The sequence below is a fragment of the Numida meleagris genome, chromosome 3 (assembly GCF_002078875.1).
Source record: "Numida meleagris isolate 19003 breed g44 Domestic line chromosome 3, NumMel1.0, whole genome shotgun sequence".
NCBI classification, from domain to species: domain Eukaryota; kingdom Metazoa; phylum Chordata; class Aves; order Galliformes; family Numididae; genus Numida; species Numida meleagris.
The window spans coordinates 33786088-33857845 of NC_034411.1; the positions used below are offsets into that span (position 1 = coordinate 33786088).

At 43.7% G+C, this 71758-nt stretch overlaps 1 protein-coding gene and 1 long non-coding RNA gene across 3 annotated transcripts; one reads left to right on the top strand and one right to left on the bottom strand.

The window, feature by feature from the left end:
* On the bottom strand, nucleotides 17129-38362 carry LOC110396298. The gene is made up of 3 exons (XR_002436905.1): nucleotides 29843-38362; nucleotides 26575-26672; nucleotides 17129-17514 (listed from the first exon to the last, which is right to left on the bottom strand). It is a non-coding gene; the product is annotated as an uncharacterized LOC110396298 (long non-coding RNA).
* SRD5A2 (steroid 5 alpha-reductase 2) lies at nucleotides 28143-54035 on the top strand. Of its 2 annotated transcripts, none has more exons than XM_021391875.1 (5): nucleotides 28143-28920; nucleotides 48234-48300; nucleotides 51334-51435; nucleotides 52017-52167; nucleotides 52745-54035. In XM_021391875.1, the coding sequence occupies exons 1-5, from the start codon at nucleotides 28537-28539 to the stop codon at nucleotides 52809-52811; spliced, it is 771 nt and encodes a 256-aa protein (XP_021247550.1). In that variant the 5' UTR covers nucleotides 28143-28536; the 3' UTR covers nucleotides 52812-54035. The 2 variants fall into 2 exon arrangements, with proteins under 2 accessions (XP_021247550.1, XP_021247551.1); XM_021391876.1 differs by having other exon boundaries at nucleotides 28581-28920; nucleotides 48137-48300.

The window sequence follows — 71758 nt, forward strand, 5'->3', positions numbered from 1 at the left end:
TAGATGGTCGTTTAAGATAAATTCAGGTGACAAATTTTTTTTTTTAGCGGCCTAAAAATGGTGGCAGTTCTGTCACCTGTCTGACCACACCTGACCTTTCCAGTAGAAACAGAAAAAAAATCCCATTAATCACCATCCTAGCTGACATTGACAGCAACAGAAACAGAAAAAGCAAAAGTGCAGTGAGCTCTGCACTGCTGACCTTATCCAGGGCTGTCTTCTGAAGTTAAAGGGAAAGGCTTTTCCCCTCTGCTCTGCCCTTGTAAGGCTCCATCTGGAGTACCACATCCAGGACTTGAACCCCAGCACAAGAAAGATGCGGAGCTGCCAGAGCAGGTCCGGAGGAAGGTCACAAAGATCAGAGGACTGGAGCACCTCTCCTACGAAGACAAGCTGAGAGAGTTGATCTTGTTCAGCCTGGAGAAGAGAAGGGCCCAGGGAGACCTCACTGTGGTATTTGAGGGGACATTATAAGCAGGAGAAGGACCGGCTTTTTACACAGTCTGATAGTGACAGGATAAGGGGGAATTGCTTTAAACTAAAAGAAGGGAGATTCAGGTTAGATGTTAGGAGGAAATTCTTTACTCAGAGAGTGGTGAGGCCCTGGCACTGATGCCCAGAGAAGCTCTGGGTGCCCCATCCCTGGAGGCACTCAGTGCCAGGCTGGATGGGGCCCTGGGCAGCCTGAGCTGGTGGTGGCAGCCCTGCTCGTGGCATGGTGCTTGGACTGGCTGGGCTTTGAGGTCCCTTCAAATCCATGCCATTCTATGATCTGGGGCTTAAACCTTTCCTGCAGCGATCCCTGATTTGCTTGCCACTTACCCACACGTGTGAGAGCCACGCTGTCTCTTGCTTTCCAAATTTTTTATTGCAGTGTTTACAGTGTCATCCCAGGCCAGTGGCCCTCAAAAATGTCTCTGTGCTGTAAAAATGGGCTAATCATGCAACCGTCTCTTTTTTCATGTTCAGCAAGGCATTATACAAGCAATTATAAATGCTGATCTTTGAAAACAAGAGCAGTTTCACATGTAATTGTTTAGTTCAACCCATGTACACAGCAAAAATGTTATTGGAACTCTACAGAATTGTTATTTTTTTCTAATACTAAATGGTCCTTTAATGAGTGTTAATCTTTGACAGATGGCTTCATCCATCTGGCAGTACTGAAGTGTGTAAGAGTCTAATTTATTTGGAAAACTTATTTAAAATTCGATATTAATTAGAAACAACTAAAACAACTAATCTTCTCAGCCAGAAAGTGCATGATGGTTCCAAAACACCACCAATAAATTCCAATGCCAAGAGGCAGAAGTGAGTTTGCAGATAGAGCTGATAGCATGAGCCATTTTTCGTCTTCTATATTCAGGAGATAGTTCTTAGGGAAACAAACAAGAAAAAAAATGTGCAAAGTGCAGCATCCCTCATGGGCAGTTTCACAGAGCATCATAGAATAGAGTTAGAAGAGACCCAGGTCACCCAGCCCAACTCCCCTGCAATGAACAAGGACACCTACAGCTGGGTCAGGTTGTTCAGAGCCCCATCCAACCTGACCTTGAGTGTCTCCAGAGACAGGGCATCTGGGCTCGTGCTGATGGAGAGCATCCCTCTGGCCTTCATGCTGGGCACCCTTGGCAGGGGGCTCCCAGCACAGCTCCCGAAGGGGTGACAGCACCCACTATCACTGAAGCCTACATCAGGTGAGCAGTTCTGTGCTCATCCAGCCCGATGCAAAGGTCTGAAGCACTTGCAGCTTGGTGTGTCAGGACATTGGCAGAAAGGGGAAACCAAGCAGGGTGCCCGCATGGGATCCCACTCCCATGGTGATCTGTGTGATGATGAGATGAATCCCTGTGGGTCTAGGGGTACGTGGCAGGGCTGCTGCACCGCTCAGGTAACCTGAAATATTATTTGAGTGTGATGTCATGCCTGGGGAGTTAAGGACAACTCTGAGCAACTCCTTGGCAATGACAAAATAAGTGTTTATCTGTTATCTTTTTCTCTTTTGGAACCAAAAAAACCTCAACCTGAAAAGGAATATGGTTTTTAAATTTATGCTGGAATAAGAAAATATTATTCCATGTCGGTTCAGAAAAGGCTTTTTCTGTCTGCTGTGGCCAGATTGCCTTATCTGAAACCACAAAGGGATGAAGATTGAGCACTGTTTCATGCTGAAGTAAAAATATTATTTTGTCCTGAAGATCAGAACAGACTATTCAGTATTCCTGCAGCATGCAGTTCTAAATTTAGAGTGACAATGCACAAGGTTTTCTCAGCAATGGTAAATCTTCTACAAAAACACTGTACTAAAATTAAATCCTTAGACAAGAGAGCTTTGCATTATAAAACTGTTTTCTTTTAGGAGACTTTCAAGTTAAGTTAGCCTCTCGGATCTCGATGAAAATGTCTTAGGTAACAGAATCCTATGCAATAAGATTCTATCAAAAGGTATAATTTCATTAAACATATTTTTGGTGATATTTTAATCATGGAGCACCTGACAGCAGAAGCAATGTTTCTATTGAAACCCACTGGGATGTTTTATTTCCTTTTATATGTTGTATGGTTGTTTCTTACCTGTGTGAGGTATCAGCTGGGGTCACCGCTTTCTGTGTGAAGCTTCCCTGGGCAGTGGATATTGGGGAAAGATCTGGCACACTTCTCTAGACCTTCTGCACTCAAATACAGCATCCTACCTTGAGGACCAATGGTAACACTTCGTATTTTCAGGACAAAACAACACCCATTTTATCCTTTAAAAGCATAAATATAAGGCAGGCACTGTGGGTAATGCCTGAATTTTGAATTAGTGGTTTGAACACATGCTCAGGAAATGAGACACAAGGGTTTTGAGCCTTTTTTATCTGGAGGACATTCAAACCCACATCAGTCACTGCAAGAAAGGGCCTGGCTGTGCAGCTGAGGGAAGAGCGAGTGCACTCGGGGCATGGAGCACAGGTCTACTTGAACGTTGCTCTTTCAGCCTTTGGATGCAAATGGAAAATAATTCTAGGAACACAGAACAGGCCCCTGACAGCTTTCTGAGTCACACATCCTCCCACCTGTCCTCTTTGTGCTTTGGAGAGCTGTGCATGGAGCTGCCTCCTGGCTCTGCAGGAGGTGCAGCAAGCTGCTGCTATGGAATAAAGCTGCCCCAGTACAAACCTGGTGGAGCCAAGGCCCCACTGCTTCATAAGTAAGAGTATGCTACAGGTGCTGGTTACGTGCTCTCAGCCTTCATTGCACCTTCATCTATGACCCTTATAGAAAAACTATGAGCTTTTTATCTCCACTAAAGTAGCTGTGCTAAGCCCATCCATGGGGTGGCATGAGGTTTCCCAGCCTGGCTGCTGGAGAAGGGAAGTTCATCCTGTAGCTAATGAGAACAAAATCCACAAGCAGAGCTGCCCTCCCACTGTGGGTGTGCTCTGTGGAGCTGAAGAGTTTTTCTGCAATTATCACAGTACTGGAGGGACTCTGAGGGCCCTGCCATCCACAACCCAGTGGACGAGGGGCAACCTCAGGCTTGAATAAAAGCAATAATTCAGTTTCTAGATGTCAGACACTACAGAGAAGCTGGAAATTGCTGCTTGGTTTTGATTAAAGGGTTCAAGCAAGGCAAAGGGTCACTGGTATTTTCTTTCATAATCCTATTTCTGTAAGCCTGGTTCATTCATACAAAGGGAGAGTCTGATCTGAGATTTTTGGTCATGTAGTTGGCAATGCTGTGAATGTGACTGGTCTGGCTCAAGATCTGTGTTGGCTTGCTCAGTGAGTGTGTACTTCACCATACGCACATTTTAGAAATTAGGACCCTGAGGTCTGTTTGTCCCAGATGTGGCTGCATCTGACCTGCTCTGGAGATGCTGCCAGGCATTTATCAGGATTTGTGCTGCGGCACCTAGTGCTACCCATGGTCTCCCTGGCTGTGGAAAGAAATGTGTGCCCAGGGCAGTGTGCACTGCCAAGCTGGCGGTATGGGCTCAATACAGGAGTATTTTAAAGCTCAGTTCATTCTTGCACATGAAGCCTTCCGAAGCCTTTAGAGGCACTCTACAGAACAAGGTACATGTACAGCTATAGCTACAGGTGCAGGAGATGCTGCCCAAGGAGAAGCTGAGGTCTGCCCTGAGTTTTCCCCTTGGGCAGGAGCTGTCTCAGGTAGAGTGTAGGTTACACTTCATAGAAATAATGGTTTTCCCATGACAGCAAGACTTTTGTACTATCTTTAATCATTGTAAGGCTTGACTCACAGGGACCTTGCATACAGACATGGGAGAGCAACAGGAACATGAGAGTTCTGCCTGAGCCCTCCATACATAGTCCACTCATTCTTCCTACTCCTCATCACAAAAGGAGTGGGAAGGATGGTTTTCTCTTCCCCAACACTTCTTCCTTCACGTAGAGAAAGTGACACAATGGAGCCAGTCTGATCATGGACCAGTTGAATTAAAAAAGGAAAGTTTACAAAAACTGAGTGCATTCTTCCTTTCCTAAAGAAAGAAATGCATTTGTAGTTACACATTTATGACTCAAAAACTGAGAAAATGATCAGTTTTCTGGCATGTGAAGCTCATTCCTCCACAAGGAATACCTAAGACAGGCAAGTTGGTCTCATACCCTGCTATATGATGTGCCTGTGCTGTTTAATTGGAAGGACCGTGTCGTATGCTGTGATAACTCAAGCTTTCAGCTGCCAAACCCAATTCTGAGGCTTGTACACAAGCTCAGCCATGGTCGGCACCAAGTCACATTGAACTAGCCTTGAAACTGTTACTGAGGAGTTCTGAACAACAAAAGGTCAGAGAAGATTTCTCTCCCCCTTGCCATCAATCTGGTTTAACTCCCTTACAAGGGGATGTTTTATCCGTAGAGCATGGCGTTGGGGGGGTCATGACCTTCTTTGAAGTTGTTTTTAAGTGCTTTTGGCAAAGCTGGTAAGAAGTGTGATGTTTCCTATCTCCTTCTCTTTGTAATAAAATTGCCAGCTGCAGAGACCAAACCTTTCCCTGAGTAGAGCAGGAGGCTGCTCCCAGTCAGGTGCCGAGCCCTTCCCACAGGTCTGCCCTGGTTGCTGCTGGCCAGTCATGGCTGAGAGTGGCAGGCCAAAGGATGTGGCCCCATGCCACCAGGGACCCAAACCTCCAGTGCCATCCAGACCCAAAACGGAGCTGACCCAGGGCTCTGTGTGGCTGGGGCCCTGCTTTGGCACTGCTCCCAGGGCTGCATGCAGCACAGCAAGGCCTGGGTTGGGCTCTGTGTCCTGCCACAGGAGTGAGACACCCCTGGGGACAGCAGCGCACAGCCCTCACCTCAGGGAACCCACAGCAAAGGAGCACTCCCTGTTCACTCCTGGGCAGTGCACACCTCTCATGAGTGGGCTGTTTATCTGAGTAGTGCTCATACAAGGGGTCATAATGTATTAAATTCAGTCACAGGTATTCACACAGGAGCTCTGAATACAGCTGGAACCCAAATATAAAGTCTTTAAACTACTACTGTGATATATAATCTACCCATGTGTAATATATCAGCTGTGGTGACACAGAAATGGAAGATGACAGATGCAATACTAATTTTTAAACCAGGAAACAGATCAGCAATCCTGACTTCCACTCAGGGACATGGCACAGAATAGACGCAGTCATACAGACAAACACGGTATGTTGGGAAAGAGCCCACACTGTGCAGAGTTAAAGCCATGCTGTTGCTTTGAAGTTTTTGAAAAATAATTTGATTGCATGGGGCTGAAAGGAAGATCATTTTATGTATTAATAACTGGTTGAATAATAGAAAACAAAGTTTTGTCAACGGAGAGGAGACATCTAGGGAGAAATTATAGTGGCTTTCCAGTATCTAAAGAGGAATAAAAACAGGGAGCGTGGTGGTAGGACAAGAGGGAATGGTTTAAATGTTAAAGAGAATAGATTTAGTTCAGACATTATGAAGGAATTCTCTACTCAGTGAGAGGTGAGGCACTGGCACAGGCTGCCCTGTGAGAAGCTGTGAGTGCCCCATCCCTGGAGGCATTCAAGGCCAGGTTGGATGGGCCCTGGGCAGCCCTGCCACAGCAGGGGGTAGGAACTTGGTGGGCTTTGGTGTCCCTTCCAACTCAAAACTTCCTACATTTCTATGGTTGTAAGATCAGTAGAATCCCTCAGAAATCAGTACTGGGACCCAGGCTCTTCAGCATAGTATCATAAAATGGTTTGGGTTGGAAGGGACCTTTAAGATCATCTAAATCCAACCTCCCTGCTATAGGCAGGGACACCTCCCTCTAGACCAGGTTGCTCACAGCTTCATCCAGCTTGGCTTTGAATGCTTCCAGGGAGGGGGCATCCACAACCTTGCTGGGCAACCTGTTCCAGTGTCTCACTACCATCACAGTAAAGAATTTCTTCCTAATATCTAGTCTAAATCTACCCTCTTCCAGTTTAAAGCCATTTCCCCTAGTCCTGTCACCACATGCCCTCAAAAAAAAAGTCCTCCCCCATCTTTCCTGTAGGCCCCCTTCAGGTACTGGAAGACCACTATAAGGTCTCCTCAGAGACTTCACCAGGTTGAAGACCTCCACCTCTCTCAGCCTGCCCTCGTAGTGAAGGTGCTCCAGCCCTCTGATCTTCTTGGTGGATCTCCTCTGGACCTGCTTCAACAGCTCGATGTCCTTCTTGTGTTGGGGGCCCCAGAACTGGGCACAGTACTCCAGGTACTCACGAGAGCAGAGTAGAAGGGCAAAATCACCTCCCTCTATCTGCTGGTCACACTTCTCTTGAAGCAAACTGGGATACAGTTGGCCTTCTGGGCTCCAAGAGCACATTGCCAGCTCATTTTGAATCTTTCATCAATTGACACTCCCAAATCCTTCTCCTCAGGGCTGCCCTCAAGCCATTCTCTGCCCAACCTGTATCTGTGCTTGGGATTGCCCCTACCCAGGTGCAGGACCTTGCACTTGGCCTTGTTGAACTTCATGAGGTTGGTATGGGCACATGTACATGAAGGATCAGAAGTTCATGAGCAGTGGAGCAACATCTGTTAAGTATAAAAGCTGTTCAGATGGACTACACCCATCTGACTTCAGACAAGGATTTCAAGGCACATGATGATATAAAAGTAGATTGGTAGAAGCAAAAATGCACAAAGTCATAAAAAGTTCAAAATACAACTGAGATATAACCCAGGTGCAACACAAATAGCAGATACAACCCAGAATTATAAATAGTTCCATCTATGTCATATTCCAGTAAAATAAAATGCAAACCTTCTTGTAATACTATAAAGCAGTATTATGAAGAACTGCCTATCGTAAATAATCCTGCCTCTTAAGATGCAGACAGCTGGCTACATCGGCTGGCTGAAATCCACTTCCAGAAGTTATCTTCTTAACATTCAGTTTGGAAAAGTTTGCAGGCTCCTAGAAATAAAGGCTGTAAAGTGGCATCTGAGACCAGTCAAGCTAAGGCTGCATCAAGTGCTCTTGCACTTTTCCTCCTTTGCTTCAAAGACCTGCAGCACTGGGTAGCCCACAGGCTCCATTTTATAACCCCCAGTATTGCAATATGTTTCTTAATCTTTATCACAAATATCCTTTGCCGTAATTAATCCTATTATTTTCATCCTTTTCTTTGTGAAACAGCTTATTCCTTTCCTTCGTACAGCGATCTTATATGTATTTAAGGACACAAAGGACCTTCCTGAATTCTTCAGTCTTCTTTTCCTTTGGCCAGAGAACTCAGTTCATTTAATCTTTCTTCAGAAGTTGCATTTTCTAGATCACTAATCATTCACGCCGGTCTTCTCTGGACTTTCGCCAGCTATGGAGACATAAGCCAGAGCAGCACAGGCAGTATTCCAGCTGAACTATTACCAAGCACTGCGTAGAGTGGGATGGTCATTTCTTATGTCTTACAATCTATAGTCTTGCTATTACAAGAACAGCATTTGCTCTACTGCCAAGAGAACAGCATTGTTGATAGAATTCAGCTTGTTAAATTAGTGTCTTAGTCCTCTCAGATTGTTTTCTGGAGAAAGCTTCATACCTTCCTATTGCCAGCTGTGATCTGTGGCTCTGGAGACTCGTGTACTTTACATTCATTAGCTAATAACATAGCAAATCTAGGAGAGATTCCAACGTGACCACCTCTATTTACACTTTAATAGTGGACTGCTAGTGGCTACCTTGAGGGCAGGTGTGCAGGTTCTGTACTGGTCCTTGGTAGATTGTGTAACCAGTGATTTGTAATTATTGCCTTCAGGCTTCAGCAGGGGCTACCTTTAAGGGGTTTCTGAAGTGTAGCCAAGTAGTTAAGAGTTACTATGGAGGACTCTGATCTTTCTCATGAATCTACATTAGAAAAGACTGAAAATGACTCATCCAAGTCATGCTTCCCTAACTTTTAATGAGAATATCAAATGAGCCAGAGCTAAGTAAGGTCTGGCTAGAAACATGGTGTGAGGAAACTCCTGCTTTTTCCACTTCCACAAGACCTATTATCCCTTTTGCAGAAGGACAGCAAACTGGTTTAACATTATTTATGGTTGGCAAATCTATCTTAGCTGACACTCTTCTTTGTCTTGCAGGTACTTGCCATTTGTTCAACTATTTCCATCAGGATTGTTTTTTCCAGGGATATTCCCTTCAGTTGTTTGATAATTTCCCATCTTCATACTATGCTTTTTAAAGTTACCCATTATGTTTTCCATTTTCTCATCTTCAGATCACCTTTTTTGCCCACTGCATTCTTGCAGTGATCGCATGGTCCCAAGGTTACTTCTACCAGATCTTCAGGATCTCATGCTGAAGCTCATCAGTTTCAGTCCACTTGAAAACTTCTAAGTATCTGAATAATTCCTAATTAATCCTTTGCCTGAAATAAAAAAGGCTGCTCAAGAAGATGGTGTGACCAGGAGAGATGGAGACAGCACACTTGTGAGAAATGATCCTGTTATCACTCTCCTCAAAAATAAACTTTTCCTTACTCACATGCAGACTAAAATGAGCAAAATGAAAAGGCCAGAAAGGCAATTTCACAGTATTCTTAGCCAAGATTCAGTTAAAAGAGGCTTTAATAATGAGTTATTGGGATTGACAAGGCCAAGCCCTGTCTCATTTCGTAAGCATTATACAATAACCAAACACAGGAGACAAATACAGCCTTTACTGCAAAAGCAGCTAGAACTGAGACTGAAGATCACTCAGTTCACAGCCACAATACATCTCCCATCAACAGAAATCAACCTAGTGGAAGAACCACATGTGTTTTAGGCCAAAGCTGCACATTTCAGGGAGAAAACCCTACTGAGATCAAAGGAGGAATGATGAGGACTCATAGCCAAACCACATGTACTTTGCAGTCTTTTTGCCAAACTCTTTGCCTAACTATGACAGCCTGAGAAGGGAAAAAACCTTCCATTGCTCCATTCCCCAGAGGTTCCTCTTTCTCTCCATAAGCCTCAGGATAGAGGCCTGGTAATAACTGAGCAGCAAAACTTTTCCCCAAGTCTCTCCCAGGTGGCCTGAGAAAGAGGCCAATAGATCTTGTGAAACTCAAGTGACAAACCACTAATGTTGAGTGACATTCTGGGAATATGACTGCTTGGGTCAGTGGGCAGTGTCGAGAGAATCAAATCCTGTCCAGTCCTTGCAGATCCAAAGCTGAGATGCTGCAAGAGTCTTGATGAGATCTGATGAACCACAAGTGGATACACATTCTGCAAAATATAGGTCCAAGAAAAGCCAGTTCCACTTGGGCCTTGACACTGCCATTTGCCTTCTGTGCCCCACACTCAAGCCCAGAGTGAGGCAGAAAGGACCTGGTGCAGACATTTGGGGGTGTCAGGAGCCAAGCAAACTTACCCCAAACTTTGTCATCCCACAGCTCCTATCAGATTGGTTTTTGATATTCTGTATTCTTGGTAGTGCTTAAGTTTAAATCTCTTGTTAGCCCTCTGGATCTCAGAACTTCACACTGTAGCAAAGATCCAGGCTGTCTGCCCTCTGTGTTGCTTACAGAACATGAATATTCACCTTCATAGTTCCCAGCACTGCTTAAACAGGGGAAAAGCCATCCCGCAAAGCAAATCCATCTCTTTAGGGGAAATCCCAGCAGTATCAAAAGTATGTGTATTATGTATGTTGAATCTTAGAAAGTTAAGGGAGGAAAAGGTTTGAAAGAAATACAAGCTATCAAGCACTAGTTCCAACTCTTATCTACAGCTCTGTTAGAGACAATAAAGACAGACAAGAAATTATCTATCCCTGCATTAAAATTTGTTCAATAGACCACAAAGAGAGTAATACTAAAACTCAGTGGATTATACTATTCTCAGGGTGGAAATGTCACCAACGATGAGCCAAGACTAAATCACTTAGCAGAAAGGATGAAGTTCCAAATGTCTCCTGTTTAACTTCTAGTTAAGACTGTTTCAAATCACTCCTTCAGAATAAAGAATCAGCCACTAAACAATTTGCCAAGAGAACAAATTATCCATATAAAAGAAACATAAACATTAATTAAATATTATATTGTTCAGGAGAGGAACTCAAAACACCAATAAACAACCTGGAACAACTTCCTGAACAATGATCAAGCCAGAGCTGCAAGTTCTACACCACATTTAAGTAAAACATCCCTTCCCTACTCAGTAAACCATTAGTTCATTTGTCTTTACTCAAGTACATCTATGGCACAAAACATAAATCTATCGCCTCTTGGAACATGCACTATAAAAAGATGAGTCTCTCTGATGAGGCGTACATGCAGAGACTCAAACTTTGAATTGCTCTCAAGATTGAAACTTTACAGAAACTGAAAAGTTGCCAACCAGCAAGGCTCAGACCAACTACCGAAACCAAAACCATCAATAGCCACTACTCTAAAGAAGACTTTACAAGATGTTGTTATGGTTGTTTCCTATCACAAAGCACATTTGGGCAGGATGTAAGCTCTTCTGAGGAAACTCATGACAAACTATTGAGACACCATGATGCCAATAAAAAAGAGATGCAGGACACAGTCAGGTGCAGGTAGCTGTGCTCTTGCCACCACACAGAGCATCTGAGAAGTCAACTGTGTCACCTGCAGCAGCGCCAGGGCAAGGCGTGCTGCAAGAGGGAAAGTACTCATCCAAGACATCTGTGCCTGGCTGATAGCAGGGAGGAAATCAACCTTCACCTGATTGTCCTGAAGGTGCATTCACCCCATTGCCTCCACTCTCCACAGTGAGACCAGAAGATCCATATCCCATAAGATCTTGAGTTCTAATCAGATAATGCTTCATCTTTGAGTTTTTTTAAGGTCTGAAGCCATGAAAAAGCTGAGAAAAGTCCATGGACAGCACCATGCACCGTTAGGGTTTCCCCAAAGGAAAAGTTTTTCAGAATGATTCCAAAACATCATTTTGGAAAAAAAAAGAAAAAGAAAAAAGAAAAAAGAAAAAAAGTTAAAAAAGAATGCAGATAACATATACTATCATGGAATGAATATGAGGAGATTTTTACAAAAAGACAAAGGCTTTCTTGAGAGAAATACATAAATCTGTGCAGTGCTAGTATGATGCACACTTCGTATTTCTTAATTTTAAAAAAGGCTAAATACTTTCCATTAGAAAAAATCATACATTGGGAGTATAATTTTTAATATAATTATTTTGTTTTGTTTATTTCTGCAGCAGTCAACCCATACTTTCTTCTCATTAAATATTTCTTTTTTTTTTTAAGTCAGATCTACCTCCAAAAAGAAAAGCTCATCTGATATTCTTAATCATTATAGGTTTAAAAAGATAAGATGATCTTAACATGAAGGCCAGACAAGGTGTTGTAAAAGCAGGGTAAGAGTTAAGGAAAATTCTGTCTGCTTCTCCAGTAGTAATAGTGAATGATTCAAAGTAAACATCAAATCTCATCAGACCCATCTACTCCAGTAAAATGAACTCAGGTGACCAATACCCTGAGCTTTCCAGAAGAGATAAAAGCAAAAATAAATTTTAATTGATATGGGAAGAACAGCAGATGTTTGGACTTAAGGAGGATGGAGGCACAAACTCTTACAGGGGAAGGGTGATGATTTCCAGGCTATCCTCAAGGTCATATGGGTGAAGATTTGAGGTCAGGTCATTTTGTAAAAATTTGGCTTTTAAATCACTTCTGTCTGTCTTGTGCCCATGGAAATTGTCATGGAAAAAGTTAGAAAGATTATTTAATAATGCAAAAGCTAGTTGGCTAAAGGGTGAATTTCTCAAAGAATTTTTCTGGCTTCCCACAGTAAGGACATCCTAGAAAACAAGGAATTATCCTATCAGAGGCTGCTGCATGGTGGGAGATCAGCATGCACAGTCTGCATCTGGCCAGCCTCCGAGCCAGTCCTCCATCTGAGCAGCATCCCTGCATCACATCCAAGTATGAAATCCACATTGCACTGCCTCCATTTCTAGGACCCATCTATCTTGAACAAAGTTTTCAACTTATTCAGATGAAGGACATCGAAAGAAATTTCAGAAAGAGCCTTCATCAGAAAAAAAGTCTTGACGTGCTGAAGGACCATCATGAGGTGCACAGTCTGGAGATATCAGCCTCAGCTGCCTCAAATGGCCAGCCTGATGGGAAAAGGAAACTGCTGCAGAATCTCTCTGACCACAGACAAGGACTAGACATTTCTGTCTGACTGGGTAAACAATGGGTATACAAGGGTCAGGAAAATATGTTGCTCTAAGCAGGTGCCCCAGAAGGGCTGTGGTAAGGAAAAAGTCAAGGGAAGCTCTAGCCAGCCCGAAAAATATGGCTTACACACGTGTGTGGGACCTGCTGTGGGTACATCAGAGCTCAGGATAATTTGTGTATAATTTTTTAGGATATTTAAGGGGCAAGGGTGCCCTTTGTTGTATATGCCTTGCATACATTTTTGCTCTGTTATCCTGGAGGAAATGAGTGATGAGTTGTGAGTGCCCATGCACAGGGGGATCCCTAAGAAACACAGCTAGGCAAGGGCACTCCGTGACCTGTGCCACCAGTTTCACTACCTGGGAGAGCCCGCATGTGGAATTTCACATCCTAACAAAAGTCTGGCAGAAGGCACACCAGAGCTGCAGTCAGAGATGAGCTATAACGGTACTCCATCTGCCCTGAGCCACACGGGCTCTCACTGAAAATTCTTCTGTATGGTAGATGTGTCCTAGCTCACACTCACACAGCCTGAGATGAAGGCAGAGCATCTGGAGATGAAAATGAATGGCAGCCAATTCTTTGGAATCCAGTGTGTGATACAGGCTAATCTCAACTAATGAGATCATTCAGGCAAATTTCTGATCAAATTCGGAACTGGAGAAATTTCTGCCCCAAGATGAACTTTTGCATTTTTAATCTTGTTTTCATTCTAACTTGGGATGAAATTCAAAATGTAATCAAACAAAACCTAGAACACAAATTCAGAGGAAAAGACAAAAAGATATCGAAAGCTATGCCCAGAGGCAGGACAAGGGGCGGTGGGTGCAAACTGGAACACAGAGACTTCCAACTGAACATGAGAAAAACTTTACCATGAGAGTGATGGAGCACTGGGACAGGCTGCCCAGAGAGGCTGTGGACTCTCCTTCTCTGGAGATAGTCAAAACCTGCCTGGACACTTTCTTGTGCAACGTGCTGTAGGGAACTGCTTTAGCAGTGGGTTGGACCAGGTGGTCTCCAGAGGTTCCTTCCAACCCCTACGATTCTGTGATTCTGTGTTATGGAAATAACCTTTTAATGGCATTTCTGACATGTTAAAATTTGTAACTAACAATAAAAGGGAAATGAAACAACTGAAAAGAAACTGAGGTTTTTGCTGCAATATCCTATTTTCATGTTAAGCAATTCCACTTTTTTTTTTTTAATTTTGCATTGGGATTGATACATTCCTATTAAACAAAGAAATCTTAGGGAATTAATTTCCCATTTCTTTTGAAAACAGTGGAGAAATTGATAGTCTTTAGTTGGATGTAAGTGATAACGAAGAGTTTTTACCAATCTGGTCTTCAAATTTGCATTGGAAAGTACTGCACAGATTAAACAAACTGTTTGGAGCAATTGATTCGTATTGAGCAAATCCCTGCTGCTGCCAGCTGAAGCCATAATTTGCATCAGATGTCTGGGCAATCCGCAGCAAGGGGATAGATGGAGAATTGTTGAGATTTGCTTTGAAACACATGATGGGGTGCATTTCAATTGTCAAAACTCTCATAAAGTTGAAGCAGGGTAGGTTCCTGCTGGCTCGACGTTCATGAAAAATAGCTCGCTGCAGAGAAACTGAAAAAAAAGGAGTAGTGAAATGCAAACCAAGTAATATATCACAAGCTTGTACAGGAAGCCCAGTCCTTGAGAGGTATTTTGACACCCAAACTATGAAACTATCTTCAAATGGATTCTGTTGTCCTCATGCTGCCGGCTGGGGCATCTTCAGACCAGCAAGGATCTCACTTTACAATGCCTCAGAAATGTGCCGTTATTCCCTGAAGCAGCACTGTTCCGTGCTAAAAAGAGAGGCACAAATGGTTAGAGACAGTCTGGAGCCTGCAAATGAGAGACATACAGCCTTTGCTGGAATGTGTGCCTACAGCAGAGCACCGCTTGATTTCATAATTGTCTGGGATTTTCCAGAGCACCTTGAGGGGTTAGGTACCCACACCCCTCTGGCACCCAGAGGGACAACGGTGCCTTGCTTTGAATTTCTCCAGTAGCAATGAGTGAAAAGGGGCAATTTTTTTTTTTTTTTTTTCCCTTCTGACATGGGCAGGCATGTCAACGTTATCCTCATCAAAGTGGAGTAAAACCAAACAGAGCAGAGTTTAGGGCAGCACAGGTGCCCAAAATCCAGGGCTCCCAGTGTCCACTGGGTGGCGTGGAGGGCTGTGGTCGCTGCGCTGCCTCACGGCTGTCCGAAGCCCTAGGGCAGCCCTGGTACCGCAGCAAGGCCACCCAACGAGCGCCTTGTGAGGGGGGAGTCAGCAGGGTTTCCACAGCAGCCAGCGTGCAGCACCTGAATTTCGTGAGTCATGGCTTCATGCAACACATGGGGCTGGAGGGTTTCAGTGCCTCCTCCCACACAGGTAGCCAGAAGAAAATTATTTTCCAAGCACTGTAACTTCAGAACCAAACAAAAGACATCAAGGCATTCTGTGTTTAAAATCTCCTAGAGATAGGATTTCTTCCCCAAAGCTTACTTATCGTCCTACCACACACATCACAGAAATGACTGCAATTTGAAAAAGGAAATTTCTATGTGGAGGAGGAAGTCCTTTAGCATTTGATCTGTGACTCTAAGGATCATGTGAACTTTTCTGCTGCGGCATCCCTTTAATGCAGACGTTTCTCCCATGATGAAAGATGCAAGAATTGTTTGTATCACTGACAGAAATAGAAATGAAGTGACACCAAGGCTGGGTGTGTGTACTACTTGGTCCTTATGAAATGGAGACAAAACCTGGAACTTTAGTCTTGCTAACAAAAGCAAGCAAAACACAGCAGCTGCTTGGATTTACAGTGATATATTCTGATTAATTTAGCACCAAGAAAGAGAAAATGATCACTGGCCAGTGAGTCCACATTTTGAAATTAGTGAACCAATGATAATATGTCTTTCATTTTTTAACAGAAAAATCTTTCATTTATTTTTTGACTTCTCAATAGCTCACAACATAAAACCAACAGTCCTCACTGGTTGAAGGTATTCAGTACAGTAATATGTTATAAAATAGGTTGTCATGTATTTCAGTCTTTTTGGCAATATGAAATTAATCCTTAGAGATTACTTTTCTGCGTCTTTTTAATAGAGGAATCTGGCTCAAAAATTGTTAAAGAACAAAGCTGAGACGGTTCTCTCCCCTGCCCAAGGGAAAAAAAATAGAGAAGAAGGAAACATACCTATATATCTTCTTCTGATCATCTTTCACTGTTAGATTCAAAGTAAGTAAGTAAAAAAAGCCATTTTTTAAATCTAAAAGGACAGGTGAAGGAGAAAGAAGATAAGATGGAATGTTTGAAAGAATAAAAAGATGCTAAAACGGAAAGGGAATCAGAAAATGCTATACAGCAGCCAAGCTCAGATAGAGATATGCAAATAATTGATAAGCAGCTTTTTGTTCTTCAGCAAAATGAAAGCTAGGCAAAATAGGAGTTGCTTTTTTTCTCTTTTGAGTGATATATTAGCTTATGCTTTCTAGTTTTAGGGAGTTTTAACATAAAACTATTTTGTCCTGTTTTGAAATGAAATAATTCTTTTGGAATGCCTAATTGACTTACTTTAACTACTTTTTTATCTTCATTTGCTTCTATTTTGTTGTCATGCTGAACTGAACCTGAAAAAGAGTTTCCATATTGCTCTGAACTGCTTTAAGCAACACGATCTGGCATAGTTTCTGATGCCAAGATGTTTCAAAACTCAAGTTTGGTTACACAGATATTGCACCCCTCTGCTTCCCACAGCCCCACACTGTTGACATCAAATGCTGTTATCAGTGCTGTAATTATGAGAAATCTGATTTTATCTGCTCTCATTGTGACAGGCTTTTCTGCATGTGGCACTCTGAGAAAAGTGTCTTCTGAGCCACAGTGTCAGTGTTTGAAGAGTGACCACAAGTTCTGGAAGAGGGAAAGAAAAATGGAAATGTTAGGATGCTGCTTGAAGCATCCTAACATCTGAGAAATTTCTGTTTTGTGTTACCAACGCATATTGTGTTTTAGAAGTTTCTGAAGGCAAATGCCTGCTCACTGGGTGGCAGAATCTCAGGGAGCTCTTCCTAGCACAGTATGGAAGGAGGGAAGGAGAGGTGTCAGCTTGGTGTCTGCGTCAGTTGGGCAAGTGTATGGAGATGCACTTTCATCTTCAAAAGCGAGCTGCAGGAGCAATTAATATGCTCCGGTACGTGTTCATGCATCAGTTCACAAAAAGCCTCTAAACTCTTTTATGAAGTTAAGTAGGTTGTTATGGCACATTATCAATTCCAAAGCTGCTGTACATGTGTTATTAATATGCTATGGTATTTCTAATTGAATATGACCTCCTATGGCATTAAAAATTCAACCATCCGTCCCAAAAGACATCCACATGTTTTGTGAAGGACATCTATGCTTCAGTAAACCTTTTAAACAAGAACATATGCCCAACAAACAAAAAGCTTTTATTGATTTCATAAATGGCAAGACAATGTCAACTCTGAGCCAAGCAAACAGTTGCACAGCTTATGCGTGTGATAGAGAGCGGTAGGTGTGTGTCGGGGGACGCTGCTGTCCCCTTGTCATGGAGCCAGGACCAGTGATACAGATGCCTCTCCATATGGCTCTGTGTGAGATTCCCTGCACAGGTGCAGCAGCTAGCGAGGAATGGGCAAAAGGCTGCTGTGACCACATTTCCATCTTCCTTTCATATTCCTTTCCCTGTACAGTCCTAGCATAGATATTCCCTAGACAGCTTTTCGATCTTCCTTCAGGTCTGGTTCTTGTCCTCTTGAGTGTTTCTTGTCTTTCAGCCTTTTAGACATGTTTGGCATCTCCTGGGAATGATATATGAGATCAACAAGCATTTCTGCAGAGGCCATGCCCAGGCAGGGGTTACCAGAACAGAGAAACCACACAGTTACATGGCCTAACAATGTTAGCCAATTGCCAGCATAGATAAAATGTTATTTTCTCTTAATTTTTTTCAGTTTGGGAATTTAATTTCTTTTTGCCATTGCCATTGTGGTGAGCCCCCGAAAATGGAAAGGCTTTTTTCCAGCTAAATCTCCTGGCAGAGCTTCTTGTACCATTGTGTTACAAAATGTAACATTTCTATGTCAGATGAGTTTTATTGGAGATGTCCTGATGAAGATGGTTAAATGACATTACCTTCACATTGTTGTACAGACATTCACTGGCTTTGTCACAACACCTGGTGCATTTCAGGGGTGGTTTTACTTCCTACCTGTGATTTCCTTGGGAAGAAGCCAACAGGGAGGCCTTTCTCTGTGGAAAGACCCTCAACAAGTTGTTATGGCAAAATAGGATCCTCCATAAGTTCTACACAAGCTCTTTGGTGTGTACCAACAACATATTCAGTGTGGTCGTACCAGAACGAAGTGACCAGGCAGGCCAATCTGAGTACAGGGTGCAGTCTTGCGGGATGGCTGAGGCTGAACTAAGTGCAGCAGCAGTTCCTCAGGCTTGGATGTACATCAATATGACATTTGTACATATTTTGTTTTTGATTCCTAACAAAATGCCACGGTTCCTTCCACTTATTTTGAGGCAAAATATGGGCAAAATTGAGAGATAAAAAGGCAATGTCACTAAAAGTCTTTCTACAGGAAAAAAAAGTAAATCCATAGTTGCTAGTGAGTTCCTTTTAGTTGCCTATAAGGTTTCTCTTCCCATTTAAATGCTCCTGTTATGACATAGGTGAAGAAAATTAATTTGCATAAAGTTAATAAAATAAGCATGGTGGAAAAAGCCCAGCTTATTTCTGCTGTTCAAAAAGCTGACATAAGCTGTGCCAACAACAGTCACTCTGCTTAATGTTGCTGATGCTTCCCTATTTACTTCCTTCTCTATTTTCCCTATTACCTGCCTAAGACAGATTAAAAGATCTGGTGAATCATTCATCACTTTAGAAGACATCAGTCATATGGGAAATGCAATAAATTTCACTATGGTTTTAGGAACACCAAAATATTTTAGTTAAAATACAGTAAATTAAAGCAAAATAATTCAAAAATTCATGCTAAGAAAGATACAAGCCTTTTCAAAAATGAGGTGTAGGGAAAACAAATGTATTTCCCCTGACAGAAAATCCTCTGAACCATCTTGTTAAAGTGAGAAAAAGCCTCCAAGTTTTAGAGCTGGGAGTTTGCATTTGGCGGTAATTTATCCTGGTGACGATCCCTGCCAAAATGCACTGGAATGTGTCCAATTTTCAAGTGTTAGATGACTTGTGTGTTCTTCAGAAACTTCTTGAAATTTGCCAGCTAATTCTCCAAACACCTGACTGTAATGAGCACGGCATAGTCCCTGCCAGCAGGCTGAACACGCTTGGTCTCCACTAACTGATAGAACAGCCTCCATCCTACGACCAAAAACTAAGCAGGATCTTTCTCACTGTTCTTACTGATGTTTTCCCAAACATCGGTGGTGTGTGAGAGCAGAGTGACTGCCTCCATCCCTCCTGCAGGCTGACATGGAAAACAGCCTGCTACTTGCAGCACTGGTTCATTAGCTCAGCAGCAAAGACCCCTTCACTTCTTGTGGCTCTGTAGGTCCTAATTGCACCAACTGCTATTGCTGCACCTCTGTTAGATCAGTTCTCATTCACTTCTCAGTGCAACCAGAAGCTACCTGCTGGCTACATCTATTAACTAAACTACAGCTGCCATATGCAGTCAGATGTCTGGATGGTGACTGAACAGTCACTCGGTGTCTATGTCCAAGAGAAGCACAAGTTTCTGTCCAGCTCTGTCTTAAAGCAAGGAAAAGATATGGCTCATGCTGAGTCAGTGCAGCAAGCCTGCAGGCCAGTTAGCCACTCACTGGGTGACAGTAAGCAGTTGGAAAAATTCAACAGGACTGATGGGATTTGTATTAAAAGCATAATGCAGAAAGATATTCATAATTTCATTTGTCAAATTGCCTCTGTATTTGTAAAACTACATGCTACTTCAATATTTAATGCAGGAATTCAGAATGCTTATCTATCAGAAATTACGTTTTTCTCTTAAATTGTTCTTCATTATGCACTTGTTTAAGTGTGAATTTAAGGAAATTTAATTTTAGTCAGTCGGAATACATATTCCAGCTCTTATTACAGGAAGACAATTTAAGAGCTTCCATTAAGCTGTAAGTAGACATTCACTAAGTTTTCAAAGTGCATGAGTCCTGTATGCTTGCCAATATGTGAAACTTCAAAGTTACTGGACTTGGCATATGGCTTCATGCAAGCAAGATTGTTTCTCTCCTGTCACCAACACCAAGCAAAATGGCTCTCAGTTTGTTCTTGTTCTTTATGTAGGTCAACAGTGCAGCTATAGCTGTCCTCTAATTCTGCCCAAATCATGTTGATCTTATTCTGATTTCCTTAACAGAAGCCATTAATTTTGATTTTAGCTCTAGTTAATGATTACAATACTTCTAACTTGAACAAATGCATGTGGCTCTTCAAAAGAATGTCAAATGCCACATTTCTGAGAGTGACCCCAGATTCAAGTACTCCCAAACAGCAAGTCTCTGTCTCCAAATATGAGGGATATACAACTTACAAAAAAAAATGTTGCTATAATACTTCCAAAGAGGTCATGCATTCCTCATTTCTACTAGTTCTTGCCAAGTCTCAGTGTACTGTTGAGCTATCTTTATTTCGGACCAGGCTTGTAAGATCTGTGAGGGAGTGTACAGCTGACAGGGAGATGATGGAGGAATGCTGTAGATGCCACCACCGTGACCCAGCAGAAGGCTTGGGAAGAAGGGCTCTGCTCTGCTCTGTTCAGGTGTTCAAGTAACATAAACCTCTGGTTTTAGCTTCCTCTCTCCTGTTCCTTTCCACTCACATAGCTTTGCTATGTGCCCTTGAGAATTAGTGAAAAGAATCAGGCACTGAAACTTATCCAGGCTCTTTGGTAAGTTTGCAGGGGGTATGGGATGCAGCTGAGTTGATAGACTGAGGTAGAAAAGGCTCGTGCAAGGGCAAGGACAAGTAAGAACAATGACAAACTATTCCTAAAAAACATTACCAAAAGTAAAATAAAAGAATAATGTTTCAGTAGCAGTCATACAATTAGTGTACCCCATACTGTCCAAGGTCATGCCAGGAATTTGTCACCCTCACAAACTGTGCAGTCAGCAATGTTTCATCACTGATACAGCCAACTTTGCTTCCTTGCTTTGTGCACCAAGGGCAGGGCCATGAAGCACTGCTGACAATGACAAGATATTGAAGGGTTGGTGAGGTACATTTCCTTCATTTTAGCCCCTTGTCTTTTTCTTTAAGCCAGTCGCACTTCGTACTGTAGTGTTTGAGAAGATCATAATTCTGAACCATTCACCTGCTCACAATCCAGGGAACTGTGATTCTACAGAATGCTATAGCTGCCAGTTCTTGAAGCGTGGACTGGAGGAAAAAGTGACCGAGTAACTTGTTCAAAACTACCTGTGGAATTTCTGGCAGACTGAGGAGTGAATTCAGATCTACCAAGTGTGGGGTGAAATACTGAACCATTCCTTCCCTTGCTAAATATCTATTGTCTATTCAAGTATATACTTAGGACCAGATCATAAGGAAACAATGTGAAAAAACGCATGTCCTCAGGGTCTCCTCTCAAATGGTGCAGGTTAAATCCAGTACAAAAAGGTAAACAAACACTAGAATAACATTAACTTGAAACCTAAGGAAATGCTATATCCAACCTTGCTGAAGTCAATAAGAGTCTTTCCAAGTAATCTCAATGATTTTACAATGAATTCATGGAGGGAGGAAGGAGGCATGTAGCAAATAATGATTAAGAGTATGTAAAATGAGTGATAGGCTGACTAAAATATGAAAACTACAGACACAGACATGGCAAAAAGGCCATAGTGTTTGGTTATATCTTACAGTTCAGAAGACAGTATTTTTGGCTACATGTATGTCACCCGGTATCTCTGTAGTGAGCACTTCATACCAGGCACTTTCTGGTCTAGTCTGCAGAGGTATTTAATCATATGTTAAATACACTGATGGTCTATCCCCACGTCGCACATCTTTCCTTCTTTACATCTACCCCTTGTAGATGTAGCAGCCAGTGCTGCCTGTGCAGTCCATGTCCAACCTTCCTTGCATCTGTCCTCCAGTTCCACCTGGTGGGCAGTAGATCTTTAGCTGTAGTGACGTCAATCTATATTACCGTTTTCAGATAGGTAACATATGGGTTTGTGCACCTATTGTTACTCAGATTCTGACTGTAATTGCCAGGCACAACTCAGTGCTATTTTACACAACACTTTTGCAAGGGTTTACCTACTGCTTATTAGATTGCCAGAAGTGAAAGTCAGTAGAAACTGTCAAACAATGATTCTCCAGACAGGCTTTTAGAAATCACTGGACAGAGACATGTGGCATCCTGTTACTAGATCAGTTCCAGTATTGTAAGTTAGCCAAAATCTAAACAAACTCTGAGGACAACAAAATACACCAAGAATAAATTAGAAATACAATCAAGAAAACCACATTCCAATGGACCAAGTGAAATGAGACTGTGCTTTCCTGGCTTCTACATTTCACAGCCTTTACTGTCATCACTGCCCTATTTAAATTAGTTATTTACAGGTAGGTATGCTACTACAAGCTACCATTTGTATGCAACAATCCACCTGATTGTTCGATCTCATAACATTTCCCAAATAATCTAATACCGTATTATCTTTACTGTTGCTGCAATGATCAAATCTAATCGAACCATTCAGTGCAGTATGTAAAAAGTTGAACTCGAGAGGCTGAGCTGCTAAGTATATGTGTTGGTATGATGGCTTTGTGCTTGCACTGATTTTCTCTGTCTTCTGCTGTAGAAACTTGTTTGTGTTCCATTATAACAGGTGGAGGTGGCTGAGTATTGTTAGCAGATCACACTGTTCTGGATGGAAGTTTATTTCTAGGCTCTGTCTTGTCCTCTTCAATAGCCAACAAAGTGATCAGTCTTTCTGATCCAAGCAGTATGGCTTCATAACCAGAAGTGGATTTAACAGATCCAGCAATGGATTCTTCATGCTTTTCACAGACCCTTGCATTTCAAAGCCAGAAAGAACTCAATTCATCTTATTTGAGATGCTAACAGAAGCCATTGTATTTTTCTAACTACTCTTATATAGAACTTGATAATTATACTGATCTGAAGAATACTTTCTAGAAATGCAGCCATTCTTAATTTTAGGGCTCCATTTCAGGGCCAGTTCACTTTAATGTTTTCATCAATGACTTGGATGCAGGACTTGAAGGTATACTAAGTAAGTTTGTGGATGACACTAAATTGGAAGGAGTTGTTGACTCCCTCAAGGTTAGAGAGGCCTTGCAGATAGATCCTGATAAATTGGAGGGGTGGGCAACCACCAACTGCATGAACAAGAGCAGATGCTGAATTCTGCACCAGAAATGGGGCAAACCTGAATATGTGTACAGAATTGGAGAGCTGTCAGGAGACAGTTTGGGTACTAGAGTGGTTCAGAGAAGCCGAAAAGGGACTGTGGTCTCCTTGCAGAGTCAACAGTCAGAATGAAACAACATTGCCAGCCAGGAAGATGGGCTCTTGGTGAGAAAACTTTCCATGCCTCCCAGTTATACAAAACAATTGCTAGATGTTTAGCAAGCCACAAACCTAAAATATTCATCAAACCTCCTGTTTCTGAACTCACTGACCACTGTAAGAGCTCAGAAATCAAAACCTTTCAAATTTATATAGTTGAAAACAGACCTTTCACATACAACTGAGGCTTAAACATGTAACTTCAGAATCTCTGTATTCTGGGTAGACAATACAACCAACTCTGTATCAGAACAATGCCCTGCTATGTTCAATGCCTGTTCTTCCCTGGATTCTCCATTTCCAAGGATAAGAAACTCAGGAGCATCAGCTGGAAGTAGTGGTACGCTCCACGCAGGTCCCTGATTTTAACATGACAGGGCCTAGAACCTGCAGGGAAGGCATCTGACCTAAAAGCTCGCATGGCCTGAGTTTCCACAGGGTGCTCTGCTGGCATGGGCCACCCACGAGTCATGTGCTGGGATGGCACCAACAACAATCTGGAGGCAAGCCTTCAGTGGAGCTGCAGGCAGGAAAACACAGCAGCATAGGGGCTGCTCTACCTCACTTATTCCATGACCAGTACATGCATGACCAGTAGGGGAAAAAAATAACAAGAGTTTTTAACAATGCCTGGCATTTGGCATTGTTAATACTCATCTTAAGTTGTTCACCAACTTTAACCATACAGTCTGATTTTTTCCAAGTTTGGTGTCTGCTCAAACTTCTTGGAAAATGTCAGCCAATGATTCAACTGTTTCTAAAAGAAAATAGCTAACCACGTTAGGAAAAAAAGTAAAGAGAAGTGACATTTTTTTTGAGCTGCTTTAGCACCCCCAAGCTTTGAAGCACTCACATGACATTTGACAGAAGGTGGCCTTCACATCTGGGACATGCCAAGTGAGAAGTCTTCAAAAATACTTGGTTGATGAAGATCAGGAGGCACATGTTTGAGTTTATAGCTGATTTCCCAAGGGAGACTGCCTGCTGTGATAATGACCCAGCCTCTGGTGAGCAGAAAGGCTGCAGTTCTCTGCTGTGTGGACTCGGTGCTCACACCAGATACCAGATGAAGAAGATTCACTTGTGCTCCTCAAGCTCCCCCTGCTTTTCATTCTGTGATTTTCTGACTCAATTTCTTCAATGAGCAACACAGTTAACTTGAGTGTGTTTCCTCATCTTCTCATAAAATTCATTAGCTAGAACATTTTAGTGCTAACAAACTGGAACACGCTGGGCACTGGGAGTATAAAGGTACCTCCCCTTTCTGCTGAAAGAACAGTGTTCTTAGAGATTAGAGTATGAAAATCAGCCAACGCAGTAAGAAGGTCACCCAATAAAGTAAGAGCAGTTAAAGAAGAGAACTGGTGGTCTGGCTGTGGTTGTGCAGCAGATTTATATAGATGCTGCTCACAATAAATGGAAATGAAAAGAAAACCAGACTTAAAATATTATGCCTCTCCCTTTTGTTTGTAGCCTTTTCAATTTATCCCAGTAGTGATGCAAACATCATATTAAAAACAATTTCCTGCAGAACTGTGTTTGCACAAGATTAAAGTTAATCCTGCAAAGGATTCATTCCTCCTTATTCACACATGGTGAGACAATATGCCCTGTCTTCCTGAAAACCTACCTTTGCTATATTTTCACTCAAATTCTATTTCCTTGATGAGTATTTCCATGCATTTGTTAATGGTTAGTAAGCGTACGTAGTGGAGAGTATTAATAACAGACTACAGATCTTACCCAGAGAAGGTTTGCTAATGGAGCTCTCATTGAAAGTTACTCTTCCACGTATGAAAATATAAAATTGGATACTGATCTCCTTCTACCAGGACTTGGTGATAATTTTATAGTTTTCCGAGATTCTCACACTTCCTTCAGCTTTAGGAATACAAACAACAGCAGTGGATTATTTATTAAAATTCACAAGCCGAGTTAATGCATGCTTCTGCAGTTCTAATTGCTTTTCTATGCCTGCTTGCACAACTCACAGAACAGGGCTTTAGAAATTTGATTTATTAACCATACGTAGTTTAGCTCCTACTCTTTCACTGCACCGTGACTAAAGGAAAATGAAGATTTTTTCTCTTTTTTTCATGTTTCTAATTTCACCCACCATTTCAAGCATGAAATGCAGAGTGACAGCAATCCAACTTCTTGTGTCAAAAGATGAGAATTCCTATCATGCAGTAAAGGACTACTTGTGACTCAGAGGGAAATGTCTGTATCAGCTTATGAACTCTGCGTGCTCACAGCATTAAAAATAATATGAGGATAGCACAATAGAAAGGACCAGAAGTAAACAAGGTGTCTGATTCAGCACGGGATACATAAGCAAATGACAAAGCAAATGTTAACAGCTGCTAATAAGTCTTAATATTTTTCAACTCTAGTCCAGCTGAATTCCAGTCAGCGCTGGAAAGAGAAGAGATTTTTTCAAAATTGCATCGGTGCACACATAACTTCCAGAGGTGTAAGGAGCCACCTTAGGCAGCTATTTATATTACTGCATACTCCTCTGTTCTCATTCACAACTTAATCCATCAGCCCTTGCTAAAGGTTATGTGCGTGCAACTGCAAGGAGTGCGCACCTAGTGTTACCCTACACCCAAGCACCAGGTCCTCTTGGGAAAAGTGACAGATCATCTTTTACTTCCACTTTGCTCTGCTTCTGGCTTACAAGAGCTCTCACATGAGAAGCTTCTCTGAAGTGCAGAGAGACGATCACACAGAACCATGCTCCTCTTACCCAAATCTACCAGAGCAGGGACACATGTGATGCACTCAGGAGGCACAGCCTTGTCAGAAAGAAGGCTTGTGCCTTGGGAACGTTACGCTCCAGCCATTCTGGAATTCTGCAGTGGGCCATGAATGGTTCTTGAAGACCTCCTGAACTCAGGGAGGAGACTGTAGTAGTATAAAATCACCCTAATTTCCACTTGCAATTTTCTTCCTAAAAGCCTCTTAATCAACAGACCTCTAGGCTTATAAACAACTCAATTTTTTTTCTAATATGATCCCTACTCATAAATTGCTACCTCTGGCATACCTCATTTTATATATCCTACAGTTCAATTCTTCAGAAGAGTTGGGCTTTTCCCTTCAATTAAAAACAAACAAAAAAAAAAAACCAACAAGCCAAGAGTTCTGAAGTCTTATCAGATATGCAAGAGGGCTAAGAATGTACATTTCCCCGTGTTCAAATTTTTTTTTTTTTCAAAAAATATTTCCAGTGAAGTTTTTACTGCCAAGACATAGAAAGCATTCTGAATATCTGTAATTTACTAGAAGGGAAGTCTGAACTCAATGAACTACCTTTTGTAACTTGATTGTGCTGGCTTAAGATCTTCAGGGCAGATTCTTCACCGCCTGGTGCTCCTTTGGACTGGTGAAACCAACATCTTTATAAGCACCTATAGGAAAAATAAAATTTGTTTTAAAATTCAGTTTTAATGATGCTATACAACACATACTCTTTCAGTGCTGTACCTTGCCTTCTCAAAACCCAATGATCTATACATAGAATGCTTCTGCAGAGCTGCTTTCACCTTCTCATCATAATCCCTGATGCAGAACTTAGTCAAGGAGGAATTGCTGGGGAAGTTCTGTCCAACAGTTGAATAGGATGGATATTCGTTCAATATTTATTTCAAACAATGAATATAAACACTCTGGTCCTTCACCTAGGAGAACATCTGTCCACAGGAAGACTTCAGAGCTCTGACAGGAAACAGGTTTTTCTGGGTTATGATATATTTGATCTACTTCATTTCAGCTTAGGGTGAGATGAATCTTTTCTATATGAACTGGAAAAGGTTTCTATCTAACCAGATCACTTTTAAAACATCAGATGAATTCCCACCCCAATGTCTTCCAGTGTCAATGAGAACTAGGCTCACCCAGCTTGAATCCACCCAACCAGGATCAGGGGACTACCTGAAGCCACCAGCCCTGTGTTTCAGATTGCCACGCCCTCTAGTCCTTACACCGCCTCCCCATCAGTTCTAGCTTGAATCCAGAGCACACTTTTGAAGTGAATTCCAGAAACATACCCAACTACTACTGAACTTTGATTTGCTTCATGAGCAGCCTCAAGGTCCATCACTGTTTTGTACTGTTTTTTTTTTTTTTCTTAAACAGAGCCAGAAGATACACTCCATGAGTACATATAATGTGTTTCTCTGTTGCTAACATGTCTCCAATCCATGGGATCAGACCAGAGGTCACTTAGATTCATAGAATCATAGAATCGTTAAGGTTGGAAAAGACCTCTCAGATCATCTAGTCCAACCACCAATCCATCCCTACCACGCGCACTGACCATGTCCCTCAGTGCCACATCCACACAGTTCCTGAACACCTCCAGGGACGGTGACTCCACCACCTCCCTGGGCAGCCTGTGCTACTGCCTCGCTGCTCTTTCTGAGAAGAAATTCATCCTAATAATTCATCCAACCCAAACCTCCCCTGGTGCAATTAAGGCCATTACCTCTTGTCATATCACTGTCATCTGGGAGAAGAGGCCGATTCCCTTCCAGGTAATTGTAGAGAGCGATAAGGTCTCCCCTGAGCCTCCTCTCCTCCAGACTGAACAATCCCAGTTCCCTCAGCTGCTCCTCATAAGGCCTGTGCTCCAGGCCCTTCACAACTTCATTGCCCTAAAGTAATTGCTTGAAGTATTTCACCCTGAAACTTGTGTATTGTGGGTGCTGCATCTTCACCTCCAGCTGTTTTACTATGGATTCATTTCTGTTTTATTGTTAGCACATCTGCACAGCTCTGCTCCAGGGCAGCTTTCCTTTTACACACAGCTGGGAGATGGCAAGCGCCACGTTCTCCAGCACCTCCTGAAACAGAGGCTGAACCTAAGCGTCCTGCATGCTACTTTAGTACACCCACCGCTCAGGCATGGAATAAAACCCCAGCTAGCATCACTCCTGCTCCGCGAGGATGGCTTCTCCAGCAGTTTGCATGGCATCCAACCTTTTGCCGAGCTGCATCCAATCGCTTTCTTCACAATGACACGGATGCAACTCAAATTCATGGAATTGAGCTGCTATGCCTGTGCGATTTGATGTCCTGTTAGCCCTTCTGCAGGAACTCGGCTTACAGAGCTCACGCTTGCACCGGCGATGTGAGCGGCTACGGTACCCACGTCCGTTACTCCGTAGCTGTCCGCTAGCACCCCGCTCCCCGAGGACGGCGGAGGGCCGGCGGCGGGCAGCTCCCCCGGGGCGCCTGGAAGCGAGGGGCTGCGCCCTCTGACGGGCCCGGGCGATGGGAGGCAGCGCGGCGGGGCGGGGTGACCGCCGCCGCTCTAATAAGACCGGGGCCGGCACCGGCCGAGGGCCGTTCGCCTCGGCGCCCCGCGCCCATCATGCAGTGCTTCCCCAGCCTGGTGCTGGCGCTCAGCTCGCTGCTGGGCGCCCTGGCGTTGCTGCAGCTCTCGCTCTACCTGCGGGTGCCGTCCCGCTACGGCAAGCACGAGGAGCGGCCGTGCCGGCCGCGGGGTCGGCTGCCGGCGCGCTGCGCCTGGTTCGTGCAGGAGCTGCCCTCCTTCCTGGTACCCGCGCTGCTGCTGGCGCTGCGCAGCCCGCCCCGCCTCGAGCCGCTGGGCTGCCGCCTGCTCTGCTGCCTCTTCTGCTGGCACTACTTCTACAGGTACCGCCGGGCGCTCCGCGGGAGGCCGCGAGCACCTGCCCGCGAGCGGGGGGCAGCCGCCGTCCGCGGGGGCGGAGGGCGGTGCGCGTGGGGCGCGGCGGGGCGGCCGCCGCCGGGAAGGAGCCGGCGTTCGGCGGGGAGGCGATGCTCTCCGCGCGCTCCGGCGAAGAGGGAGCGGTTTCGCTAAGCCGGGGAGAAGTTTGGAACGAAACGAAAGCAAACGTTACGCAAAGGAGCGTGCGAAGTGCTCGGTGCGGGCGGGATGCGCGTGGGGACGGCCCCGCGGGCGGGCGCTGCCCGGGAGAGCCGCGGCCGCCGCGCGTGGAGCTCGGCACGGGGAGGAGGTCTCTGCCCCGGCCGGCACTCCGCGCAGCCACCGCAGCGGCTTTTTCTCCCGGTCTGCAAGATTCGCTGTATGTACACATCAGAAATTCCGTCGTACGTATGTCGGTGAATGCCGTAAAGCTTTGTTCTTGTAAGCAAAGAGCAAAGCCGTGACCCTCCGCCGGCGGCAGACAGCGTTTCAGGCCGGGCAGCGCGGCACAGCCCCGCATTTGCCGTCCGGTTCTGTAGGCGGCGGGACCCGGTTCCGAAGGGCGTGCAGCGCAGCACGGCGCTGGGCCTTCTGCCGCATGGAGCTGCGCTTGCTTTACCTGCGCTCTCGCTTTCGTTGGCTGTGGGTCTCAAGAGGCATTTCAAGGATATTCCGCTCACGAATAAACGGGCTTCTCACAAACGGCGAGCACCCCGTGTCCCTCCTCACTACGGGGCTACGGAACTTCTGCAGCAAAACTTTCTCTCTGAGGGAACTGGTTTTTTTTTCGAATCCAAATTCCTATTTCTTTTTATTTTTTCTTTTCCTTTCTAGGATTAAAAAAAACCTCAAAGAATAATGGTTCATAAATGATTCTTTGCAACCCACCTGTAATCGCAGTGCTGGAAGTCCGGCTGCGGTGTCTCTACGGCAGTCAGGGACAGAAATAAATCAGTATTGGCTGTAGGGAATACATTTAAACCAGGAAAAAAGATGGTTTCAAGCGCTAAAATATTTGGCAGATGTATCACCGCCGCTGTCTTTTCGTTGCTGTGCTAAATCAGCTGGAAGATGCTACCCATGCCACGCAGACTGCGCTCCCAGAAATAGATATGTTGCACGTTTAGTTTAATGCACTCCACTGTTCTCGTGGGTTTCTGGTTGTTTCAGAAACAAAGATGAATGAGCACCACCGGACGCGTGAAAGACGTGCTGCCCTAGCGGTACGCGCCCATCCCTGAGCCGGGCTCTTCTTGCCGTTGTTGCTGCCAGGCTTGGGCAGAAGCCCCGTGTTTCCCTATGTTTTCTTTCTCAAATAATTCAGGGGCTCTTCTCACCTGTGGCCAAAGGATGCTTATTCCCTTGTAAAAGCGAAAGCTCTCATTTAGCCAAGTCTATAAAGCAACCTATTTTGTTTCTGATATTGCACGTTGCTCTGGTGTTATTCTTACAGCGTGCAGCTTCCTCTCACGCAAAGCATTCCGAGATTCTTTCAAACCAATTAATATTTGAAGTATTGTGGTGTGTATTAGTGCTCCTTTGTTATGCAGAAGTGCAAGAAAAGGAGAAAATGAGGAGTTTTTCTGGCTTAGGGCATTTCACAGGTGTATTTGAGAAGAGGTTCAGCACTGTGATATAACAGCCATAGCTTATCTTCATATTTTTTCAACTAATTATCTTTACTAGAAATAAACGAACAACAGCTTTAAATACTTTCACGATTAAAATAGAATATATAATTGTTCAATAACAAAGTTACAGTATCTCAGTGGAGGTAGCCTACTGCAGTTCTGACTTTAAAACCGTGACATGAATACAGATGTTCTGCTCTTAGTTACAAATATGTCCCACTGATCTATTCCTACTTTTCCTACCAATCACCTGACGTCTGTTTCAGCATTACTTTATGCTTGTATGAAAATACCCCCTTTTGTACAGGGAAAAGTTTCCTCATGTATCATTGCATATTTTGGCAACATCTTAGTCTCTGCAGGGAAGCTCTTGTTCCTAATTTTGTCAGATCTCCTACACCTAATAAACTTTTGGAAGGGGAGTTTCAAACAGAGCTGTGCTCAGAAGGAATATTATAGAATATTACAGGCTATGACAGAAGCAGAGATTCTTAAGGGCCGCTGTGCTGGCTGTTCTGCCTTCCTGTCCGTCAGCCCAGCTTTGCTGCCTCAGAAGCTCGCCTTTGTCTGAAGCAGATATTCAGAGTACCTCCCAGTCTCGGTCTGACAGCTTTCCGAGACGGAAAATCCATCAGTTATTCTACAGAGAATCTACTGTTTCCTCCGGTAGTTCAGTCTTGTGAAATCTTCCGCTGTCACTTGCCGTGATTAAAGCACTGTGCTTGAATTTGTCTCCCCTTGATTTCCTCCCAGTGACGCTTACTGTTTGTTGCTCTGCGGTAATTTAAAGCGCCCCGTAGTATCCTACAGTATTTTCTGACCGCGGTATCATTTACACAGTAATCGGATCTTCTTTCAGTCTGCTCGTTACTGTGCTATCAGGTCCTGATGGTCCAGGAGCAAGTATCGCATTTCGGATGAATGAGCTGCTGCACACGACACAGTGTTAGCGAAGCGCTGATGCTCCTCGTGCCGGCTGCAGGGCAGCGAGCGTTACCCCATCTGACACGGAGCGGGGCAGACACGCGGTACTCCGTCCAGCACGCAGTTTGTCAGGATAAAGTTACCTTCTCACAAATTTAGGAGCAGGCTTAAGCCGGCATAATGAGGGCGTCCCGCTGTTCAGCGCCGTGTCACGTAGCCGCTACGTTTTTGATTTGGTCGGAGGCGTCGTACCTAAACCGGACCGAGCTCCGCCAGCCCTCCCCGTTCCCTCGGCCGCCACTAGGCAGCAGCCTCTCTCTTCGTGGCAGGCTCGAGAAGGTGCGCTCCCTGCGGCTTCGGGAAGAGCCGGAGGCAGGCCGCGTCTGCCGGGGGAATCCCACATCCCTCCCGTCCTCTTTGCCTGCTGGCCTTGGTTAGCCAGCTCCTCGGCTCTCTCGACGCGCGCTTGATAACCGCAGCGTGGTGGGAATTTAATTAAATCCAAATGGCCCTATGGTGCTAAAGCAAACATCCCATAAAAACCGGAACGTTATCACATCTGGTTTAGGTAAGCTCACAGCTTCACTTTCGTGTGGGAAGGCAGAGAAAAGGAGGAAGAAAGTGAGAAGAGTTCTAAATGTCAAGTCCGCCACCTGCAGCTGCGGTCTGTAGGGAAAGCAGCCGCAAGCACGAAACGATGAGTGTGTACAGGAATTGCTCCTGGCATAAATGACTTATAAAGGATTTTGGTTCGAAACGTAGGTTGTAGAGGGGCTGTGTGGGAAGAGCAGCCGAAGCCCTCAGGTGGCAGGAGGAAGCCTGTCTGCTGCGTTTCCATTTTGCAGCCCCGCTTCAAGAACCAAGTGGGGAAAACAGAAAACAAGGGGATGAGAGGATGGCATCACGATCAAATTCCGTATAGATCGTAATGCTGCATTTCTCTTAGAACCAGAATTGGATAAAAAGTGAGAAAGACAGAGAGGGACTAGCGGAGATGTCACCTTCAACAGTGCCAAGGGGAAAGTCTTGTCCCTCTGAGCTACGAGCAGAATCTTTTACTCTGGGAGCATAGAAAAAATAAATCTGCATTTTGAAGTGCACTCAAGTCAGACTGAAAGGCACTTGGAGGCTCGCTCTTTCCGAGACAGCTGCATCCCCATCCCCCTTTGGTTGCAGGCGACCCATTTGGTGTGCTTATACTTGGTTTTCTACAAATCAAGATCTTCTTAAAAAAATCAGGGAAAGTATTTTGTACTGGTTCATAAGCCTTTTTTATTATGTTTTCTTTGAAACACCACGTGGATGGATGAGATTAAGTTGAACTATATATTTCTAAATGGGAGTCTCCTGGCTAATAAGTGTAATCAGACCGTAGAATAGCCACCACCTTCAATGCAGACATTATTTTTCTTTCCCTATAGAATTTAGTTATTTTATCCTTTGTTCTTAGAAAGTCATCATCATTAATTATCAAAGACATTTCAGTAGTGGCCTCATGAAACTTCTACCACTCATCTCAAGGAACAAATCTATTTTTCTTCACATCCGTGCTTTTCAATGGATCAAAAAAGTGTAATCATACACCCTTTTGGCCTTCGCCAGCCACACAGAAATACGTTTGCATCCCCTCTCCTGTTGTTTGGACTTACCTCTAGATCTGGTAATGCTGTCCCTTGAAGAGGGTGGCCGGCCACTCTACCTTCTTCGTGCATTCTCTGCTGCCCACTGCATGAGTTTAACTTTTTGCAAGTCATCCCAGTGAGTTTCAGTAACGCCAACTATATCGTATTTCTTCTCATGAGTGGAAATACTGGGTTCACTGCTGTTTTTAGCCAGGTTCCTGCATAAATAGTCAACCAAAACATCTCTTTGCATGCTTTGCCACAGAGGTGTAAAGTGTTCACACTTCCAGTGCTGATATTGAGTTTCCTTCATTGCAGTCTCCTCTAGTATTACCAAATACTCTCCTAGTTAGTCCCTCATAATAGAGTGCTAGCTGATTGCCTTTCTTGCTGTTAGTACAAATAGGCTTGTTTATATATTCTTTTTCCCCTAGAAAATGGCCTAACCTTACAGACACCTGCAGTTGTTGCCCAGCCAGAAGTGTGCCAAAATAAATTTCCCTTTTACCCTGTGGAATGGAAGAAAATAGGTGGAGGTAACTTAGGCTTTTATCTTTCTTCACATCTTCTCAAGATGGCACGCCTGTTATTCAGTATATTTCTGTGTGATGCCGATTGCTCTGTGCTGTTTTGTCATTACCAGGCAGCTTTACAAATCATTATGGTTCTGCATAAGGTTTTCTTCCCAGATAGGTATTGCTGCATGTCATTCTCTTGCTCTCTATTCCTTGTCATGCCCACCACTCCTGCTGTGCTGCTAAGGTCATAATTGCCATACCCGGTTGTACAAGAAGGTTTTGTACTCCTGTGTGCTGCCCTGTATTACAGTTTAGCATTCCAGGTTATGTTTATGTATATGGTTATATACCTAGGGTCTGCTTTGTCCTCTGGAAGGGAAGTATGGTGCACACAGAGCAGGCTGCAGAAGCTTTTCCTTTGTTCGGTCCATCACCAGATTCCTGCTGCTGATACAAGAAAAGAGTTGTAAAGGGCTAAACTAAGCCAGAGGAAAAAAAAAAAAAAGACTGAACTATATGCAGGCATTTCAGTAAATGTTTTTACTTTGAAATAACACTGCTTCTACCAAACAAGGAAATTTTGTTCATGGAATGTCTGTGGTATTCCCTTATTAGGGCTGCTCTTTTAAGTCAGAAATAAAAAGCGAGGGAAAAGAGCTAAAATTCATTCCATACACACAGCAGGACATTTGTTGAGGACTTCAGTGTTTCAAGGTCCACAAATCTATTCTTCAGATTTCTTATCATAAAAGAGGCAGCCTTTATGGGGGAAGGTAGTGCTTTTTTAATGAGCCAGTAAATAGAATTTGACAAAAGGAGAATTTTTGTAAAGCCCCTTTGTGCACTGAAAAGCCTACATACTTAGGTTGTTTCCTAGTTTTGAGGAAATCAGGTAAGAATAAAAATCGATGAAGTAATCTTCTAGTAATACGATTATAAACATATACACATTCCAGACACTGCATCTGTTGGGTAGCCTGTGATCTAATTTATATTCTTGATATCTCCTCCAAAATTAAAGTCATCACTTCACGGTCACATCTTATTAATAATGTCACTGGTTTTTGGCATTATGCACATTTTGAACAATTATTGTCAAGGATAAAGTGCAGGAAGGGTAACATTACGTTAAAACTCTCTGACAAGCACCTTGAGAGCTTGCTGCAGTCTGTGCTGCATGCAGGTTCTTGTTCATTGCTGGCAAAAATGCACAGCTAATGGTCATGACTATGCTGAAAAATAGCGAGAATTTGCTCTATTAAATAATATTACAGTGTTCTTTCTATCTGTTGTAGTTTCCATGGAAATAAATAGGAGGCATTACTTTCAGAACAACTTATGTATAGGCAGCCCAAAACAATTCCTATTCACTCAGTGTGGCCCAAGCAAGCCAAAAGGTAGGACACCCATGCGATGGATGTTGATTTAAATGTGTCAGGTGAAGGGATCAGTAGTCACACTCAGTCAAAATTTGCCGTATGTCATACTGTTTTGCTTATGGCAAACATCACCAACTTAATTCAATACTTTCCATGCTAGGATACTGCCTCCTGGAAAAGTTTTTGGAAAATGTCAGTGTATCAAAGTTGCCTGCAAAGAGATGTGTCATCTGCTAGAGAAAGTGGGTTTGCCTATCCGAGATGGTAAGGAACAGATCACTTTCCTGGCAGAAGCAGATCCTGGAGCACAGTGACAACCTGCATCATTTTGATGTACTGGCAAAGATGGGTTGGATTTCCTTCCTAGAAAGCCATGTCCCTTCAAGCTAGGCCTTCATGTCACCACCTGAATAAGCTAGCTAGGCCACTCGAAGCAGACCTGTCACGTGAGTATGATCTCCTAGGAGAGATGCACACTAAAGCAGCGTGGCCAGCAGCACTAGGGCAGTGGTTGTCCATCTGCACTTGGCACTGATGAGATCACACATCAAATATTATGTTTAGCTTTGGGCCCCTCACTACGAGGATATTGAGTTGCCTTGAGCATGCTCAGAAAAGATCAACAGAGCTGGTGGAGGCACCAGAAAATAAGAGTTATGAGGAGCAGCTGGGGGAGCTGGAGCTGTTTGTTCTGGAGAAAAGGAGGCTGAGGGGAGACCTCATCACTCTCTACAGCTCTACAACTCTCTGCAAAGGAGGTTGCATTGAAGAAGGTGCTTGTCTCTTTTCTCAGATGACAAACGATAGGACACAAGACAGTGGCTTCAAGTTGTGTCAGGGGAAGTTTAGACATTAGGAAAAATTTTTTCACTCAAGGAGTGGTTAGGCATTGGAATGGGCTGCCCAGGTAGGTGGTGGAGTCTCTGCCCTGGAGGTATTTAAAAAATTTGTGGATGTGATGCTTAGGGACATGGAAGAGAAGAGGAGATGTGTGAGGGCAGTATCTGTGTTAATCTGGGGAGCAAAAGACACTAACACTGATACTTTCTGTGTACTGAGTGCTTCACACAGCAATTTTCTGTGCTAGGAAATCTTTTTGTGTAATATGTATTTTGGAAGGAAGCAAAGATGACTGTGAGTCAGAGATAGCCCACGGTAGCTCTTTTTATTACAGGATATTAGAGGATACTGAGTCTTTTTATCATTTTAATGTGAGTGCAAACTCAGGACACGATCTGGCCATCACCGATTCTGTTCCTCACTGTGTCTGTACTGCCATGGATGACATGAGGCCATACAGGTTCAGAAGCAGTTTGGATTTCTGCCTTTCCAAATGGAAGACATTTCAACCAATGTTCTTCAAAATGTGAACCTAAGGATTTAGAAATGGTAATCTTTGACTTTAATTTTGGAAGTACAATGACTTTCTGTGTAACAGCTGTAGAAATTGATCAGATGAAACTGCTGATAGAAGGATATTTTTGAGATTCTGACTTAAAATGGCAGGATATTGCCAATTAAGTAAACAGAGGCACTGAAAATTAATTAAATTGAACATACTCAGTAATCCTCAAGACCCAGGATGCAAGTCTGCGAATGTGAAACTTCAGGACTTTTCATAAACTTCCTCTAATTTTTGGGGAGTTTCATGTTTTTTGCTCATGTTTTCCATTTTCAACTTCTATAGCCTATTGGTAAAAATGATTACACAAATAATTTTATACTAGCAGCTCTTCAAACACAGTGTGGGCTCCAAGAGTTTAAGTTCTTTCATGTTTTGTCATCATAATGATATATTTGGGTCCCTGAATTTCTGTTTTCCTTCAAAAATCAAGTTCATCCTCACTGTTATTGAAATATTTGAAGTAGAGACTCAGCTGAGGACAGAGCTTGGTCTGAAAAGTGGAATGAAGCTTCATGTTTTTAATCAAACTATCCCAAGACATTTGTTTTAACTAGGCTGACTGTCCAAGGCTGTCAAAGATGAAAAATTATTTGAAATGTTGTTATTGTTCAACTAATTGTGTTTTTGAATGTGTGCAGAGAACATGTCTGCTAAAAAGGCTTGAAATCTTATTTTTCAAGAAAGCACTAGGCTCCAAACTTGGAAAAAAAGATGTATATAATGTTTCTGGTAATTAAGGTTATGAAGAAGAATTTTCTAACATGTGACAAGCCTAAACTGCTGCCGAGGTTTAATTCTGAGTCTGTCAGTTTCTCAGAGCATTCCCTTGCATAGTAAGAAATAAGGAAGAAGATGACCCAGTGCTGCATTTTCAAACCCCGTGGGCTGTGGTGAAATGGTCAGAAATTTTTCTACCATTATCCTGCTGCATGGTGAAAGGCAGAAGCACTCTCAGCAAAGGTAGGGCCTTAAATTGTTTTCTACAGCAGCATAGAGAACAGAGCTAGAGAAAAAACTGCATTAGATTATGACCTTAGTTTTCTCACTATTTGTTATTTTACAACAACACATAGCTCACAATCTCAAACTGCTTAATGTAGCTGAATAAACAACCCAAATGTGCCGAGTCTCCTCACTCGGGGTGAGACTCCCAGGTAGAAGCAGTCTGTCACCCTGTGCACTCATATCCTTAGATGTGTATCTCAGTCTCTCATAGCCCCCAAGAATCTGTCCTGCTCCCTGATCTCCTGTGCCAGACACAGCTGCTCAGGCTGAGCTGTGATGCAGCTAGGGGCCTGCTCTCCGTAGATGGGAGCAGTAAGCTTGCTGCCCCAAGCACGTGCTCGTAGCTCCCCCAAAGTGGACAGGCTCCCCAGCTAAAGATGGGAACTGGAAAGCCTCCTCTGCCAGGCACCACACAAACCAATTGCATGAGCATTTAGGACAAGGGGAGAGGTTCTTATCTCTCCTGATGTCCACAGATGCCTAGTGTTGCTACTGGAACTACTGAACAGTCTCTACTGCAGCTGCTGCATGGATGCTGTTATATGTCCCTGTTATGCAAAGGTTTGTAGTTTATAGTGACCCTGTGGAGGCTATGCAAAGCCAACAAAATTCAGAGTTAAACATATAGTAATACCTCCTATTTATTTCCATGGAAACTACAACAGATACAAAGAGCATAATTAAACTATTTGATAGAGCAAATTCTCAGCTACAAAATGCTGTTTTTCAACATAGTCACCATCAGTAGCTACCAGTGATGAGCAAGAGCTCGCATGCAACGCTCATAAAAATCTGCATGACCGTCTGGAACATGGCTTATCTTTCACGTCATTGTCACCACAGCTGAAACGCACCACCCACTGCCTCGCTGTGCTCACAGCCACGTTTTGGTCTCCAGAAACATTCAGCAAGTGCCAGTGAATGTCAAAGGGTGCAATTTTTTCCGCATGGAGGAATTCAATGACACATCTTTGCTTCATACACTCTTCCATGTCAGACACCATTCTGTGAGACTGCCCCTCTGCTGCCATCTGTCACACGGCAACAACATGTAATGGAATATTGGTGGGAAGATTCAACCTCTACTGCCATACCACCAACATCCACCTCTGGCACTGTGGGCCAAAATAGCAAAATATATGGCATTACTTTCAGAGCAGCCCTCTAATACAGCACAATGCGTTTTCACAAGTCTATATAAATTACATGAGCCCTGTGTCACTGTGGAGTTATGTCCTACTATAGGATCTGGAAAGCCTGCTGTAGAGTGGAAAATGACCTGTTTGGACGCTCAGGAGAAACCATTCTGTTTCTAAAGATACTCAGCCATAACTGCAAAGGGAGAGGGACAAGAATGAAAGAACTACAGTGAAAGAGAATCAGAGTGCAGTTGTTGGGTAACCAGAGAGAAAAACGCTAACTAGATGAACAAAAAATCTGAGGAACCATAAAGGAAGCAAGAATCTAAAGAAGGACAAAGAAAGGACAAAGTCAGGAAGGCTAGAAGAGCAAAATGGAAACAGATCAGGAGTTTAGGCATAAAAGAGGACATAGAGAGAATTACTGGAGTGGGAAAAAATCATTAAGAGTATCTTAAAGACTACTTTCAATGTACCTTTTATTTCTGCTTTCTGAACAGGTATGAAGTCTAGTGTATATCGGTAGGAGACAGTCTGACCAATGTGAAGCTTTGGAGATGGTTTGCTTACTAAATGTCTAACTTTTTTGGCTGTTTCTCAGCCCCATGTGGACTGCTTGTGGAAAGTAATTATGCTTTCTCTCATAAGGGCAGTTGTAAGAGCACAGTTTTGTGCATCCTTGGATTTTGTACCATTTCTCATGCAGATGTGTCCTTTTGTTCTGCTCATACTCTGAGCCTCTGTAAACTCTTTGAACTCTGCTCCAGTGGAGCAGTGAGCTTTTTGAAGTGCACAGCATAGTGTCTGGTCAAGTTACTCTGGCAAATGTTTCATGCTTTTGGCAGACGACCATAGTTTAGGAATAGGAACAAAGTGATTTATCTTCATAAATATCAAGTGGTTATTTCTGGAGAAGAAAAGAGGGAGATACCTTGCTGAAATATATGGTTTGGCTGGCTAAGCCTTTGACACACCATTGCTTAGATAAAACAACAGACATTCTTGTAATCTTTAAGTACTGCTGTCCTTTAGATACCGCCAATTAGTCAAGACAAGCATGAAATATTGTGGTTGGGTACAACCACAACATCTTGTCATGCTGACCCTAGTCCTGTCCTCCACCACTCATACAATTTTAAATCTGGACCAAGATTATTTAGGGTTCCAGCTGAGATAGCTGGTTGGCATAGAGTTCAGCCTCCAGCCTGGGCAAAAGGTTTTGCTTGTGCTATGGGTTTTTTTTGGTCAGCTAATTCCAGGTCTCATCATTGCTCCCCTGCTCCCTGTCAGTGTCTCCTTCTCACCAAGATAGCTCCAAGTTCCCATTCTCAGTTCCTTGAATTTTCTTCTCAGTGCTTTGGCCTGTAAGGATGACATTAGCCCAGAAGAGGCCTGCACGAGCTCCAGTTCCCCATAACAATCAAGCATGTGACAACTCATAAATGCAATTGCAGAATAAATTATAGAGAATAAGGAAAGAGGATCAATGTAAAGATTATTCCTGCTGGGTGTTTGTGTGGCCCATCCTTAAAAAAGTTCCTCAAACCCTCCAGCTAATATTTCCCTCTTTGCAGTAAAGTTTTATACAATTGAACGTTGCCATAATGTCTTCCACGGGTTTTTTATTAGTGAATTTAAACAACCCTGAGGCCTTCAGTCTTTCTACGTAGGTCACACTTCTTAGACCACAGCTATTTTCTCTGGGCTTTGCCCCTGTCTTTTATGAAGTGCAGGCTTCAGCTGCACACAATGTAAGTTCCTACTAGCACCATGCAAAGAGGAACTACTTTGGGTGCCTCCATCAGCCCTTCCACATCACATTTTAACACATTAGTTTCTGCATCACACTTTAACATTTGCTTTTTTAGCACATTCTGGCACCCTCAGATCATGCTCAGCTTGCTACTTACTGGCACTCCCTCCTCCATCCAGCCAGTTCTCCAGCTCACCTTTTTCGTTTGGTCAGACTTACCCAAGAGCTGTGTTTTGCCATTGTCTTAACTGAACCAAACTGATTCTTAGAAATGTGAATCTAGTATTTCAAGATTGTTGTTAACTCTATTCCTCACTCCTGGTGTGCCCAGCATCTCCCAGAATTGTGCCAGCCACAAACACAGTAAAAACAGCCTTTTTTTTTTTTTTTTTTCCCAGACAAGGAGGCTGTTATAAATAAAACATTTGGCTTTTTAGACAAATGTTCATCATGTCATACGTTGTGGACTCTGGTACTTTGCTGTGCCCTCTCTGTGATTAAACCGTGTGTCCATATGGGACAGTCTTGATTCCAGGAGTGATCTGTACACAAGCAATAGTTCCTTTGCTTCATTAGCTTCACCTTACCTCTTGAAAACAATATTTTGAACTCCAAAATGGAAACCTTTGAGAAACAAATATATTGTATACTATAACTGTATACTGACTGTAGCTTGCTGATGGTGCAGCCTGCTAATGCACCAAGCCCAAGAACTTTGTTCTTGTCTTCCCTTTAGAAAACATAGAAATTGAAGTCTGGGCTTGCTGCTATATCTACTAAAGCCAGCACAAAAGACCAAAATGATTCAATATTTTTTCACAGTTCAATGCCTTTTTTAAACTGTGAAAAGGAAGAAATCTCCTTTGCTGGTTCTAACTGGGTGCTGTTAATCACTGGGAGATACCAGATTTTTCCAGTGACAGCTTCAGAAATACTGGAAGACAAGAGGAGCAAGGAAATAATTTGTACATAGATTTTCAAAATGCTTTTGAAACCTGGTTGCTGTTGTAATGAATTTACAAGAGCAAACATTTGTTCTTTGGAGTCAAGCCTACACAGTCCTTCCTCACCAATTAAAAACAAATGCCCATTATTAGGTCCTGTTTTTTTCCTTTCTTTTTTTCAACAATATGTACTCTATTAAGTATAGCACATCTAATAATTCCTGTGTGTAACTATGTGAAATGGACTCACTTTCATCCCTATGCTGTATATGTCCTTCTTACTATGCTAACCATACAGCATACCTAAAATTTGTAACAATCAATCATGTCTTTCTGGCTAGATTGTCAGAATGACTGACCTTAGGTGTTTGTGGTGCTGGAATTTAGCATCACATTCCTCAGATTCCTTAGATTTTTCTGCTGCCAAATGCATCTTTTTTTTTTTAAAGCAATAATTGATAGTAATGTAGAAGCAGCATTTTGTTTTTGGCACTCACATCAGACACACATGCTTTTGCAACTTATTATAGATTTCTTACTGTAATCCTGCTTTATTCACATGCAATTGTAAGCAGCTGAGCAGTTGTTTGTGTATTATATTAATATAAGTATGTTTATTAATTACATTTGAACTTGCTTCCTTTCAGTATCATGAGAACACTTGCACACAGTTATTCAGCTCCCCCGAACAGTTTATTTTCTAATATTCTGTGTTATTTTTTATCTCCAATATGTCTGCTAACTTTAATCTCTGCTTTTAATTCAGCAGCTCCAATGGTGCAGTATGGGAATCTCTTCCAGGCCTCTTCTTATTTTGTCACTTTGAATCCTTTCCCATTTGTGCTGTCTGTCACTTGGTCAGTGCTGCCCAGATGTCCCACTCTCAATCACCCTTTTTCTCAAGGACTCCCGAAACCCAGACATGGTGCTGTCTGTCTTAGGTTTTCCTCAGTCCTCCTCCCATCCCTCGATCAGATTTGTGTCTGCACCCTTTCCCCAGGAAAGGTGAGTGCTCCTACAGGAAGCCTTCATCCAGTCCTGAACCTGTTCCCGTGAGAAGCAAAAAGAGCGTGTCCTTGTGAACAGGCTTCAAGTTGGATGAATTTTCTAAGTGGGCCACAAGTAGCTCAGTGATTGTAGATAGAGCAATTTTTTTTAGATCAAATAGTCGGAAATGAACCTGATGTGATGGGTTTACCATTATCTTATATAGCTGACTGCGAGCTTGTCAGTAAAGTGTATATCTTTCTTGTTCCTTAAATTACAGGGTCTAAAAATTTGTCCAGAGATCTCTGGAGGAACCTGGAAGTAGGATGTTTTGCATGTGGTTTTGAAAAAAGACCAAATTCCAGCTTTGTGTTAGTCATATCTAGTCAGTTAATCTGCATGACTAAAAGAAAAAGGGAGTTCTCTTACTTCCATCACAGTCAGTGGACAGTGATTTAAGATGAGTCTACAAAACTGAGCCTTGGATCAGCAAGTGGCTGCGGCTATCTGATGGCTTCAGCAACGCATGAGGGGCAAGGAGGAAGGAGTGCCTCAAGGCTGATGGTCACCCAGGGGCACATACAGCCTCTGTGCAGCTCTGCATGGGTGGGCTCCGCAGGCACTGCAGCCAGACCTCTGCTCCTGCACTTATGGCCTTCCTAACATCAGGATATGATGTGCAACCACAGCATTGCAGTCAGGAGATCTGCCGTCTGTCCTGAACATACAGCAGGTTTTGACAGAGGCTCAGCAGCCTGTCAGGCATTCCTTCTTGCCAGCGTTTTTGGTGTATCACAGTGCAGCTTTTGTTCCTGAGGCTGTCACAGAATATGCCTCACTGTGCACACCTCCTTGGCAAAAGGGACACAGCCCACCTCATCCTGTACAAGTAGCTCCTAATAACCCATATGCTTTCATTGTTTAAATATTCCTGTCTTGTTGACCTATTGGGGCTAGTGCAAAGTCCATGTGAATGAATAGGAAGGCCAAAGCATCTCGAGGAGGGATATATGAGGAGAGGAATATGAGAGGTAGGGAGGCTCTGCCCCAGTTTGCAATACCAAGGCACCTGCAGGCAACACAATGAGGGAGGGTTACTTCTCTTTCAATTTTGAAAGTATTTTGGAGTATTTTCTTTTCCTGTTCTTTTGAACAGATAGCAAGATTGCCTACTGTTTGAAATGGGCATTTTAACTGTTACATTTGTTAAAGTCCAATTTGGGATAACTAAGAAAAAGTGATTTGGGCGCATGAAAATTAGGTACCAGATTGCGTGAATAGTCAGCACCAGGGCACAGAATAAACTCAACAGTCTTCTGCAAGTATTCAATGAGAATCAGTGTAAAGCAACTCAAAAATAGTAGAAGTTAAAATCTGAGTCAGGGTGCAAACCAGAAATACCTTACAGAATAGGTCTCAAGAAGAGAAATATTTGAAGATTTTAGCACAGAGTCTTCAGCAGCAGATGTCTCTGTAACATGTCCTTTGACATCCAGGAGTCCCCAGAATAATGAGAGGCTTTGTGCAGGATGTCAGAAACAACCCAAGTGGAAGCCCACTGTCTTTGTAGGCAATTCAGCCTTCCCCTAAGTAATCAGGTATGCCAAGGGCATCAGTAGTCTCCCAGCAATGTGACAGATCAAGTGACAGTCTGTTGCAAAAATTCCTATGCTGTTAGATGTCAGTTCAGATAGAATGGCTTTGAGGTTAGTGTAGCTTGTGGCTTGACCCACTTGCTCCAGGTGTAAAATAGCTCATGAGTACTGGAAACACCTCAAATGTCAAGACTGAAAAGCATGAGCTGCTTGAACTACTGCACCTGGGCCCTGGAGAGGAAAACACAGCAGCAGCATAAATGTCTCCAGTAAACAGTCTGTTGGAGGAGGTCTGAGAGCCCACTCTTGCTGGATTATGTTAACATTTGTGAAAAGATTTCCACTTGTCAAGGAAAGAAGAAGAAACTTCTGTTTTCTCTCAGTTTAGGTGAGAGTCTCCATAGTTTTCAAGGGATCTGTTATACTCCATGTAAAATGAAATTTGACACAATGACAAATCATTTTTTTTTCTTTGAAACCTGCTAGTCTGGATAAGAAATGACAGAAAAAAGATGAATAATTTATTATTCATTCATTTTATAGGAAACTGCTGGCAATGGTTTAGTCAGATGCAACGCATTTGGCCAGTAAAGATGATAGAGGACAAAAGGATTAGTCATCAATATTGCACTGGTAGAAGAAGGTCAAATTTGTCATAGGTCTAAATCCAAAAGGTCGATTTTCTATCTGTTACTCTAAAACAGTGGCCTCTGATCCTCTTTTGATTTGCACAGGGCAAAATAATCTCAGCAGTGATGCAAACTCTTCCATGTGCTATTTAATCCTATCAAGTGTCCTCATTTTATTTCAGTTGCTTTATCAAAACCCAGGAAATAGTCTGTATGCCCACAATTCAAGTTGATAAGTGTTGTATTAAAACAGAAACTTCTAGCATTGTTCAGATACAGAGAACTGACTCTGCCTCTGCATTTATTCAAGCAGATTTCCCTGGAAAATGTGCTTCTCAACATGGATTCTTCAATGAAATCCTGACTTGGATTTTCAGAAGTGCTTCGAGGTGGAATTTCAGTAATGCCAGGATTTCATTCCCTCTACAAAAACAAACAAACAACAAAAAAAAACGTCATCCCCTGAGATTGTGCTGGCACTGTGCAGCCTCATTCTGTCCTGCACACGTGGCATTCATGTTAGATAAACCACATCTGATTTTTCCCTCCCAGTACTGCTGGATGAGATATCTTTAAAGGGCCTGTAGCCTTTGTACTGCCACCAGTTTCTGGAACCTGAGAAATGCCTCTTCATGCTAGGAATGGTTGGAGCTAGGACAGGAACTTCTGACCACCTTGGCTGGAGAAATTGAGAGGTTCTCACACATACCTGTTTTTGATGAATTATCTCACTCAAATCCACATATAAATTCCTTTCCAAAACTCACATTGCATGGTTGTTTTTTTTTTTCCTCTCTTCTGTACAATTTACTTTCTCCAAGTCTCCATTTGTGAGTCCCCTACTGTATGGGAACTGTTAGGTCACGGCCTGAACCAGTGATTGAGCACATGATGAAGGGAAGTAGCCAGCCCTGGCTGCACAGGTGGAAGCAATTCACATGTGCCACGGAAAGTCCAGGTCCACCATTCCCTAACCTCATTTAAGGGCTGGAAGCCACAAGAGAAGCATCTCTACTTGGAGGTTGCCCCCTTTGGAGTGTTGGAAAGGGGTTAAGTGATTCCTTATAACCAGATTGTGACTGCTACCTTTCTTGGATTTAAAGCAACAGTATCTGTTGTAGCCTAGCCTTACACCCGCTTCTGCATTCTCTAGTAGTGCTGGGCATTGTTGGCATGTCAGATAGCACTACAGGCCTGTATTTGCCTATTAAATTGAATAGCTGCCCTAAACTAGACCAGACAATGTAGGGATGTCCGTGTGAGAATTGCTGTTATAGTCACTGGAATTCTTATTAAAGGTGAGAAAGAGAACCATAGGTCTTCCTGGAGTAAGTCTCTGTGGATTTGAATTCTGGACTGTTAGGTGGATAAAGAATTGGTTGGATGGTTGTAGCCAGAGGGCTGTTGTCAACAGCTCTATGTCCAGGTGGAGGCTGGCCATGAGTGGGGTCCCCCAGGGGTCTGTCTTGGAACTAGTGCTCTTCAATGTCTTTATCGATGACAGACAGTAGGATTGAGCATACCTACAGCAAGTTTGCTGATGACACAATAGAAGGGAGAGACATCATTCAGAGGGACCTGGACACACTTGAAAAGTGAGTACACAAGCATCTGATGAGATTTAACAAGGCCAAGTGCAAGGTGTTGCATTTAGGTAGAGGCTATCCCAGACACATGTATAGACTAGGAGAAGAACTCATTGAGAACTTCCCTGCAGAGAAGGACTCAGGGAGTTCTCATGGACAAAAAGCTGAACATGAGCCAGCAGTGTGCTTTTGCAGCCCAGAAGGCTGACAGTATCCTGGGCTGCAAAAGAGGGATGTCCAGCAGGGAGAGAGAGATCCCTGTTCTTCTCTACTTGGCCCTTGTGAGGCCCCATCTGGAGTACTGTATCGAAACCTGGGGCTCACAGTCCAGGAGAGATGTGGAGCTGTTGGATTGTGTCCAGAGGAGAGCCACAAAGATGACCAAAGGGCTGGAGCATATCTCCTACAAAGACAGGCTGAAGGAGCTGGGTTTCTTCAGCCTGGAGAAGAGAAGGCTCTGGAATGACCTGGTGGTGGCCTTCCAGTATCTGAGGACAGCTTATAAACAGGAGAGAGGCTGACTTTTTACACAATCTGATAATGACAGGACAAGCGGGAATGGCTTTAAACTAAAAGAGGGGAGATTCAGGTCTGAAGTTAGGAAGAAATTCTTGACTCAAAGGGCGGTGAGGCACTGGTGCTGCTGCCCAGAGAAGCTGTGGGTGCCTCATCCATGGAGGCATCCAAGGCTGGGTTGGATGGGGCCCTGAGCAGCGCAATGTGGTGGGTGGCAGCCCTGCCCATGGCAGGGGTTGGAACTGAATTATCCTCAAGGTCCCTCCAACCTAAGCCATTCAATGATCCTGTGATTCTCATAGCTGCTCAGGTCCAGTTTGCCAATATTGTTTCAGCAGGCAGGTCTGATGCTGAAGACGGCCTCTCCTACTTCTCATTCCCAAAGGGCAGAACCAATTGCTGGTAACAGGACTCCAAAGAGCATTCCCTTCCATGCTATAGGAAATTTCATGCTGTAACATATGTGATATCTCTGTTTGAAAAATATTTTGTGTACCTCTTAGGTTATGCTGTATTTAGAAATATTTACTACTTCTTCATCATATCTGTCTTAATCACTGGAAATTTGGCATATCTCACTCCAGAAAACAGCAAATATATTAACATGTTGTTGCTTGTACTTAGCTTCCTCACTTATAGACTTGCTTAATAAGGTTTAAGCTTAATTTATAGTGTGGTGATATTTTATGCTTGAGCTTGCTGAAAGTGACATTGGCAATGCAGACTGTGGATTACCTATCAATAGAACTCATGTACTACTGTGATGAGCGCCACCCAGAGCCCAGGAAGGCAAAAGAAAGAAACTAGGAGTGTAGATTTTACCATGTATAGAACTTAATTGGCTGGGTAATAAAATGCATAACAACTATGAATATAACTTCTCCACTCCGCACTCCTGAGGATGATGTGGGAGAGGCTGGGAAAGGGGATTTTCCATCAGGCTACGTACCACAGAGGATGGAAGAACCGGAGGGGTTGCCTTGAACTCCACCCTCTATCATGGGCTAAAGCCCTCAGGGATCAGCCTTGGTGGTGGGGTCAGGAACATCTCCTCCATACAGAAGCTCCTCCACAGCACTTGTGGTTTTTTAGGAAATGCATATTGCAGTTGGCACTGCTCCTAGCTACTTTGAGCATCAGTGTGCCTGTGTGCCTCCACAGCACCCTTTGCTCAGTACTCTGCACCACTGTGGCAAAGGGCAGCCAAGGTCTCAGTATGAACGTGCTGTTTGTGGTTCAAGTTCCTCCTGTTACCAACAAGAGAAAAGGAAGGCAGAGAGACATTCTTGAGGCCACAGTGACTCTGGATGAGATTTCCAGCTCCATGTGTTCTGTCCCAAAGGACCAGAAAAATGTGGAGACAGGCAGTAGTTTTCTTGGTTCCCATTTGTTACTGATCTTGTTTTGTTACAGTTGTTTTCCATTTCTTAATGTTTACTGACTTTTTTAATATTTTGTGTTTTGTTAAGGTTTTTCTTCCTACAGCAGAGAAATTGCAAAAACAGTGTTATCATGAAATGTGCTGACTTTGTTTTCTTATCTACCTTAGGACATTTATTTACCCCTTCTTCACTAGAGGCAGACCTTTCCCACTGCAATTGCTTTTCTTTGGCATGTTATTCTGTATCTATAATGGCTTCCTCCAGGGGTACTACCTGATCTACTGCGCTGAATACCCAAATGACTGGTGCACCGACATCCGATTTACATCAGGTAATTACAACCGCAGGATTCCCAAGATCTAATCTCCAAGCAATTTGTCAGCACTTTGAATTACATCCTAATCTTCAGTGAACATGTGAGTCAGATCAATTGTGATGGAAATCAGGATAAAACCTGCCTGCTGGCCCAGATAAAACAACTGAATGTGCAGTGACATTTATTCTTGCTAGGCAGCCACCACTGAAGGCTTGCAATGTAGGGTATTGGAGCACAGTCTCAAGTCACCAACCTTGTTTTTCTGATACCACCTGAGCAGGGATGTGCCCTTTTCCAGCTGGAGATGTCCACCAAGCAGTGGCCCTGTGCAAAGGAAAACTGTGGTTTTCTCTCCCTGCCAGGGAGGTGTGCACTCAGTGCAGCCATTCTGACTGACAGAGGGTGAAGCCCCAGCGTAAATGGGGCTTTGGAGACAAAGGGTTCTTTTTTCCTGCGTAGGGCACACGGGCAGATTAGAGATCACGCACAGCCTGTTTGTATGTTAATAAGGTTCCTTTATGTTCTGTAACTTAATAGCCTAGCTGGATTTCACCCTGTAAAAGCCCAAGGAGAATAACTGAGCAAGAGCAGCTAGGGGGCATTACACAGAGGTGCTACACAGAGGATGTTTTTTTAAATACATACATGGAATTGAAATTCAGCAGGGAGGTCAGAAGAAATGTTTTGCATACAGCAAGTACAAAGTAACCAAGGTACTTTCCATACTCTGCTTCAGGCAGTGGATAAAAGCTCAGTCTTACCTCACAGCATCACATCTTAAAAATCCTGGACATTGTATAGCAACAGCTCCCATAGCCATCAAAGAACACACTACATTACTTAATTTGGGTAGTAAATACACATACATACGTGCATGATGAAAGAAAAAAGAAAACTAGTGGCAGTGCTTAAAACATCAAGTTAAAATAATGTATTCTTCTACAACTTCTTCCCAACTTCCTGTTGCTACTGCGAGTGCTGAGGTTTTACAAGCACTTTGGTTTTTTTTTGCTCTGCTGCTTAGCACACACTGCCTCTGCTTGATTCCTGTCTTCCCAATCACTGTCAGATGTGGTTTTCTCAGTGTCTAATGTGGCATGAAATGTAGGGCATGTCACCTGCAGAGTTCCTCAATCTAGTTTTTCAGCTAAATGGAGTCTGGTCAATGAATCACTCTGGCCAGAAACTGTCAGCAGCCTTAGGCATGTGAGCGGCTGCTCCATGTTCATGCCCACAACTCTGTCCAAATGGCCTCATTTGTGGTAGACTGAGCAGCCCTGGGATGTACGTTCCTCTCCTTGTTCTGGTGATGTGCTGGATACGTTTGTGTTCTCTGGGCTTCTCTTCTCACAGCTGTAAAATGAGAATAATGAAACTTGCTTATAGCTCAGTAGTTACTCAGCAGTAGTGTCCACAGGTGTGGCTGGCTGCTGTCAGTGTGGATATGGTATAGAGCCTGCCCTGCTAGCTTGCTCTTCTTCATTTTCCTCTGCTGTAAAAGAAGCCTTATAAAGAAGCAAGCAGCAGCTGACAAAGAAGCTGGAGGAGGGTACGATGACAAGTCTCTCTTACAGTGGCAGGCAGAGGACCCCTTTTGGCAGCAAGCCGAAATCAGCCTGTCTTAGGTCCTGTGGCTACTCCGTTATCTTCCTGTAAAGCTGCTGTCAGGATCATGTCAGTTTCTTTCCAACATTCACTTCTCTGTGCTGCTGACCATTCCTGGCCCATCCAGTATCTGGCTGCCTGGGGACTACCACATAGCTGCTGCTCAGGCTCCCCCTGGCCTCTGTTGAATGACTGATCTTCTAGATCATTAATGTATGCACTTGTGGGACCCAAGAAGGAACATGCAGGCCTCCCAGAATCAGCCTTTCAGTAGAAGAGAATTGGCAGCAGCAGACTATCCTCACATCTGCTGCTCCAGCTGGTAGCACACAGTACCATAAAGCTCTGTTCTCTGACTGAGAATGGGACATACAGATACACCAGAGCATGACGGCAGAAAGCCTGATGAGCAACCACAGTATCTACAGTCCTGTGTGCAGAGATTTTTTTCTTGACATTTCAGTCTTCCTTCCTATGATAGTCTCTTGAAAGCTTTCTTCTCCATGTCCTTCATGAAAACAGAATCTTGACCTGCCCTCTAGTTTTGGAACATGCACGTATCTCTGATGCACACACCATTTTCCCTCCCTCCTGATGTTCAGTGACTATCACGAAGATGATCAAAGAGCTGGAGCATATCTCCTACAAAGACAGGCTGAAGGATCTGGGCTTCTTCAGCCTGGAGAAGAGAAGACTCCAGGGAGACCTCATTATGGCCATCCAGTGCAGTAAAGGAACTTATAAGCAGGAGAGAGGCTGACTTTTTACACAATCTGATAATGACAGGACAAGGGGGAATTGCTTTAAACTAAAAGAGGGGAGATTCAGGTCTGATGTTATGAAGAAATTATTTATGCAAAGGGTGGTGAGGCACTGGCACTGCTGCCCAGAGAAGCTGTGGGTGCCTCATCCATGGAAGCATCCAAGGCTGGCTTGGATGGGGACCTGGGCAGCCTGAGCTGGTGGGTGGCAGCCCTGCCCATGGCAGGGGGTTGGATCTGAATGATCTTTAAGGTCCCTTCCAACCAAAGCCATTCTATGATTCTATGCTGTTTGAGGACTATGGCCAGGTGAGAAATTAGGCTTTTACTCACGGTAGCTGAAAGTGTTCTGGTCAGCCTGACAGAACAGTCTGCTCAGGATGGTCATCTTCCTGTGCAGAGCTGCTCTCTCCACTGAAGCTATCTGGGGCAGGTAATCTCATAGCTGACACAGAGATACATGGTTATCTTATCATTCACTCATACTTCTCTGGTTCTGTAGCCTTCTCAGTAGCTGTGCATCTTTTGACTGGAAAAAGAAATATCCGCCCACATCACATTAGGCCTCATAATTGCCTGCTCCAAAGACAAATCTCACAGATGTTCTTGTATCCCTTGTGCATGGATAATGGGGCAGACCAGGAGCTATCTTTCTAATCCATTTCTCATTTCTCTTTCAAAGGCCTCCTCTTATTTCTGCTGGGAATGGGAATCAACATTCACAGCGATCTCCTGCTGCGCCAGCTGAGGAAACCTGGGGAAGTCACTTACAAGATTCCTCAAGGTATGTTTTTGTCTTCTTTTTGTGAGAAAGACTGGATGTAGATCAGAGCTATGAACCAGGAAATGCCCAGTTCTGTAAAGAAACACAGATGTGGATCCAGGAAATTCTGGTTTTGGTGTTGACTCCTGCTGGCTTGCTTTGGATGCTCAGATCTCCTCAACCATCACCACCTCTGCTCCGTTTTTCACCTCCGTCTCTTACCTTCCTCTTGCTGTGATTAGCTAAGGTACAAGACTGAGATCCAGATTTTGCATTCCCCAGAGGTAGTGGAGATGTCAATAACTGACATTCATATAATTCTAATAATAGCTTTCTTAAGTCTTTCCATTTCCAAATGGAAATAAACAATTGTGAAAGTGCTGGAAACCTCTTGGTTAGAATAACCTCTGATTCTTGTACTTGTACAAGATCCTTCTTTGTAGTTTGTCCTGGCTCTGCTGTCTTCAGGGAAGTCGTTTTAAGTTTCTCATATGGGTTCTGAATAAGAAAGGTAGAGTATTCAGTTGCTGACCTCAAGGGAAGGAACTTTCCATGTGCATAAGATGACCATAAAAATTGCATATTTTTTTCTTTCATTGCAGGGGGGCTGTTCACCTATGTTTCTGGAGCCAACTACTTTGGAGAAATTGTGGAATGGTTTGGTTTTGCCATTGCAACCTGGTCGCTACCAGCTTTCACTTTTGCCTTTTTCACTCTTTGCTGCATTGGGCCCCGTGCTTACCACCATCACAGGTATCAAAACTTGAACTGCTTCCTGCAGTGTGCTGCCACTTGCTCATGGAATGCACTTTGCAAAATGCGAGGGAGGTGCAGAGGGGCAGGGATGGAATCCAAAACAAAACTGAAATTTAATGTTATATACAAGAAGCATATTGGCCTGTTTGCAACTGGGTGAAAGTACAGCAGTGCACTGGAAAACTTGTTAAGTGGGCCTGACGGTCATTTAAGAAACTCTGCTTAAGTCACTGCTCCTTCCACATAAAGGCATCTTGTGACTGAGCCTGGTAAACACGACTCTTCCTCAGGGCTCCTCACAGCCTCTGCAGCACTTTTGAGTAGACATGCTCCTGTGCACTGAATTCCTGAAGTTTCTCCTATAGATCTGCTACAACCTTAACCTTAGTGCCAGCTTTCGCTTAGTTAAATGATAGTGTAAATCTCTTGGGAATATTCTTTTGCAGAGTAACACAGAGAGATCGGGAAGCAAGGTAGATTAGAGGCATTTTAAGGTTCCTCAGCTGAGCTGTATTGAAACTGTGCAGTTTTCTTGCTCGTATGCACTTTCACTCTCTTGCTTGTTTTCTTTCAGGTACTATCTCAAGACATTTACGGACTATCCAAAATCAAGGAAAGCCTTGATTCCTTTTGTTTTTTAATGACTTGGATATGGACTCTGTATTCTGTTTTTATAGGGCTTTTTCCAATTCCTAGTTTTAAAGTTAGGTCTGGCTATAAATAATTGTACAAATGGTAACCTGAGGTTGTAACAGGCAAGAAGGTCATACAGAACTGAAGCTATTGTTTTTAATTACAGGGAAAATTGCAGACAGTTTTGGGTAGAAGGACTTCCCAAGTAACATACTTGCTTGTCTGTGGAGTTCTACCTGTGGAAAACGAGTATGACTCCACTGACATCATAGAAAAAGCACTGGCTAAAATCCAGTGCAGAAAACAGAAAGTAAGCCTGTGACTTCAAGAGAAAGTCTTGGGCCACTCCAATCAGTAGCCCTTCTGCAGCTGCTTCTTCCTGCCCCATGCCATAGCACATGAGCCTTCGTGGCAGTCTCCTTTGTCAAGAAAATAACTCTACCCTTTATTTTGCATCTAGAAGCAAAGTTAACTCCCAGAGCCGCAATGCAACAAGAAGACACTTGTGGGTACAAGGCTGGGAGCAGTGTGTTGTGGCACAGAGGCAGTGTGAAGTATGCAGAGGTGCAAGCACCTTGAGCTGTTGCTCACGAGCACAGTGCCTGCGTTACTTCCTTAAGCAATACCCTCCTCACTGCCAGATGATTAATCCTTTCCCACCAGGATTTTTTTTTAAAATGTACTTTGTTAAAGTAATTGCAGCAGCATTAGAACTTTTTTCCTTCTGGCAAATCCAGAGGTCTTTTCAGAATAAAAATTTCTTCACTCAAACCCTCTCAATTTTTATTCATTAAAAAAAAAAACTTGAAATGGTGATGTATAACAAAAAGAATAATAAAAATGAAAAGCTCTGTGTTGAAGAAAATATTCTCTGACACTGGCAGTACATTTTGTCTAAGAGGAACATTTTCAGATTCTTCTATTAGGAAATGATACACAGATATTATTGAATTTCCACAAAGACACAGTATGTCTTTTCATAATTTTAGAATATAGTTATGACATTTTTTCTGGAAAATTCCTTAACCTCAACAGGAACAGATGTCTCAGTAAATGATGATAGTTTTAGTTACTCTTCACAGCGCAGAATCTGGCTAAAAATTATGCTGAATGGCTGGAAAAAAAAACAAACAAAAACAGACCACATACTAAACATATTACATGCTGCTAGAGTAACCTGATGGACTGTATGCAGTTTTTTCTGAAACACAATAAAATTTATGTAAAACACAGAGTTGTACTGGTCTATAATTTATTGTTTACAGAAACAAGCCCCTGTGACGTTATTTACACAGTCCTGCTCACCTTGGCTTCCTTCTTCTGGGCAAACCCTCCCTGCTTTGCTACTGTTATTAGTTGTCCTCACATCCTGGAGCGGAGTGGCCTTAGGAAGCTGGGTCCCATTGCACTGGTCACTGTAGAGCACGTGGTATAGCTGCATGCTTTACAAAAGATCTGCGTAGGCAAGGGTGAGGGCTGGATGAAATAATGCAACAGAAAAACTGTTGTGGCCAGAGCTGCAAATTTCATGTAAGCACCACAAACATATTTTCCTTTGTTTTCCTTCCTTGCACCTTCCACATGGAAACGCACAGGGACAGGGGCTCCCCTTGCAGTGTCAGAGAGTGAGGTGGCTGTTGTTGGCCAGAGCTCAGCTGGGAGGGAGCAGCCTTGCCTTCTGCCCAACCTAGGCAGCCCAGAGGCCCTCTGCAAGCCCCAGTGTCCAGATGACTCCTACTTGTGCTTCTTCTTCCCCCAAACCTGCAAGTAGTGGGAGAGCAGATAGCCTGCAGGTGCCAGTGTTCCTACCTGCTGCCTCCTCCATTTACTTCTTGGATCTGGAGAGGGAGCAGTCACCAAACTCCGCCCCACTTTTTGGACCAGAACAGTAGTTTGCACAGACTCCTTTGTCCCTCTTACCTACTCTTGCTCTTAGAATAGAACTGTTCCCTGAATTTATTTTCTCTTGCTCTGTACAATTGATCTAAAATGTCTTCAGCCACACTCTACTGAGTTCTGTCTCCTTGGCCCAATATTCAACCTAGGTTTAACTTCGCCTTGCTGCTCCCACTGCAGAAGCTTGTGCCATCCATATCTAAGGAAAGTTGATACAAGACCCAGTTTCTCAAGAGGATTTAAATATCCCCATCAGTTAGACCTTTTCTGCTGGTTGGCCCAGGCCCAGATGTTCACTGGTGATAGGTCCCAGTGGGAGCTATTTGCAGGCTGGGGGCTGTGGGCCATGCAGGTCCTTGGCATCAGCCAAACACAGTGCTCCTTGGGATGCCCAACACTTTGACAGCGTAATTCCATCCTCTGTCAAGGGCTGTGAACAGGTAGTGTGGAAAAGTGCTGTGGGCAGGAATAGAGTATGTCGTCTTTCTGCCCCACCCGTCGGTGTTTTAGGGGAGCAGGAGTGATTGCATGTTCTTTAAACCACCCACAAACAATGGATGATGTTAACTGTGATGGAGAGGAGAGACAAACTTTCCCCATGCAGAGCTTCTCAGAGGGCAGAGGTCCCCAGGGCAGCCACCAGGGGACACTAGCCTGCCCTGGTGTGGGAATGCCACGGGGAGCACATGTGGGGTAGCAATGCTCCCCATGCATTTCTTCCATTCTCTATTTTTATGAGGAAAGATAGGATCTGCTTGTCTCTGGGAGAGAAACAGTGGACATTTTCATATCCCCCTGCTCAAGCCTCTGGAATTTATGTACACATATTACGATTTCAGAGTTGTCTGCAAAGTGTTTTGAAAACTGGCATTTTTCTGACTTTCTTTGCAATGCACTTTTGTCCTGCCAAAAGCTAACACAAGTGTCCTCTGCAGAAAGGAGACTTTTGCAATAACATTTTTCTGTTTGGTTTCATCCCATCATTCACATTTAAGTTTTCATTTCTCTTTGAGGAACAATTAGGTTTTAGTGCTGTTCCCCTGCAGAGGGCCTTCCTGAGGACAGCTCTGAGTGCAGCAGGGCAGACCTGTCATATGTGGAGCTGATCACCAGCCTTCATCTGTGCTGGCAGCCTATGGGAAAATGAATCCTTTGTCCCCAGGCCTCTTTCTGATTTAATTAGTTTTGTATTGTTCAAATGCTGTCTTCAAAATCTGACTTTCTGTAAACATGCACTACATCACTGTGTTAAGCCACACAAGTGGCTTCACACGTATCTGGCTGTTTCCTCTGTGAAACACATTTTCTGCACCCGAGTGATTAGACAGACCACTCATTGACACCAGAATTTAGATATCTAATCTATTCTGACAATGGAAAACTGAGTGAAACGCTGCTCACAGAGAGGCAAAGAGGAGAACAATGGCACTTGCCATTTCTTGTTCCCATCTCTTTGTGCCGCATAAACCTCAGCTTTTGCCCAGCTTTAGTCCACGCTTCAGATGAGAGGTTACAGAATGCAATAGAAAACTGGCTCCATGCAATGGAGAGCATTTGTTGCTATTGTTTTAAAGTGCTTATTTTACATACTACATTTACTTAAATGGCAAAACCCCCTGTTTTGGCCCTTGAATGATCGTCTTCAGGAAACGTACTCATCTGGGAGCTGTATTGCTCCCATTACTCTCCCAGAACACTAAGCTTTTTAGGCTTGGCCAGGAGCTCTGCATGTTTCAGTTGAAGTACCGACCCACGGCATGTGCTGGAATCGCAAATACCAAGGGACTTTCACACATAGGTAGAGTGCTCTAATGGCTTGGACTCAAGATAACTGATTGTACTCTTGATGGTGTCACTGATACACTGATGAACTTAAGCAAGTTGTTCAACGCTTTTTGGTTTGTTTTATTGCTTGTCTCTGGAAATGGTCCTGAGAGCCAGGATTGATTCTTGTTTTATAGGTTTTGTAGAACTTGACAAAATAGGCCCAAACTAAGCTGAGAACAGAAGTTACTGATGTAATGCAAGTAAGATACAGCCTGCTGCATATTCTTAGGGGACATGTTTATTACAATCTTGCATACTTTTCTGCAGATATATAAGATATCCAAGTGGTGTGCTGAGATGTACATTAAAGAGATATTCCAACAAGGAAAATGCTAATACACATCAGCCATTGAACGTTAAGATCATTTGCTGACAGCAGAGGGATTGCCTGCTTGCATTTAAATCAGTTGTCTAATTAATAAGATCTTTTTTAAGGCAAATCACCATAGGGTCTCATTTAAATCTGAGCATAGTCCTGGAAGCCTCATGTCCTTTCTTCTGCCACCTTTGGGGTCCTCCTGAATGGGTCTCATTTCACAGAGCAAGCTTTCTAGAGATGTCACCTCTCAAACCCAAATAAGCATTGCTGTCACTGCAGAAGTAATGTGATTTAGGAAACACAAACATCTGATACAAATTCAGGGCCAGAGCCTGCCGTATACGTTCCTCACGAGTTGTAACCATACTCTGTGAGTGAAGGCATTGATGGACACTGAGCTGCTCATGCAGTTATTCACTACAGAGGTGGCAGGTTTGGTCTCTGTGAGGGCAAAGTCGTTGGGCAGACATCAAGAAGTGACTAATGGTAACACCTGGAAGAGAAAGGGAAGGCATTTAGGCCTGGTTATGTGTTATGCTACAAGTTACAAGTGCCCGTCCAATGCCAGAGTGCTGCGAAGGCCTTCAGTACAGATACGAACCTGTCTCTCAGAGCTCTAAGTTCGAAAGTTAAAGTAAAAGAAGACTGCTTTCATAGATGCATTAAATGAGTTCCTTTGCCAATCCAGAAGAGAACAGACAGAACTTAACTGATGCAGTGTTTAGAATAACTCCAGCACCATGCTTTTCCGATGGGTGCCAAGGCCCTCCGACAGTCAGTGAAGACATCATCTCCTCCTGATTCTCAGTGCCTTAGCTGGAAGCCTGCAATCCCTCTAAAGAGGCGGGGGTGCTAGAACATCTCCCCAGTGAGCCCGCATCCATCCATTAATGACATTAGCATTGTCTTTTGCACTGTGGAACACAGTTGTGCTTGGGCAGTGTGACCTGTAGTGTCAACCCCAGAATCGGGGTTACCCCATTTGAACACTCCTCACAATCCCCCCCAGCACCACAGCCACCTGCCAGGCTGCTTCTCAGTTTACTTGCCTTCTTTTCCCGAGTTTTCTGTGAGATCACACACACGAACAGAGTGAATGGAGAAATAGTTATTGCAGTGTACCTTCCGCCACTTATATTCAGCATAGAAAAACAATGCTCTGATGATTTACTAAGACTTCATTATCTTATTTTTTGCAATCACTTACTACACTCTACTTGCAGGGGCAGGGAGAGGACCAGGAGTAGGCAATATGTGGCACGTGGCATTTCAGAGTACAAGGCTGTACCTGCTTTCCATGTGGATAAATGAAAATTGGAGAGGTTGCAGAAGGATTAATTTCAGTGGATTCACAGTAGCTTCACTCAGGCCTGAGCTGAATCTGGAAGGAGCGAGCTTGCCCTGCCTTGTTGGGTTTTGAGAGGAGGAGAAGCTCCAAGAGCTCCCTGCATCCCTGTGCTGTGCCCACCTGCCCTTGGGAGCAAGCCACAGGCACAACTTGCCCCCAGGGTGCTTGGTTTCATGTCTGCAAGGGGGAAGTCAGCTTTCTGGTGACATCTGCGGGGTCCTCATCCCCTTACTTCTCCTTCTCGTCCTCATCCTCCCTAATATGGAACTGCTGCTGCTCAGGATGCTACACCAGAGCAAAGCCTCATCCTCCTCTTGCCTAGCACAGCCGCATACCTGCCTGCAGCCCCAAGAGCATCTGTTTCCTCTGATGGAAATTCCAGAAACAACTCCAGTGTCCCTGGCAAGACAGCAGCTTGCAGATAATTTGGGAACAGCCCAGGCCCAAGCAGCATCTCTGCCACTTGACCAGAAAGCCCATGTTTCAGATCTCTGCAGGAACCAAAAGCCTGTCCTTTCACCAGTCACAAACTTGGGAGATGTTAAAGTAGAGGAAACCAAAAGAGTGTTGGCAGTGGATTTCTAGAGATGTGGAATGCTGGTTCCAGCAGACCTACGGAACAGACAATTTTGATATATCACCAAACACCACTTGGAATAAAAAGCTGGTTTAAAATACATTTGCATCAATGGAGCCTCCTAAAGTAAACCTTCTGCTTCCTCAGCTGGGAATTCAGAGCCCGCCCTTTGTTGGTAGATAGGGAAGCATGCATTTCAGCACTGAACATACTAATCATGCCTCCTGTGCACAGGGGTGAAACCTTATCCTCACAGGTCCTGGCAGCCTTGCACACCAAGAAATGTTTCTAGGGGTGTTAGCTGAGCTATGTCAGGCAGGCAGCCCTCCTGTGCGTGACTCAACTTCAGCTTCACAGCCAGCGAAATACAGTCAGAGCCCCAGTGGTTATTAATGTATCACAGACAAAGCTGTAAACAGCAAAATGTGATGACTATGCCAAAACTGAGATGGATGCTCTTGAACTGTGGTAATGACATTTGATTGAAGTCAAGCTTGGCAACTGGTGCTTCACAATACATCAAATGGCAAGATTATCCCTGATTTCAGCAAGGCTCTGATTTCACCCATATTTTCTCTATTCTAATATATAAGTGGCCTGTATCCAGCAATTTTCAACACTGTTCCTATCCAGCATCCAGCCATGTGATTGCCACAGCAACTCAAGCAAGCTTTTTTTTCATAAAGCAGTCTCTCTGTTTTCCCTGGTTTCTGATTGAGATGCCATTTCACAGGTATTTGCAGAATTTCCTCTCTCCCTACTTCTTGGTCTCTCCATGCATCATCTAAAAAGAGGAGCAACATAAACTCAATGTTACCCGTTATGCTTTTCCCTTCTTTTTGCTATCACAGTAATGTGTTTCTGTCTGGTTCAGCCACCCACTCAAATAGAGATGCAGCCCAGCTGAGAGTCTTCTTCTGGCAGGATGGAGGCCTACCAAACTCCTTCCTCCTCAGCATCCTGGATCGACAAAACCTTTCTCCATTTCATCCCATTTCATCTGCAAACTCAGTTTGTACTGTTTGTTTTTTTTTTTCTTGTATGTGGGCCGGGAACAACCTCCCTGAACAGTTTCCTCTTCCTCTCTCCCTTCCAAAAGTTCTGAAGTCTTCTGAAATGCATGGTGTGCTCCCTAGGCCTGGACTGGCAAGTCTATCTTCCCTGCTTCAGATCATCCCTGGGCTGGCGGCCCTGCACTTTGCTTTGGCTCTGTGGCGTTGATGTCCTATTACCTCTTGCTAGGGTTTCCCACTGCTGCCTGTAAATTGAATGGCCAAGCTTCTTCCCACATCCAGAGCTGTGCTAGGGAAGCTGTTGCGAGAGCCAGGCGTGCACTCACTCTCCTGAGGTGAGGGACACGTTCTCCCCATACAGCTAGGAAACAGCCCCTCTGGATGAAAACCTGCCACCCAGCTGTTATCGGGGGAAATGCAGGAAGTGATAAGAAACTAATTAAAGCTCAAAGACCTGCACCCAACCTATGCACCCAAGACAGGACATAGATTTGTTTCCACCCCTCTTTCTTGAGTTGAGGGAAGGTGATAGAAGTAATGACCCTTTATCCTGCATGGAAAGAGTGAAAACAAAGTTGTTTGGGGTCTGTTCCTCTCTGAGGAGCAGAGAATGACTCAGGCAGCCAGCCTGAGGAACGCCTCACCAAGAGTACATTTTCCGGCCTGGGCCAGACAAGGCAGACAAAGTGCTGTGTATCACCTGCTCGTGACACTGAGTTTGAATCCCTTTGGTTTTGTCTTTCATTTTCCTTCATCAGGAGGAGTACTCAATCACAACAAAGTGTGTTTTGGTAACATTTTTGTCGTTTGGTCTGAGGAGATGTTGACAGTCTCATTTCCTACTAACTGCAATTCTGCAATTGCTTAATGCAAAATATCGTCACGAGTTTCTCATAGCGAACGTTGTGAGCTTCTAACCCCTCATCCAAATTATATGATGAAAATACTGTGACTGTTTAACAGCTATAGCCACAAACATTAAATACTGCACAAGTTGTAGGCCAAAAAGCCTGCAACATTCTCTTCAATGAAATAACTGTGTCTAAATTGTATCTCTCCAACCAAGAATGTTTTCACACATATAAGGAATAAACTATTTCTAGGTAAAATTACTTATTTTCAGTAAATTACTATTTATTTTGACTCGCACTAACAGTTGCTAATAATGCAAGATGAGAGAGAGGGGGAGAGGAACACATGTCTTTACTAGTTGTTGTTTCATTTGTTCCAAAATGCAAGAAGTCACCTGCAGCCATTGCAAAAAGATTTTCTTTCTTCCTTTCCAAGCACAAGTATAACAGCTGTTGCCTCTGGCAAGTATAATTTTTGCCTTGATGCTCATCTCATACAGAACCTTATAAAAGATCAAACAAACAGACAAACAAACAAAAAAGGTGAAAATTGTGCAACAAATCAAACTCAGTTCACAAGATTGGAACACTCAAATATGAAAAAGAACGATCTGGCTGCTTGAAGACATAACCACTCATCACGCTAACCTAGAAGGAAGGGCAAAAGCAAAATAAATGATCACTGCTGGTCACTCTGCAGGATGCTGCTTCGGATTTCCTACAATATCCTTTCTGTTGCTTTGTCATCAACCACAATTCTTTTTCCCCTTGGCTGCAAGTTGCTTTCTTGACAGATTTTTTTGTTATTTGTTATGCACTGAGAGCCAAGAAAATGCCCATCTTGTGACAACTGAACTTTATGGCAGGGCTCACCTGCACAACTGCTGGTGGCAGACACTTGCAAGCTCAGTTTGGTCCAGAAATACAACATCGCCTCATTTGAATGGAAGAAGTAGATGAAAACACATCATTTTAGCAGTTTGCACAGATTTTACTTACAATTATCCAATGTCATGGGCACAAGAGCAGTTTTCTCACTGGACACTCTGTCAAGGCAGCCTGGGTGGTGCAACAATGAGCAACCCCTACTGTTGTAGCCCCATAGGGCAGCCCAAACCTTCACTGAGCAAACTCAGTCCCCATCACTATCTATCACAGGAAAAAGTCATCTTCTTGGTATAGGGAATCCCTCAGCTCTGATTTTTCTTTATTATTTGCAGCCAAGCTGCTCAGTTGCCTTCCCATCCTCAGTGTCATCCCCGACTTCGCTCAATTGACTGTTGGATTTTGATGATGTATATAACCTCTGTAGTTTGGTTCCTTGTTTTTGTCCTCCTCACTTTTGTCCCCTGGTTTATCTTACTGGTACATCATGTTGCATCTTGGCACTGCCTAAAAATGCTGCAGGGTGTGGTGAAACAATTTGGATCATCTCAGTACAAAATAGACTCAAAGGAGATTGACTACAATAAAGGGCTTTGAATTCCCTTATTAAAAATGCAGCAGGTTAACCACAACAGCAACCTTAAGCACATACTTCTAAGTACACAAACAGGGATGAAATTTATCAGTCTCCAGGGTTATGCTTCTTGATTACAGTAGTTTTTTCTTTCCTGGCAGACCTAACAGGCAACACAGAAAAAAGCAAATTCTAAACCTAATCCTCCCTTACGGGGAGCTGATTTTGCTACACAGAGTGGAAGCTGCAGGACAGCTAGGATCTATCACATATGCAGGGAACTAAAATAATCCATGCCACTTTGGAACAGGCCACATTCACTCAGAAAGGCAGGGGGCTTGGGAGGAGGGCTCCCACCCCCACAGTTTAAGTCCAGCTGAGAGGAGCTCTGCTAGCGTGCATATTATAGCAGTGTCATTTGTCATTCCAACAAAAGTCATGATCTTGATTTGAAAATGACTAGGTAAAATCCAGTGATTTGCTCTCACTCAGAAAGGGGGATTAGAATACTGAATTAGTCTCTTAGGGCTCAAAAATCTATGCATCCTTATACTTCAAAGGCAGGGCCAAGTCACAGTGCTTGTTTTTAGGTAGAATCCTCTGTTGCAGTCAGTGGCAAATTTAGACTAGAAGTCAGTGATGCCATCTGGCCCTTGGATAGATCCTTGTACATTGTTAGCTTTGTAAAATTACAGGAAGGTGATGTTAATCATCCAGAAAGAGCAGCAGCTGCTGGATCTGCTCCTTGGATAGAGTGCTAGTCAGCCAGGGGCTAGCAGTTCCTCCAAAGCATATTTAATTCAGCAGTATGCATTCTGAGCACATTTAAGAGGCAGCAGCCGTTGCTATGAATAAAGACAGAGATCCACCTGCCACCTACCTTGGAGCAAGCCTACTTGAGCATGTGACAGCAGGAACTGAGATACCTGGTCAATGCTTCTGGCTCAGTACTCGGGCTGTGGGGGGAATTTTGGCAAGGCACTTCTTGCAGCTGTTTCCCTTCCAGTTTGTCAAGTTGCAGGTGCTTTGCGAGGCAGATTGGATATAATACTGTCCTTGTATGGAGCCTCACGAAACAGGACTCTGATCGTATCTAGCACATTGAGATAAAACTTGTTGACTCTGATCTTTTAAGCTGCGTACATCCAAAAAGAAGAGGGGCTCGGCACTCCATCCCACAGAAGCAGAGGCAGGGGACGCTGAAGGGATGGGGAGACCACACAGAAACCTGTCAGGTCAGGTTTGTTTACAGAGCCAATTCTATACACAAGCCTCCTTCCTGGGCTGCCTCCATGAGCCCTGGGCAAAGGAGCACAGCTCAGCACAGGTGATGCAGTGGCCCATCAGCTCTGGGAGTTGCCCAGGGCACTGGGCACAGCACAAAGCAACCGAGGAATGCAGGCAGGAGAGCAAAACATGAGGGCTAACCTCCAGAGCCTCCCTTGGAGCCCAGCTGGGCATCGCCCCACACCTGACAGCCACCTGAGGAGACCCCTGAGCTGGTGGCACCTGGATAATATCTGTGCCACTTCCAGAAACACATTTTCTACCTTTGAAATGGTGCAGCGAGAAAAGCTGGAAGGACAATTTATTCACAGTAAATCTTTGTTGCAGCAGGTAATGAGCAGATTCAGCAGACTGAATGATGTCTCATCCTCCAAATTGCTCACATCGGAGGTCACAGTGGCTCTCTCAAGGGCACCAGCTTTGTGTTCGCCATGTTTGCATCAGGATGGATAGCTTCTATTTTTCAGCACTTGTCGGTCGGTTCCCAGCAAGGTACTGATCACTTTCTGCATGAAGCCAAGCACCCACTGACAAATGAGGTGTGTTAGCACCTCTTGGGAGCTGATCGGCATCTGGCAGAATAAAAGGCTGCAGAGCTGAGCTACCCAGACAGCCCACACAGCAATAATTTAGACACTGTAGTTGCTGTGCTGGCAAACCTATTCGTTGCTCTCACTCAGCAGCGCTGCTCACGCTGCTAGGCACATTGACATTAAAGCTTACCTGCACAGGGAAATTACCCATACTCTCAGGCATTTTCAGGAACCAGCCTGTTGCAGGTAGTTTGAGGAAACATGGATATCCTATACTCCCCTGCGTGCTGCGATGAGGAGCTTGCTTTGTTTGCCAAGTGAGGATGTTGCATGCTTTTTAAAAACCTCTACTTGACAGTCAATTTATGTATGTTCATGTTCCCTATGAACAGAAGCCAGCACGATTTATTTTCTTTCTACATTTGTATTTTCCAGCATTCAGGTTTTCGCTACACAAGTTTGGATTTGATTGCCTGCAAGTTTTCTCATTTACAACTTTTGGCATTTTGGCCTAAAGTTGCACATGGACACAGTAACCACCAAAGCAAATGCCTAATACCAGCCATCACAAATTTATTTCTTCTCAGCTCAAGTTGTGCTAAATTAGGGCATTCCGAATTTGAACGCTGTGTAAACAACCTTACACATAGTGTGTTAGCACTGAGATAATGAACTGCAGACAGTAGAGTGACTTTGGTGCCAATGAGAGGACAAAATCCCACTTAATTATTGGAGTGTTTACTGGAGAAAACATCTGCAGGCTGCTTTGCAGCATCTCAGCACAGCAGTCCAGTTCTCAGCTTCAGTGTACTGCCCGTAGCTACTGCGCTGCATAAATTGAGTGTAAAGATCCATCTGTAGCAGAAATCAAGGGGAAACTGTATCTTTAAGTTTGATTTTTAGATTTTAAGACTTTACTCTTTAGGATTTTCTTTTTTTTTTTTTTTTCACAAGCCCATTCTTGCTTTGTTTTAGTGTGAACGATCACGAGGGATTGTTGGAGCCCTAACAGAGACCAGAAATGCAACCTCAGATCCAAATAAATTCTCTTGTTGAGAAAAGCTTGATTTAGGAAGTAATGGCCATTGGGATTTATCAGCAAAACCATGGGCATAAAAACCTTCATGCTTGAACAGGACAATTAATTCAGCCATACTGCACACGTGCTATGCAGGATCTTCCATTCCTTTCCTGTGCATAAGAGAATCCATTGTTTACACCATAAATCCAAACCCTACTTTTCTCAAGCTGTGCAACACAGACTGAGCGCTACTGCTGCAATGTGAACATCCACAGCTGAGCTGTGGGTCCTTCTGTCATGTGATCTTTGCATCACATCAATAGGTACATCGGTTACCCAAAGCATGGGGAAGTGAAAGATGGAGAACTCAGGAACTTCTTGTGCAGTCAGCCGACAGTAAGCTGAAAAGAAAGGAACACATGCTGCAAATTATCTGATGCACAGTGCACTGTGCTGGCACAGCTTACCCGTGGTTTGTTTTGATCTGCCGGTCCCTTCAAACGTGTTTCAGCAACCACCTACCTTTACCTGCAAGAACATAGAAGCAAACATAAAAGAAAGTGTAAATGAATGCAGGTCATGAACTTCTCTGTAAGTACTGGGATATATAATTAGAAACTCCTGAGTCTGGGGAGTGACCTTGCCTTTCCTTTCATGATCAGCACAGGTAATTGAGCAGCCCAACAAGCACAACGTATGGTAGGCACTTGCTTCAGGGAGGTGCAATTGGTTGCACATTGAGCAGGGTGCAAGAACAGCAGCTACCCAACGCTGATGAACAGCGAGATCTCTCCCAGCATGATTCCTCCCAGCATCTGGTGGCTGCCTGCAAGTGACATGCTCTTCCCTGTGCTTTGTCTGGGTTCCCTCTAATGCCAGAGGAGAGAGCCAGGCACCCCAATAGGAAATTCCTGCTGACTCCCCTGGGTGGCAAGGGATCCACAAAGCTTCCTGACGTGCCAGCTCTCTACTTCAGCGGCTGAGGAGCTCAGGTGACCTCTGTCATTTCTTGGAGCTGGGGAGGTGTAAGGCCCAGGGCCATAAGGGTGGGGAGTCTGACTTATGGATCAGTCAGCACAGCTGGAGGAAAACAGGCTGAGGGGCATCCAGCATAAACTCTCATCTATCACATGGTGAAAGCTAGATGAGACCATAATCTAGAGAAATAATCTCTCTCAAACATGGGCAAGATGGGGAGAGCCCGGAGCGATGTGCTTGGGTCACCTGCCCCCACACTGAGTTGGGTACAGAGCAAACCCAGAGAGAATGCTGACCCAGCCAGAAGCAGCTGGGAATACCTCTGGCTGTCAGGAGGTAATGTTTTACACAGAGGACACCAAAATGCGACTGCTGCATGGAGGGCTTCTCAGTCTTCAGGATCTTGGAAGGTCTGCTTTTCTGCTTGAACTGAAATGCAGGCACTTCTCTCACTCTCTCTTTTCTGATGGCTGCACAATGTGTTAGTAACTGCAGTTCCAATCACCATTTAATTTCCTCTTTCCCTCAGAAATTCCTGAGTGCCTCTCGTTATATTAAATTACTGCCACTCCAGTGGAGAACAGAAGAGATGCTGTGATACTATTTTTGCTCCATTAAGTTTCTAATCACTTTAGGTTTGATATTCAAAAGCACTAATTAATGTTTTCCATGTGCAATGGTAGTAATGCCCTACAATTGAGTTAGCATCATTTTCAAGGAAAAATATAAAATATTTATTCCTAGTGAAAGATATAGTAGAATTAAAGGTTGAGAATATCTGTAATACGTATAGAACTAATTACTAGGATCTCACATTCCGCATCCAAAAAGTACAAGAAGGATGTTGATAGGATGAAAGGTAATGGCTTGAAGTTGCACAGGGGAGGTTCAGGTTGGACTTTTAGAAGAATTTCTTCTCAGAAAGAGTGATGAGGCATTGGAATGGGCTGCCCAAGGAGGTGGTGGGATCACCATCCCTGGAGATGTTCAAGAACTGGGTTGACGTGGCACTGGGGGACATGGTTATTGGGCATGGTGGGAACGCTTTGGTGGTTGGTCTAGATGATCTGAGAGGTCTTTTCCAACCTTAATGAGTCTATGATTTTATGATCCTTCCAAAAACTGAAAGAGAAGAAATCAAGAAACTCAGTTGAAACAATTACATTCTCAGTTCACAACGAAACTCCTCAACCAAACAAACTGCTATCTGCTACGACACCAAAGTACCACTGAGGTGTTTTAATATTTAGTCTTAAAGACAGAGGATATATTTTACAAACAGTTTCCTCCTGTGTCATTACTGAAGGGCAGAATTAAATTCTATTTAATTCTTGTTTTTAAACTTGCATCTTTGTAATTACATGGTTAGGTATGTATAACATCTATGAGTATTCTGTGTTTACAGATAATTCTGTGTTTGGAAATAATGACTACATCTCCAGAGTATTTTCTTTTTTGTTTGACCTTTAATTTTATGATATATGCTTACACTCTGAACTGCATTTTTACACAAAATCTTCTGCATGTGAAGATTTGCTTAATTTGGTAAAGCTTACTGAAAATTTCCAACTGCAAGCCTCAACTAAGAGCTTGTAGGGAATGCTACTGAGAGCTTTTTTCAATGGCTTGAAAAAAATACAATTGAGCACACATTTGCAGCTCACACCCGCCTTCATGCTCCTTCCCAGCTCTCCCAATCTCAGTACGGGGCTCAAGGGTCTGTGGGCTCTGTTCAGGAGCTGCAGTGCTGCTGCAGAAGTGACCCACTTGCTCCCTACATAGCCCTGCCAATTACATTTGGCAATCGCTGACCTAGCTAAAGAAGATTATCTTTGAAATACAGCTTGCCCAATAGGTTTGGAATAACTTAAACTGCATGCAACCTCCTTGACCGAGCAGCCTAACTTTTCCAGCTTGGCCAAATAATTTCAATTTGCAGAAGTCTCAGCTGCTGCTTCTCCCCCTCCCTTCCTTCCCTCTTCATTTGCACAGGATCCTGCTGCTTTCTTCCAGTGTTTCGACTTTGGACCCTCACTTCCCACCACTGTTTCACATCCACTCTCACTTATCCCCTGCAATTCTGTGCTCCTGCCACTGATGCTGAGCCCTCTTGGCTGTTTTTGTGCTTACCTCCCCTGCTTGCTCCTGGTTCCACCCTCTCTCAGCTCCTGAATTGCTTCCCTCTCATTTTCTCTCTTTAATCTCTCACCCTTCTCTGGCTCCTCAGCATTTCAATGAATGCATCTGTTAATCCTCTTCACTGCTTACAAACGCCTCCACTCCCGCCAGCCCCGATAATGACTCTTCACACATTTTCTTTCCACCACCATGCACATCCCTTATCCTTGCCCTGCAGGGAAGGCCAGAGGAGCCCAGAGTCCTCCTGCAGCTCCTGCCCTCTTGCCCAGCCCCGGCCCCATGCTCAGCTAACTTTGCTGCTGCTGGACCTTGAGGCCTTCTTTCAACATGGCCTCTCCAATGCTGGTCTCCATGTGAGCCTCACTACCAGTCTCAGTCCAAGCTTGGCTACAACAGATCACTTCATGGTGTTCCAGGCCAACAGCCAAGTATCCTATAGCTGGGGCATTTTCACTCCAAACCTCTCCCTGTGTCCTTATTCAGGCCATGTATAAGCCTTGCAGTGTTTGTTCTCTGCAAAAACTTTTGACAGAAAGCCATGTTACCGTTTTAAAACATGCTTAATATGAGTACAAAAGTGCCTTTCCTGATCTCAAGAAATGCATATTTGTCTGGCACATGATCACACTTCTGTGAAGGACACTTCCCTGGACAGTCCTGCTGGGCAAACACTGTCCCGCTGGTTCATGGCGCTTCCCATCCGGCCACACGCCAGCTCACACACTGTGTTAGGAGCCACACTGTCCTATGGATGATCCTGTGTAGAGCCAGGATTTGGACTTGATGATCCTTGTGGGTCCCTCTCAATTCTTCTTTGGATTCTATGCTACTTCTTTGCTGGTATGGTGAGGTCCTCATCCACGGCCCATGCTCTTACCTGTTGCAAATCAACATATTAAAAATAGCAACAGCAACCACAAAAGCACGATTGGCATTTGCATGACAATATAAGGAACGGGAGTCTTAACCTTAAGGGAAGCAGCTGTAATTTAGAGATAACCTATGCTGTTCATCGTGCGGGAAGCTGGGAGAAATTGAATGTATCTGGCACTCCTTTCATGATTCCGCTACTTCCTGGTAGCACTGCAGATTTGTTTATTAATATCTGATGATGCCTACTTTAAAATAAAAGTGTTTTGACCATGATACAATACCTACACTCCAACGGATAGCATTAGACTTGCCCTTTTCCCTTAATACTTACTTCCCATCCTTTCTGTGACTAACAGTGTAACCTTAATTTATGTTGACCATCTTGGTTTTTTAATGTATGTTTTCTCACTAAAAGTAAGAGGAAATCTGCAGCTAAATATCCTACCCCTTTAAAGCCCAGACAGATGGAGGGTGAAGAGGCAGTTACCAGAACAGTTTTGGAAATCAGCAAGTGCTTCCTCTCCTGGAAAAGAGGAGGTGAAGGAAGAGGTGGGTGTCTATGAGCCTTACGCTAATCATATGCCTGGAGTGGTTCCGAAGACGTCTTTGAGAGTGTTCAGTGGAAGTGTTTCATACAGAGGTTTTTTTTTTCTGCTAAATTTTATATCAAATAAATGTGTGTCCTTGAAGAAACTCTGAATCTCCCAAGGAGTCCTTGCTGTGATGGGGAACAGATTAGTCCTCACAAGGAGCTATTCTGAAAGTATACTCTTTCAGAAGAGTATACTGGAATCTCAGGTAGCATTGGTTACCTGGTTGTTTTTGTCAGATAACTTTTCCAAGCATGTATTCTTCTGTTTAAACATTCTTCTGAAAGTTTACCTGCTTTGCTTCAAAATCCATTGTGTATATACTGAACAGGTCTGGAATGCAAGAACTGACTTGTATTCTGATTTTCACTTTTATTGTTTTTAGGGTATTTTAGGACAGGCAAGTAGGAGTACAAGCAAAAAGATCGGTATCAAACTGCTAGAGTGACACTTAATAGCTCTGGTATTTTCTGGACAATTTGTAAAATGTAATGGAAATGATCTCAAAGGTGCTGTGTAGCAAATCTCTTTGTGGGTGGGAGCAAAAATAGCACAAAAGTGAAAAATCTGTTAAAATGCCAAAGATCAGAATTCCAGCTTTTTGTTTTTAAAGTTGAAAACAGAAGACTTAGACCATTCGTTTAAATTGACAGATGAAGAAATATACTACAGGCACTCCTGTGAGTTCAGCAAGCTTCACTTGAATTCTGACAGCAACAAAAGATTTGAATAAAAGAAATTAGGTAGCTGTCATTTAAGTACATTAGTGACTGCGTTAAACTCTGTTGAAGCTGGGAGGGCTAATGGATTTATTTTTATTAAGTATGGAAAAATTGAGCCCTATTGGTAGCTGGTATAAAAGTAGTACCATATAGTGAACAGGCACGTGCAGATTGATTAAAAACTGTCTTTCTGCAGGTTGAAAGACATTTAAACACATATGAAAAAGAGAGCAAAACATGCTGTTCTTGGCTACCTTAAGAAAAAAAGTGGGGGTTGTGGAAGCAACTGACAAGTGGAAAGGGGTTTGAACACATCTTCTGTCATCTAAATCTTGCTCACTATAGGAAAGTGGGAGTTTGTTCATTCTTTGAACAGAAAGTGCTGCTCAAGAGATGCCTTGATCTATTATCACCTTCTCATCCTAATTGAAACAACATCCAAAACATCTAAGATCATGAACTAGTATCTTGTAAGTACAGATACTTCTCTCCTCATGTGGCTGATGTTCTACCTCCAAGAGGGGAAACCCAAAATGGGAAATCTTGCCAACGTGATGGTGACATGTAGCTTGTGGTGTGAAGTAGATTAGAAGGTCATAAATCAGTTTGGCGAGCCAACACAAACAACCAGCATCAAGGTTGTAAAGAAGAGCTTTGTACAATTAAGCACCTCCAGCTGCCCTCACATCAGTGGTGAATGCATGTGATAGTCATGGTTTCTATCTGTAAAGGAAGGTTCATTTGTGCTACCATTTGGGTATTTATTTAGTCTAAAAAATATATCTAACGTCTAGAATTAATCCATTTTTAAATACTCCAATCACTAGAATTATTTCATTTCTGCTTCCTTGCCATGTAGACCTCTGCAATCAAGTAAAATCAACAAACGGAATAAACTAGAAACTGAGCATTGCCTGGAAACCTGTTTATTTACAAAATGTAAAGTCCTCTTCTCATGAGCACTTTGTGTGTTAATGGCAATGGCTCCTGGCATAAACCCCATTCAGATTGCTCTAGTGTGGGCTTTAAGATAGAACTGCCAGGGTAGCAGACACCTCACATCTCGGTACCAGCTCGAGTTTCGCTGCAATTCAGTTGCACCTACACCAGAGTTTCCAGTGACGCTGCTAACACTGCAGCTGTCGCTGATACAGCTGTGCTGGCACACGTCCACAGCCAGAGGCCAAAGCTCTTAGCACAGAGTTCACTCTCCATGCTCACCTTGCGGAGCCGGAGGACAACGGCTCCCGAGGCCCACCCACTGTGGGCAGCAGGAAGATGCCCGCAGCGGTCGGGAGGTCAGAAGAGCACACACAGGCGGGTCTGGCCGCCACGACGGGCTCCCTCTTATCGCTCAGGGTGAGCTGTCGTGCGCCCAGGGAGTGCTCAGCTGGCCGTGTTGCTGTGGCTGGGGTTGCGCGTCCTGCATGCTGCAAAGAAGTTGGGGTAGCCGCAATCGCCCGAGGCAAAATGGAGGCCGGGAACTACGCTTCCCGGCGTGCCCCGCGGCGGAAGGAAGCAG

Excerpts from the sequence above, each read along its gene's own strand:
- SRD5A2 (XM_021391875.1), top strand. The coding sequence starts at position 28,537 with ATGGGAGGCAGCGCGGCGGGGCGGGGTGACCGCCGCCGCTCTAATAAG. Across the intron at positions 28,921-48,233 it reads TGCTGGCACTACTTCTACAG|GGGTACTACCTGATCTACTG; the intron begins GTACCGCCGGGC and ends GGCTTCCTCCAG. Across the intron at positions 52,168-52,744 it reads CGTGCTTACCACCATCACAG|GTACTATCTCAAGACATTTA; the intron begins GTATCAAAACTT and ends GTTTTCTTTCAG.